Source organism: Phoenix dactylifera, chromosome 4, assembly GCF_051530095.1.
Source record: "Phoenix dactylifera cultivar Ajwa chromosome 4, Ajwa_hap1_PhDact_Kaust_v1.1, whole genome shotgun sequence".
NCBI lineage: Eukaryota > Viridiplantae > Streptophyta > Magnoliopsida > Arecales > Arecaceae > Phoenix > Phoenix dactylifera.
Genome location: NC_143193.1, coordinates 7406140 through 7478228, shown reverse-complemented (window position 1 = coordinate 7478228; position 72089 = coordinate 7406140). Strand labels below are relative to the sequence as shown.

The 72089-nt window shown below is 39.2% G+C and overlaps 2 protein-coding genes across 2 annotated transcripts in view; one reads left to right on the top strand and one right to left on the bottom strand.

Annotated features, from left to right (window-relative positions):
- Nucleotides 1–27849: 27849 nt before the first annotated feature.
- Nucleotides 27850–46405, bottom strand: LOC103695698 (uncharacterized). The gene is made up of 5 exons (XM_008777090.6): nt 45745–46405; nt 45337–45439; nt 44442–45220; nt 28355–28459; nt 27850–28246 (listed from the first exon to the last, which is right to left on the bottom strand). Exons 1-5 carry the CDS (start codon nt 46354–46356, stop codon nt 28172–28174), a joined length of 1674 nt encoding a protein of 557 aa, XP_008775312.4. The 5' UTR covers nt 46357–46405; the 3' UTR covers nt 27850–28171.
- Nucleotides 46406–58382: 11977 nt separating this feature from the next.
- The window catches only part of LOC103695699 (receptor protein kinase WSS1), a 14459-nt gene continuing 752 nt past the window's right edge, over nt 58383–72089 (top strand). Inside the window, exon 1 of the mRNA XM_008777091.6 lies at nt 58383–60828. Coding sequence (XP_008775313.5) covers nt 58551–60828 — 2278 coding nt within the window. The 5' untranslated portion in view covers nt 58383–58550. The remainder of the gene's footprint in view (nt 60829–72089) is intronic.

Here is a 72089-nt window from a genome sequence, read left to right as displayed (position 1 = left end):
AAATACTTTCTAAACTCTTCTTTGTTGATTATATTGTTTTATTTGCTCATCTAGGAGTTTAAATCTTCTTCCTTTATTTGTTAAACTACTTCTAAAGGTTGGTTGGTTAGCCCACAAAACCAACGGAATAGGTTGATTGGTGAACCCGAAAAACCAATTGTAAAGGCTCGTTGGTGAGCCCGAAAAACCAACATAGGTTCGTTGGTGAGCCCGTAAAACCAACATAGGTTTTTGGTGAACCCGGAAAACCAAAGTGTAAAGATTTTTGGATTGTGAGCCCGGAAAACAATCCAACTGTAATCCGCAGAATTATAGTGAATTCCCAAGGGGTCGCTTGGAGAGTGGACGTAGGTGCTAAGGAGAGCACCGAACCACTATACTTCTTGTTGTTTGTATTGTGATTTGTTTAAGTTTACTAACTCATCATTTAACACAAGTAAGATAGTTAAAAATAAAAGAAACCAATTCAGCCCCCCCCCTCTTGGCTTGTCACCTTGGGCAACAAGTGGTATCAGAGCAAGGTGCTCCAATAGTACTCATTGATCTCACAATCAAGAGTTAAAGATCATGACAACCTAAGTGGGATGTTCTATGAGTGAGGGACAATCCACAAATAGACCACCTCTATTTAATGGCACAAACTACACATATTGGAAAGCTAGGATGAGGATATTCATTCAAGCTTCAGATTATGAATTATGGTACATCATTACTAGAGGACCTCACACACCCACACTTAATATAGAGGGCACTATCATACCCAAACCAGAAATGGATTGGAATGAAAGTGATAGAAGATTGGCACAGTTAAATGCTAAAGCTATAAATGTACTTTATTGCTCATTAGATGTAAGTGAATTTAATAGAATATCTACTTGCATCTCTGCTAAAGAAATTTGGGACAAACTTGAGGTCACTCATGAAGGGACCAATCAAGTTAAGGAGTCAAAGATAAACATATTAGTACACAAGTATGAATTGTTTAAAATGAAATCTACTGAGTCCATAACTGATATGTTTACTCGTTTTACTGACATTATAAATGGGCTTAAGAGTTTAGGAAAGTCTTACACTAACTCTGAATTGGTGCAAAAAATTCTCAGGTCTCTACCAAGAATTTGGGAGGCCAAGGTAACCGCAATTCAAGAAGCTAAGGACCTCAACACACTGCAATTAGAGGAGCTTCTAGGATCACTCATGACCCATGAGTTGACAATGAGGCAAAATTCGGAAGATGAGGTTAAGAGAAGAAAGCCCATTGCCCTAAAGACTACCACCCCTAAACAACAAACTGAATCGGAAGATTCAGATGATGATGATGATGAATTTGATGAAGAAGGGATGGCTATGCTTGGAAGAAAATTCAGAAAATTTATGAGAGGTAAGAATAGATTTTATAGAAAGAAACCCTTCCTCAAAGGTAGCTCAAGCAAAGAAAAGGGTAAGGACAAAGAAAAGAAAAAAGAAACTCCTATTTGCTATGAGTGTAACAAACCCGGGCATTATAAGATAGATTGCCCAGATTTGAAATGGATGGCAAGAAAACTGAAAAAGAAGAATTTCATGGCTGAATGGAGTGAAAGTGAGGAGTCAAGTTCGGAAGAGGAAGATCATCAAGAGACGGCCCAAATGTGTCATATGGCCAATGACGATGAGGTAGATTCTGAACTTGACTGTGATTTTACTGTTGATGAATTGCATGATACATTCTTAGAACTCATGGAAGAACATAAGAAACTAATCAATAAAAATAAAATTCTAAAAGAAGAAAATCAATCTCTTATCCAAGATAAGTTAAAACTATCTCATAACTATGAAACATTAAGTAGGAAACTTACAAATGAAACCAAGAATCTAATTGCTGAAAACATCAAGTTAAAAGAAGATGCTGAAAAATATAAATCCTTGGTAGATAAATTTACACTTAGCTCTACCAAATTAAATATGATTCTTGATAGTCAAAAAGCTGTATATGATAAGGCTGGATTAGGATATAAAACAAATAGAAAACAAAAATTCTTAAAGAACATTTTTGTAAAAGCTAAAAGTGAAAATATTACTTGTCATTGCTGCAATAAATTAGGACATAGAGCATATGAATGTAACTATAGAAAGTCCAGTCAAAACAAATTAAGTAATAATCAAAAGATTAAATTCAAGAAAGTTTGGGTTCCAAAAGGAACATCAAGTACTAACCCTAAAGGACCCAACATAGTTTGGGTACCTAAAGCTCTTTCTTGATCTTGATTGCAGGGGTGTCTTACAGCTGATAAAGTGGAAAAACGATGGTATCTAGATAGCGGCTGTTCAAGACACATGACCGGTGACGTAGATCAATTTGTCACCTTGGAATCAAAGAAGGGTGGAGTAGTAACCTATGGAGACAATGGTAAAGGGCATATCATTGGAAAGGGTAAAATTTTCATTACTCCATCTATTTTTATAGAAAATGTCTTATTAGTTAAGAGATTGAAACATAATCTGCTTAGCATAAGTCAATTTTGTGATAAAGGGTTTAAAGTCACATTTGAAGCATCTGTATGCATAATCACAAATCCTAAAGATAATAGCATTGTACTTGTAGGACAAAGGCAAAGAAATATTTACTTGGTAGATCTTCATGATTTAGGCAAGAAAAATGGATTATGCTTAATTACTAATGAAGAAAAGAAAAATGAAACAAGTTGGCTTTGGCATCGTAGACTAGGACATGCTAGTATGGAATTAATCTCAAAACTAGTCAAGAAGGAATTAATAAAGGATGTGCCAAAATTGATTTTTGAAAAGGACAAAATCTGTGGACCATGTTCATTGGGAAAACAAACTAAATCATCTTTCAAATCAAAGAATATAGTATCAGCAACTAGGCCTTTTGAACTCATACACATGGATTTATTTGGACCCACTAGAACTGCGAGTCTAGGAGGGAAAAAGTATGGACTAGTTATTGTTGATGATTTTTCAAGATATACATGGGTTTCATTTTTGGCACATAAGAATGAAGCATTTTCAGAATTCTTGAAACTATATAATAATATCATAAATGAAAAGAAACTCACCTTAGTAGCAATTCGAAGTGATCATGGTACTGAATTTGAAAATTAACACTTTGAAGAATTTTGTACTAAAAATGGTATTTCACATCAATTTTTAGCACCTAGAACGCCTCAACAAAATGAGGTTGTTGAAAGGAAAAATAGGACATTGGCAGAAATGGCACGCACGATGTTGTGTGAGTCAAATCTTCCAAAGTACTTTTGGGCTGAAGCTATAAGCACTGCTTGCCATATTCTAAATCGAGTTTTAATACGACCAATAACCAAGAAAACTCCTTATGAACTTTGGAAGAATAAGAAACCAACTGCTAAATATCTTAAAGTATTTGGATGTAGAAGTTTCATCTTAAACAATGGCAAGGAGGATCTAAGTAAATTTGATGCCAAGTCAGATGAAGGTATCTTCTTAGGATACTCCACATCTAGCAGGGCATACAGAGTATTCAATAAAAGAACTTGTGGAGTGATTGATTGTAACCCTATTTGATTTTGATGAGCTCAAAGCATTTGAGTATATCTTATGTTTATTAATGAATTCAATCTAGTGTTTCAGTGAAAATCTTGTAAATTTATGGTTAAGAGTCTCTAGATTTGGTTCAAGACAATTTGGATAAGTTAAGAAGTCTATATGAACCAAAGTCTGAGACTCGAGTCGACTCCGGGATATTACGAGTCGACTTCAAGCGTATCAGAAGCATTGGCACAGGCTCGAGTTGACTCCGGAACATTACGAGTCGACTCCGACTAAGAACAGACAGACAAACAGAAAGACCCAACTCAGAACCTGTCAGCGAGTCGACTCCTGAAGTGCGCGAGTCGACTCGGATGCTAGCCGAGTCGACTCCAGGGTAGTATGAGTCGACTCCAGGGAGTTACAGACAAAAAGTCAGAGAGCAGTTTTCGGACCCTGAGAGCCGAGTCGACTCCTGAGGAACGCGAGTCGACTCCGATGGTTGGCAGGTCGACTCCAAAGAAAGTGAGAGTCGACTCTCAGTGTAATACAAGGCAAAAGTCAGAGAGCAACTTTCGGACACTGAGGACCGAGTCGACTCCCGCAAAGGCCGAGTCGACTCCGAGACAGCGCGACCTCAAAAAGACAGAAGACAGTATTTGTGTCTCTGAGACGCGAGTCGACTCCAAGAAAGTTCGAGTCGACTCCAAGGCAGCGCTACTCCAAAAAGACAGAGAATTGTTTTCCGGATACTGAGAGCCGAGTCGACTCCGGAACAGTTCGAGTCGACTCCAAGACTGGATGAGCCAAAAGACAGAAGATCGGGAGTTCGGGCTCTGAGCGCCGAGTCGACTCGAGTGGGCCAAGTTGAAAAATAGCTCCATGAATTCCATGGGATGAGCCGACTCCAAGAATACCAAGTCAGCTCCAGTTTTTGGCGAGTCGACTCCGGGTTAAGTCGAGTCGACTCCCAGTCGAGGAGGTCACTTTAATTCAAATTCGGAACAGTTGCCGAGCCGACTCCAGAAAAGCATGAGTCGACTCCTGTTACAGCCGAGTCGACTCCAGATCGCGCGAGTCGACTCCGACCCCAACGGACACATTGTCAGGATGTGCAGAGTGTGCAGAACGAGCAGAAAAATGTGTCTAACGGCTAGTTTCCGTGGGGGATGGCTTAAATAGCCACAGAGGACTGTAGCAAGGCAGAGAAGTACCATTCCACTCAAAGAAATCAAGCATCCTTTCTCTGCAAACTGATTTCAATAGAAAAGAAGGAAGAGGGCCATTAACTCCATTCAACCGACTCTTCCCAACATTAAAAGAAGTCTCCTCCTGCCTTCAAGTCTTCCAGATTTTCAAGAGGAGACCCAAAGTTCAAGAAGCCCTTCTCTTCTCCAACTCAAACGTGTTTGAGGGCTCTTAACTTTACTCTTATTAATATCGCTGTATATCTATTTTTTAGAAGCTCTGTTTTTCTATTTGTCTTTGTTCTTTCCATCTTGTCCTTACTTGATTCAATCAGGGGATTGAATCAAGGGTATATAGGTTTGTTGGTGAGCCTAGGTTGAAACCAACGGTGTAAGGGTTCGATTGTGATCCCGGGAAAACAATCGGGATGGTTCTAGTCGGTGAGCCTGGAAAAACCGACCGAGTTCGTTGTGACCTCGTAAAACAATAAGTTTGGTTGTGAGCTTGGAAAACAACCGGCTGTAATCCGAGGGGTTATAGTGAATTCCCAAGTGAGACTTGGAGAGTGGACGTAGGAGCAAGGGTTAGCTCCGAACCACTATAAAAACATTGTGTTTGTGATTGCTTGTGTCTCTCTCTCTTACTCTCATTTCACTCACAGCACATAGCAACTAATTAATCATCTTGCAACAGTATTAATTAGTCATCCACAAACGTTTTAATTGCAAAATTATTTTAAAACCCAATTCACCCCCCCCCCCCTCTTGGGTTGTCTATCTGGGCAACAAGTGGTATCAGAGCCTAAACTCTTCTACCCTAAGAGTAAAAGATCAAAATGACAACCCCAATTGGATCTTCCCACATTGAGGGTCAGTCCACCCAAAGACCCCCATTCTTTAATGGATCCGACTACTCATATTGGAAGGCTAGGATGAGAATATTTATCCAAGCCCAAGACTATGAGATGTGGACCATTATATTAAATGGACCATACATCCCATCCATCTATGTAGAGGGTGTCACTGTACCCAAACTTGAAAAGGATTGGGATGACTATGACATGAGAAAGGCACAACTCAATGCCAAAGCAATGAATGTGCTTTACTGTGTATTAGATAGGAATGAATTCAATAGGGTCTCTACTTGCAATTCTGCAAAAGAGATTTGGGATAGACTTGAAGTGACCCATGAGGGCACGAATCAAGTCAAAGAATCCAAAATAAATATATTGGTTCATAAGTATGAACTATTTAAGATGGATTCTAATGAAACAATCACTTGCATGTTCACTAGATTTACTGACATTGTCAATGGCCTAAAAAGCCTTGGCAAAAACTATACTAACAGTGATCTTGTCAGGAAGATTCTTCGCTGTCTACCAAGGTCATGGGAAGCCAAAGTGACGGCAATCCAAGAAGCCAAGGACTTGAACAAGCTACCACTTGAGGAGCTTCTTGGATCCCTAATGACGCACGAGCTAACAATGAAGCAACACAGCGAAGAAGAGTCCTCCCATAAGAAAAAGGTAATAGCTCTCAAATCTACATCATCTAACAAAGACTTGTCTTGCAGTAGCAGCAGTGAAGAAGAAGATCATGAGGGAGATGATGATGAGGCTCTTCTCGTGCGTAAGTTCAGAAGATTCATCAACCGGAAGAAATCCTCACATCAAAGGAGAGGCCCCTCAAATTCCTATCACAAGGATAAAGGTAAGGAAAGGAAAAATGAGGGGATCAGTTGTTATGAGTGCAAGAAGCCGGGGCACTTCAGAGCTGAGTGTCCCTTGCTGAAAAAGGGGAGCAAGTACAAGAAGAAGAAAGTCCTCGTCTCCACCCTATCGGACTCCAACACTTCATCATCATCATCGGATGAAGAACAAGAAGAAAAGGCCAATCTGTGTTTTATGGCCAATGACAATGAGGTAACATCCGCACCACATTTAGATTTTACTTTCGATGAATTATATGATGCTTTCAATGAATTAATGGATGAATACAAAACAATAAACGTTAAAAACAAAGAACTAAAAGTAACTAACCAAACTCATCTCCGTAAGTATGATTCATTAGTTAAGGATAAAGATGTTCTTATCAAAGAAAATGCAGAACTTAAAACAAGCAACCAAATCTTGATACAAAAGAATAATACCTTAACTAAAGAAAATGAAAGGCTGAACAAAGAAACATTAGAACCCAAAAACAATAAACATATAAATGAGAGTCTCACAAAAGAACTAAATGATCTAAAAACAGAAAAACAAAAATTGACACTAGAACTTGAAAAATACAAGCCCATTGTAGAAAAATTTACATATAGCTCAGAAAAATTAGAGATGATACTTAATAGTCAACGAGCTGTATTCAATAGAGCGGGTTTAGGGTATAAACCTAAAAATAAGCAAAAACTCCTTAGTAACTTCTTTGTTAAAGCATGGGAAAGTAAAACTAAGAAAATAACCTATTTTTGTTGTGGAACTTTAGGACATAAAGCAAATGTATGTGATTATAGAAAAGGAAAAACTAAAAGAAAAATTAAAAGAATTTGGGTTCCAAAAGGAACCAACACTACTAACCATGAAGGACCCAAGAAAACTTGGGTACCTAAAACTATATGATTTGCTTGTGTAGGAGTGTCTTGCAGCCAAAGTCGACAAAAATTGTTGGTACTTGGACAGTGGCTGCTCAAGACACATGACGGGTGACAAGGATCAATTCTTCACCCTTGAAGCTAAGAAGGGAGGTGCTGTGACTTTTAGAGACAATAACCAAGGTCACATCATTGGTATAGGTAAAGTACAAATTACCCCTTCAACTTTTATTGATAATGTTCGATATGTTGATGGTCTTAAGCATAATCTACTAAGCATTAGTCAATTGTGTGATAGAGGTTATGATGTTATGTTTAAACCATCACTATGCATCATAACAAACCCAAATGACAATAGTTTAGTTTTTAAAGGAATAAGACGTGGAAATGTGTATGTTGTAGACCTTGAGGATCTTGCCAAACATAACCCATGTTTAGTTGTTAATGAAACTAAGAAAAATGATGCTAGTTGGTTATGGCACCGTAAGTTAGGTCATGCAAGCATGGACACCATATCAAAACTAGTTAAAAGAGATTTCGTGATAGGTTTGCCAAAACTAAAGTTTGAAAAGAATAAAATATGTGAAGCATGTCAATTTAGCAAACAATCAAGGAACTCCTTTAAATCTATAAATTGTGTCTCTACCTCTAGACCTCTAGAACTACTACACATGGACCTATTTGGACCAACTAGAACCACAAGTCTAGGTGGAAATAAATATGGTCTAGTTATCGTAGATGATTATTCTAGATACACTTGGGTCATGTTCTTAGGTCATAAGGATCAAGCATTTTCAATTTTCAAAAAATTTCATAAAGAAGTAACAAATGCTAGAGACACTTCAGTCATAGCTATTAAAAGTGACCATGGAACCGAATTTGAAAATCATTTATTTGATGAGTTTTGTAGTAAAAAGGGAATAACTCATAATTTTTCTGCACCTAGGACACCACAACAAAATGGAGTTATGGAAAGAAAAAATAGAACTCTAGAGGAAATGACTAGAACCATGTTATGTGAAAGTAATCTCCCTAAGTACTTTTGGGAAGAAGCCATAAATACCTCATGTCATATATTAAATAGAGTTTTATTAAGACCCATTATAAAGAAAACACCTTATGAACTTTGGAAAAACAGAAAACCAAAAGTGAACTATTTTCATATCTTTGGATGTAGGTGTTTTGTTCATAATAATGGAAAAGATAATCTAGAAAAATTTGACTCTAAATCGGATGAGGGTATATTCTTGGGGTACTCTACAACTAGTAAAGCCTATAGAGTCTTTAATAAAAGAACCCTAGTTATAGAAGAATCCATACATGTCGTTTTTGATGATTCTAGTGATATCTCTTCTAGTAAGAGAGTTAATCTTGATGATGATGCTGAAATTCTTGAAGAAAAGATAGATGAGATGACATTACAAGATGATAATCAAAAATTAATTGGAAATGCATCATCAAGCCAAGAGGCTATTATGGATCATGGGCTGACTAAGGCTTGGAGGTTTGCTCACGGGCATCCTAAGGAATTAATTCTAGATGATCCATCTCAACCTGTTAGGACTAGAGCATCTCTTAGAAACTTAAACAATCATCTAGCTTTCGTTTCACATTTTGAGCCCAAACACATAGAAGAAGCTGAAAAAGATGTAAATTGGATAAATGCAATGCAAGAAGAATTAAACCAATTTACTAGAAACAAGGTATGGAATCTAGTTGAAAGACCTCCTGAATATTCAATCATAGGTACCAAATGGATATATAAAAACAAACTTGATGAAAATAGAATTGTAATAAGGAATAAGGCTAGACTAGTAGCAAAGGGGTATAATCAAGAAGAAGGTATAGATTTTGATGAAACCTTTGCTCCTGTAGCTAGACTCGAGGTAATTAGATTATTATTAGCATTTGCATGTTCTAAGGATTTCAAGTTATTTCAAATGGATGTAAAAAGTGCATTTCTAAATGGGTATATTAATGAGGAGGTGTATGTAGAACAACCTCCTGATTTTGAGAATCATCAATACCCTAATCACGTGTATAAACTTAACAAAGCACTTTATGGTTTGAAACAAGCACCTAGAGCATGGTATGAGAGGCTTAGCAAATTCCTATTAGAACATGAGTTTTCTAGGAGAAATGTAGATATAACATTGTTTCTAAAGAAGAAAAACAAAGATATGTTGTTAGTGCAGATTTATGTTGATGATATTATTTTCGGTGCTACTAACAATCGCCTCTGCGAAGAATTTGCTGACTGATGCAGAGTGAATTTGAGATGAGCATGATGGGAGAGCTGAACTATTTCCTCGGGCTTCAAATCAAACAATCTGAAGAAGGCATCTTCATCAATCAAGCCAAATACATCAAGGAGATGCTTAAGAAGTTTGATATGGAGGGAAACAAGTCAATCAGCACCCCCATGAGCTCATCATGCAAATTAGACCAAGATGAATCAGGTAAATCTGTAGATCAGAAGTTATATAGAGGTATGATAGGATCTTTATTGTATCTTACTGCAAGTAGACCTGATATCATGTTTAGTGTTTGCATGTGTGCTAGATATCAGTCTAATCCTAAGGAATCTCATCTAATTGCAGTCAAGAGAATCTTTAAATACCTAATAGGAACAAAGAATATAGGGTTATGGTATTCTAAAGATTCTAGTCTGAACTTAATAGGATACACAGATTCAGACTTTGCTGGTTGTAAACTTGATAAAAAAGCACCAGCGGGTCATGTCAACTCTTAGGAGAAAATTTAGTCTCTTGGTTTAGCAAGAAACAAAACTCGGTTGTATTATCTACTGCTGAAGCTGAATATGTTGCAGTCGGGAGTTGTTGTGCTCAAATCATGTGGATTAAACAACAACTTGAAGATTATGGCATTAAACAAGATAAAATTTCCATTAATTGTGATAATACAAGTGCCATTAATCTAACTAAAAATCCAATTCAGCATTCAAGAACTAAACATATTGAGATAATACATCACTTCATAAGAGATCATGTACTGAATGGTGATGTGACACTTCAATTTGTTTGCACTGATGATCAATTAGCTGATATTTTTACGAAACCCTTAAGTGAAGAGAGATTTAGTGTGCTTAGGAGGAGATTAGGAGTGATTGATCCATCCTAGTGGTGTTCTCCTCTAGTTCATTGATTTTGATGTTTAGATTGTGTTAAAAATAGAGTTTCTCAACTATGATCATCAAATTAGATCATAACTTAGTGAGTGTCTCTGGTTTAGTACGAAAATAGCATGATTTTTAGGTGCGTGCCAGAGTTCGAGTCGACTCGAGTAAGTTTCAGAGTCGGCTCATAAGGAGAAGTCGACTCGCACACAGACGGGAGTCGACTCGAGGAAGATGAAGCATAAGGGGAGTCGACTCGCACATTGACGGGAGTCGACTCAAGGCCAATGGAAGCATAACGGGAGTCGACTCGCGCATATTTTGGAGTCGACTCGAGGTCGGGATCCGGGTTTTTAACCCTAATCCAAGCGTTTAATCAACACTTCTATTCACCGCCGCCACTGTTCAAAAACCCTAGAGCCGTCTCCTAGATCGTCTCCGACCATCCTTAGGACTTTTTCCGTCGACCTTCCTCCGTCCATTAGCGTTTTACCCCATTCTAGGTCGACCATGCCTCGTAAAGCCGTTGTCCCAAGCCGGAAGAGGCCCCAACCCGCGACCGGCACCGAGCGACGGTCCAAGGCTCGGAACGATCCCGTGAGGCCACAACCTCCGGCTCGCTCCCCGCCGAGGCCCGCTCCCTCGAGGCCGTGCGCCGGGAAGGCGGTCTCCACCGGGAGATACGTCGATTTTGACTATCTCTCCCGGGAGGGCTTTACCATAGGAGAGAGATTGCGGGCCCAGGGTTTAGAGTATTTTTGTTCCTTAGATCTCCCCACATACCCTGGCCTAGTTAGAGAGTTTTATGGTACTGTCCATAGGGGCAATGGGGGAATAGAGGGAACTGTAGCCGGTGTCCCATTGTTTATTTCCGAGGATTTCATAGCCCAAATCCTCCACCTTCCACAAGTAGGGGTAGCTCCCACACACCCCGAGGATAGGACTGAGGCCCTTACGGCCATTCTAGGATATCCACCCCAGTCCCCCTTAGATGAGGTCTCCGCTAGCTCACTTTCTGTTGAGATGCGGCTCCTCCTTAGCATCATCTCTAGGACCCTCTTTCCGAAGACTGGCCGCTTCGATTTTGTTTCTGAGAGGGACCTAGCCCTTATGTTCTACATCCTCCAGGACACCCCAATCAACTTCCCGAAACTCATTTATAGATATCTATGTGAGCCACTAGATAGACCTAGGCTCACCCTCCCCTATGGCATGCTATACACACTTATCTTTAGGGAGGCCGAGATTCCTATTCCTGAGGGGGAACCCTCTCGCGCATTGCGATGGACAGATCGCATGCGTCCGGGAACCCTACACAGGATGGGGTTTCGTAAGGTAGAGGAAACCTGGGTTAGGAAATCATCTACCTCCACACATACTTCCAGACACTCCCCCAGTCCTGACCCTGATTCAGACATTCCCACCTTTCCCTCTACCTCAGCACCATCCACCTCTGCCGGACCCTCCACTGCTCCACCTACTCAGCCATTAGAGGTCCGAATATCACCTGAGCAGCTCCGGGAGTTGCGACAGGAGATCGTCAGGGATCTTCGGGACGACCTACTGAGGGAGCTCCGAGGTCCAGCCAGTGCCCCATCTTCTGCATTAGTTTCCTCATTCTCAGCCGTGACCGAGATGACGGCTCATGTGAGGGAGGAGATCTTCAATGTCAGAAGCCTGGTACAAGCCCAATTCTCAAACATGAGCGATATCACAAGCAACACACGAAAGTTGCGAGATAGCATCCGACAGGATATGGGCACCACTAGTCAGGGGGCCGAGCGCTTGGCGAATGTGCTCATCGCCAAGCTGGACACACTCCAGGAGACAGTGACTGAGCTCTCTACGACACACAGCAGGGCCACCTCGGCCATTATCAGACAGTTAGAGCACGTCACCAATGCGGTCACCCTACTCATGGAACAACAGTCCAGACTGTCCAAGGGAACCGCATCCTCCTCGAGGAAGCCCTAGTTTATTTTGTTTATCTTGACATGTATTTACTGCTTTACTTATTGTATTCACAAATGTACTTACATATACATCAATACAATGAGTAGACAGCTTTTCTTCAATATTGTGCACATTGATCTCTACTTGCTTGTGTGTTCTGCTTGGCTCCTTTTTGATATGATGACAAAAAGGGGAAGAAATATTTAATAGATATGGAAAAGGAATCAAAATGAAAATCAAAAAAACTCTTAAAACAAATTGACAGATTTTTCCTCTAAAAACCAAAAATTTCAATTCAAAAGTTTCAATGCACTAAAAGAAAATTCAGAGAATCAAAACAAAGTTGAATGCATATGTTGAGGGGGAGAATCTAAATTTTTAAGAAAGCAAAATCATTAAATATATATAAGCCAAACAATTGATTGCATGATATGAAGGCTTATATAATTCCAAATGAAAGGGGGAGCTTTAACTTTAAAATTTACTGTTTCACACCTTTCAGTTTTGGATAAATCAAATAACTAGACACTTGAATTCATTTTGAAATTTTACTGTAAATTTCCTTTTTGGTTGAGCAATTCACTTTACATATACTCAATGTTTTATCATCATCAAAAAGGGGGAGATTGTGGAGTGATTGATTGTAACCCTATTTGATTTTGATGAGCTCAAAGCATTTGAGTATATCTTATGTTTACTAATGAATTCAATCTAGTGTTTCAGTGAAAATCTTGTAAATTTATGGTTAAGAGTCTCTAGATTTGGTTCAAGACAATTTGGATAAGTTAAGAAGTCTATATGAACCAAAGTCTGAGACTCGAGTCGACTCCGGGATATTACGAGTCGACTCCAAGCGTATCAGAAGCATTGGCACAGGCTCGAGTCGACTCCGGAACATTACGAGTCGACTCCGACTAAGAACAGACAGACAAACAGAAAGACCCAACTCAGAACCTGTCAGCGAGTCGACTCCTGAAGTGCGCGAGTCGACTCGGATGCTAGCCGAGTCGACTCCAGGGTAGTATGAGTCGACTCCAGGGAGTTACAGACAAAAAGTCAGAGAGCAGTTTTCGGACCCTGAGAGCCGAGTCAACTCCTGAGGAACGCGAGTCGACTCCGATGGTTGGCAGGTCGACTCCAAAGAAAGTGAGAGTCGACTCTCAGTGTAATACAAGGCAAAAGTCAGAGAGCAACTTTCGGACACTGAGGACCGAGTCGACTCCCGCAAAGGCCGAGTCGACTCCGAGACAGCGCGACCTCAAAAAGACAGAAGACAGTATTTGTGTCTCTGAGACGCGAGTCGACTCCAAGAAAGTTCGAGTCGACTCCAAGGCAGCGCTACTCCAAAAAGACAGAGAATTGTTTTCCGGATACTGAGAGCCGAGTCGACTCCGGAACAGTTCGAGTCGACTCCAAGACTGGACGAGCCAAAAGACAGAAGATCGGGAGTTCGGGCTCTGAGCGCCGAGTCGACTCCCAGGACTGTCGAGTCGACTCGAGTGGGCCAAGTTGAAAAATAGCTCCATGAATTCCATGGGATGAGCCGACTCCAAGAATGCCAAGTCAGCTCCAGTTTTTGGCGAGTCGACTCCGGGTTAAGTCGAGTCGACTCCCAGTCGAGGAGGTCACTTTAATTCAAATTCGGAACAGTTGCCGAGCCGACTACAGAAAAGCATGAGTCGACTCCTGTTACAGCCGAGTCGACTCCGACCCCAACGGACACATTGTCAGGATGTGCAGAGTGTGCAGAACGGGCAGAAAAATGTGTCTAACGGCTAGTTTCCGTGGGGGATGGCTTAAATAGCCACAGAGGACTGTAGCAAGGCAGAGAAGTACCATTCCACTCAAAGAAATCAAGCATCCTTTCTCTGCAAACTGATTTCAACAGAAAAGAAGGAAGAGGGCCATTAACTCCATTCAACCGACTCTTCCCAGCATTAAAAGAAGTCTCCTCCTGCCTTCAAGTCTTCCAGATTTTCAAGAGGAGACCCAAAGTTCAAGAAGCCCTTCTCTTCTCCAACTCAAACGTGTTTGAGGGCTCTTAACTTTACTCTTATTAATATCGCTGTATATCTATTTTTTAGAAGCTCTGTTTTTCTATTTGTCTTTGTTCTTTCCATCTTGTCCTTACTTGATTCAATCAGGGGATTGAATCAAGGGTATATAGGTTTGTTGGTGAGCCTAGGTTGAAACCAACGGTGTAAGGGTTCGATTGTGATTCCGGAAAAACAATCGGGGTGGTTCTAGTCGGTGAGCCTGGGAAAACCGACCGAGTTCGTTGTGACCTCGTAAAACAACAAGTTTGGTTGTGAGCTTGGAAAACAACCGGCTGTAATCCGAGGGGTTATAGTGAATTCCCAAGTGAGACTTGGGGAGTGGACGTAGGAGCAAGGGTTAGCTCCGAACCACTATAAAAATATTGTGTTTGTGATTCCTTGTGTCTCTCTCTCTTACTCTCATTTCACTCACAGCACATAGCAACTAATTAATCATCTTGCAACAGTATTAATTAGTCATCCACAAACGTTTTAATTGCAAAATTATTTTAAAACCCAATTCATCCCCCCCCCCCTCTTGGGTTGTCTATCTGGGCAACAGAACTCTAGTAGTGGAAGAGTCAGTCAATATTATATTTGATGAGTCTGATAGTGAGTCTGCTAGGAAAGAAAATATTGTTGATGATGATACAGGAATTATCGACTTTGAAAAGTTGAATATTGATGACGTGCCAATTCAAGATAAGGGAGATGATTGCGTGCCACCACAATCCCAAAGCTTGCCAAAGGAATGGAGGTATGCATATGGACACCCTAAAGACTTAATCATTGGTGATCCATCTCAAGGGGTAAGAACTCGATCATCTCTTAGAAACTTAAATGATTATCTTGCTTTTATTTCACAATTAGAACCTAAAACTTATGAAGAAGCTGAAAAAGATACTAATTGGATAAATGTCATGCAAGATGAATTAAATCAATTCAAAAGAAGTAATGTATGGACATTAACTGAAAGACCAAAGCATAACTCAGTAATTGGAACAAAATGGATATTTAGAAATAAATTAGATGAAAATGGGTTAGTTATAAGAAATAAGGCTAGACTTGTAGCTAAGGAATACAATCAAGAAGAAGGAATAGATTTTGATTAAACATTTGCTCCTGTAGTAAGATTAGAGGCTATTAGATTACTTCTAGCATTTGCATGTTTCATGGATTTCAAATTGTATCAAATGGATGTAAAAAGTGCATTCTTAAATGGTTTAATAGAGGAGGAAGTATATGTAGAGCAACCTCCTGGTTTTGAGAATCATGAATTGTCAAATCATGTGTTTAGACTACATAAGGCATTATATGGATTAAAGCAAGCACCTAGGACTTGGTATGATCGATTAAGCAAATTTCTGCTTAATAATGACTTTAGTAGAGGAAATGTAGATAAAACACTATTTCTCAAAAGAAAGGACAAAAGTCTATTAGTGGTACAAATATGTGTAGATGACATAATCTTTGGTGCCACAAATGATACTCTTTGCAAAGAATTTGCTGATTTAATGCATGGAGAATTCGAAATGAGTTTGATGGGAGAACTAAGTTTCTTTCTAGGATTACAAATCAAACAAACTAAAGAAGGAATCTTCATTCATCAAACTAAGTATACAAAGGAAATACTAAAGAAGTTTGGGAATGAAAATCATAAGGGAGTAGGCACTCCAATGAATCCTACTAGTAAGCTAGACAAAGATGAAAAAGGGAAGAGTATTGATATTAAGCTTTATAGAGGACTAATTGGATCCTTGCTCTACCTTACAGCTAGTAGACCAGACATCGTATTTAGTGTAGGAATATGTGCTAGATACCAATCAGATCCTAAGGAATCACATCTAAGTGCTGTTAAAAGAATCCTTAGATATTTAAGAGGAACTACAAATATTGGATTATGGTACTCTAGAGACTCTTGTCTAGATTTGCTTGCATACTCAGATGCTGATTTTGCTGGATGCAAATTAGATAGGAAGAGCACAAGTGGCACATGTCAATTCTTAGGAAACAACTTAGTATCATGGTTTAGCAAAAAGCAGAATTCAGTGGCACTGTCAACAGCTGAAGCTGAATATATAGCTGCTGGTAGTTGTTGTGCTCAAGTACTATGGCTTAAGCAACAACTAGAGGACTATAGAGTTAAGCTAGATAATATTCCTATTAAGTGTGATAATACTAGTGCCATCAATCTTACTAAAAATCCGGTTCAACATTCTAAAGCCAAACACATAGGAATACGATATCATTTTATTAGGGATCATGTGCAAAATGGAAACATATGTATTGAGCATATATGCACTGAAAAACAATTAGCCGACATTTTTACAAAACTATTGAGTGAAGATAGATTCTGCACGCTAAGGAGGGAATTAGGCATATGTGATCCTTTTTATTGAAGAAATATAAAAGAGAGCAAGTAGTCTCATGATATATTCCTCCAATTTCTAAAAATTCATGAAACATGAGTCAAACTTGTCATCTATAGATTGCTTACTCATGTATCATTGTCCCAGAAAGAATTTATAAGGATTGGAAGAAAGAAAAATTTTTAGAAGCAAAAAGAAAGAGAAAAGAAAAATTCTGCATTTGGGTCGACCCAACCCATAATAGGGTCGACCCAACATTGAGTTGACCCAACGTCGGGACCCCACTGTTAAAAGGGGGACCCGAGAGCTCTATTAGGGCACTGTTTGCCCTTGTCCTCTTCTGAATACTCTATTCTCCACTCTCCAAACTCCTCCAAACATCTCCAAACAGTAGATTACCTTAAGATCTTGGAGAAATGGGACCCAAAAGAGCCGTAGCCAAGAGATCCGGAAGAGTCTCACGGATCCAACGTGAGGAAAGGCAACCTACGGAGCCTTCTACAGTGTCTCCACAACGTGAGGCACGTGCAGAGCCACCTCCTCCTCCTTCCCCCTCAGTAATACTTGCAAGATTTGCGGGGAGACCAGTTACAACGGGGAGAAGGATCCACTCCGAGTTCTTTGATCAAGAAGGGTTTCGTTTGAGGGAATGGATCCAAAGGCAAGGTTGGGAGTATCTTTGCTCCCTAGATGTGATGATCTACCCCGAATTAGTTCGGGAGTTCTATGCCTTCCTCAAAACTGGAATGGGAGGGCTTATTTCGGAAGTTCGAGGAGTTAGGGTTCGAGTTTCTGAGGAGAGTTTGAGTGAGCTACTTCATCTTCCATGTGATGGAGCCACTCCGGAAAAGCCAGAAAACAAGATGAGAGCCCTGCAGTTGATAATGGAAAATGAAGACTTCGACTTTTCGGAGAAGGTAATAGCAAGCTCTCTATCTGCTGAAATGAGATTACTGCTCAGTATTATAAATAGAATTTTATTTCCGAAGAGCGGGAGATTCGATCTCATCACTGAGCGAGATCTTGTAGTGATGGAGCACATTATTCAGGGTATTCCCCTGAATCTCCCGGCCATGATACTAAGGCAGATGAGGAAGGTGATCTGCAACTCCAGAGTATCCCTACCTTATGGTATGATACTCACTTTGATTTTTCGACAGCACGGCATATCTGTCGAGGGGGAGGTATCCAGGTATCTGCTTCATACTGATACATACACTGCACGGACACTTATACGTATGGGCTATGAGAAAGTGAATGGGCAGTGGGTTCATACTGGAGCAGGGATTCAGGGTGAGGGACCAGAGGGTGATGCACTAGATATTGGAGACCATATCCCTGAGGATGAGGAGCATATGGATCATCCTACTGCACCTTCGGAGGCTGGACCATCGTCATCTGTTCCTCCGAGAGACACAGATGAGTTCTGGAGTAGGATGACTGAGCTTGTGTCAGCTCAGGCGAGGACTATCATAGACGGGCTGACGAGCAGATTAGACAGTATGTCAGCTCAGGCGAGGACTATTACTGATGGGCTGACGAGCCGATTGGACATCATGTCTGCTGAGATCAGTGATCTGAGGCAGCAAATAGGAGCACTCCGGAGAGAGAGAGAGAGACCCATGGACCATCTGTGCCACAGGCTGCTGAGTCAGAGATTTCGGCACAGAGTCATCCAGCTCGTCGTGCTCCACGCCAGACACAGTCTCACCAGGCTCGACCTCCCCTCGCCACGTACACTAGGAGGATGATGACTAGATCCCAGCCATTAGATACTCTCTAGGCTGATATTAGCATTTCTGTTTAGAGCCTAGGCTAGATATCTAGTTCTCATATGTATTTTGTGTTTATCATGTATCTTTAAACTTGGACTGAGGAACATTGTATTTGCTTTTGTTTTTGACATGAATGTACTAAAATGTTCCTATTTTGATCAATGAAGTTTGAATGTTTGTTATTTATTGTGTCTTTTCCCATGCACCTATTTGATGATAACAAAAAGGGGGAGAAGTAAAAAAAGAGTAATAGGGGGAGAAGTAAAGATAGAGCAATAAGAGGAGAAGTAAAGAAAGAAAGAGAAATAACTTGTAAAACAAATTAAAAATCATATACATCCAAGGGGGAGCAATTTGTAACAATGAAAATGATCAAATCAAATATTTCTATCAAATTTCAGAATTTGGCACATAGAATTTCAGAATTTGGCACGCACCTTTCACACCTCGATACATAATCTGAAACTCATGTTTTATCTCAAATTTTTGGAGTTTCATATTTAAAAAATTAAAAATGAAAGGGGGAGCAATTCAAAAAGTCAAATTGGCAACATTTGAATGATATAGGGGGAGACTTCACTCTTATATTTTGAAAAGCTGAATTTCAGCAAGTTAAGCCCTTTTAAAACTAATTTTAAGATAAGTATCAATAGGCTCATACTCTTTATTTTGTAATCATCAAAAAGGGAGAGATTGAGGATGATAGTGTTATTTTGATGATTAACAAGCAATTATCTAGAGTATGTTATAAGTTAAATCGATACTTCATTTATAAGTCTATTACTCTCAGTATATTTGTATAAATTGATATAGATACATTTCATTGTTTATATGAATGAATCTAACCTTGAGATGCAGCAAAGTGTAGATTGAGTCGACCCAAAGGATGATTGGGTCGATCCCGGCACATCAAGAAAGCATTTGGCACACTTCTGCAAAAATGGCACAGATGAACAGTGAGTTGGGTCGACCCAAGGAAAGCATGAGTCGACCCAAACATCAAGATCCTCAAACAACTCAGAAAATGGTTCTCTGGATTTACTGAGAGGGTCGACCCAAGATAAAGTTGAGTCGACCCAAGCTTGAGTCGACCCAAACCCTGAGTGGGTCGACCCAAAGGCAAGACAGAACAAAAGACAGAAAAGGTTCTCTGGAAACCCTGTTAGGGTCGACCCAAGAAGAAGTTGAGTCGACCCAACTGAACCTTGAGTCGACCCAAAGAAAGGTTGGGTCGACCCAAGTGAAGGAAGGCTGAATTGCAAGTTTCTGTGTTTCTGAGAGGATCGACCCAAGGAATGTTTGAGTTGACCCAAGTGAAAGTTGGGTCGACCCAAGGACAGGTTGAGCCGATCCAAACACGGGCAGAAGCATAATGGCTAGTTCTGCAGATGTACTTTTTGTCCTTCCAACAGTGAGTAACGGCTAGTTTTTGAATTCTAACCATTGGGGCTTGTCCGATGGATGTAGGAAACTATTTAAAGTGGCACTATTCATCAGATAGAACATCCTTTCGAAAGAATATCAAAGAGTACACAAGAAAGAGAAAGTGCCCTAATCTTCTTCATCCAAGTGCTTCATTCAAGAATCAAAGGAAAGTGGTTGAGCAGATTCAAAGAGTCATCAAGAGCTCCATCCACCCTTAAAGAGAGAAGCATCCTTGACAAAGAAGAGAGAAGTCACATCAAGCGATAAATACTTTCTAAACTCTTCTTTGTTGATTATATTGTTTCATTTGCTCATCTAGGAGTTTAAATCTTCTTCCTTTATTTGTTAAACTAATTCTAAAGGTTGGTTGGTTAGCCCGCAAAACCAACGGAATAGGTTGATTGGTGAACCCGGAAAACCAATTGTAAAGGTTCGTTGGTGAGCCCGAAAAACCAACATAGGTTCGTTGGTGAGCCCGTAAAACCAACATAGGTTTTTGGTGAACCCGGAAAACCAAAGTGTAAAGGTTTTTGGATTGTGAGCCCAGAAAACAATCCAACTGTAATCCGCGGGATTATAGTGAATTTTCAAGGGGTCGCTTGGGGAGTGGACGTAGGTGCTAAGGAGAGCACCGAACCACTATACTTATTGTTGTTTGTATTGTGATTTGTTTAAGTTTACTAACTCATCATTTAACACAAGTAAGATAGTTAAAAGTAAAAGAAACCAATTCACCCCCCCCCCCCCCCCCCTCTCTTGCTTGTCACCTTGGGCAACAGTAGCTATATGTAAAAATCTAAGAGGTTCTCCATCATTGCTCTAGGGAGCTATAAGACACTTGCAATGTAGCAAGTGGGTGCTTTCCACTACATGATTGCACTCCTGATGGTGGGATCGAGCAAGTGATCCAACCTGAGATCCTTGATATGTTGTCTTCATGCTTCTGCAAGATATGATCATCCAAATTTATTAATATTTTTTTGAGCCATATTACGATTGATATTCGTATTGAAGACACGTATTAATTATATATCATTTAGTTAAACGATGCAAGATCATACTATAATTAGTATGTAATTTAGATGATTGTATCCAAACATTATAAAATTATGTATATGAGATGTGAAACCTATATGCGAGACTTTCCACATGGATCGTTGGATTAGAAATTGAAATAAAGATATTTGAACCAATGAGCACCTCTTCATAAGTGACTATTGATATAGAGACATGATGGTGAAGGGATAGACCTCTTAATAGGACATGAGGGTGAAAGGATATACTTCTTCATGAGTGACTATTAATAGGCTATAGATACACAAAATTAGATCACGAGTTACTCACTTCTTTCTATCACCACAACCAGTATTCATACTACTAGTCTCTTCTCTTCTTCCCCTTTACTTATTTTCAAGAAAGTTTGTATTTCCAATCATCTTGTGTGATCACCAATCTAACGACAATCACATAAAGGTTTATTCTCCATCTCCAAGTTATCAACAGGTATCAGAGTGCCAGGGCTATTTCCTTGTTATGTATCTATCCTTAAATTCCTACATTCGTGGTTATATTGTTGTGTATACTTGATCTTTTTTTTTTGCCTAGTAGGAGCTAGTGGTAGCGCCTAGGCACCCACTTCATGCTTGATAACAGATCAAAACCCCTTCCACCCTCCACTAGGACCCTCAGATATATGATCATCAACGGGTCTAGTAGGTCACTGGCACTTCGCAAATGTGTCAACTGCACCATAGGGACTTGTGGTGGGGTACTGGTAGCTAGTGGGAGGCACCACGAGCAGCCAAAGGCTAGTAATGGGTGCTTCCCTTGTAGAAATCCAGCGAGAATGGGCTGCATTGAACTTAGTTAGCTGAGATCTCACCTTAGAGAGTGCAGATATGGAGATAGAGGAGCTCGAGGATGATGGATGGGTCTTTATCGTTGATGGAGAAGGAGGGGAGCAGTGCTTATGCTCGCCAGGCCGTGCATCTCCCTCTTCCTCCTCCTGTTCTTCTTCATTCGCCAGATGGAGGATGCATTGGAGGAATTGGTGGTGGCAAGGACCGCCATCACAGAAGCGACGAAAGCCACCATCCCACCACCACCTTTCTTTCTCTTGTGAATCAGGGTATCAGGTCCCTCAAGAGAACACAAGCCAAAGGAGGAAAAGGGGGTGCATGCATGGGAACATGCAACCCCTACCACCTTTTTCCCAATTTTAATCCTTTTTCCTTTTATTGATAATAAAAAACAAAAAATATAGAAATTAGAATAAATATTTTAAAAAATTATGATTTTTGATTCTGTGTTCTCCTAAATTCTGTCCTATTTTCTGCGGGTTCCATGCAAATGAACCTGGTTGGAGTGCTGCATATGAATTTTTTTTTTATTTATATGGCATACTTAATTGTGCATATTAATTCTAAATATAAAAAATGGATTAATGTAGCATGATAATACTAAGAATAACTATATGCATGTCTGATTATTATAAAGTCTAATTTTCATGAGATGGATGGAGCATGAAACAAATTCATATTTGATTGTAAATGTTCATGGAATATGGTTGGCAATCATGATTAAAATAATTCATACATGTTTGATTGGCTAATTTGTTGTATACTTCAATAAAAATTTTGATTTGAGTAGGAATTCTTGGATTGGTAAGACTCAAGGAAATACATACCCAAAACTTAATTTTTGCACAAATAACAAGATTTAGGATAATTAAACATTTGCGACATAGAAGATGATTAGCAGCATAGCAAATTTTTGATTCTATGCTTTGTACTAGATTATTATCTTTTTAATTTTGTTCTATAGCAAAAAGTGTTCGTTATGTCGGGCTAGCATTAATCCTGCATTTTTTATGCCTCTATATAGTTATCTTTGTCCATGGTTACTAAAACTATTCTAACTAAGCTGAACGAGAGTGAAAAACTGAACAGCAAAATTTGACATATGGGTACTAATTGCTCGGTAGTACAGTAGAGCACAATACTTGTAGAGTGCCATTCCAATCCATTTTGAATTCCTTTTTTACTTTCAAAATTTGAGCTAAAGTCAGCAGATGGTTTTCCAACTTTATTTCAAAATTCAAAAATAATTTTCCAGCTAATTTGGCACGGTTCAACATGCCTTGCTGAACGGTGATAATTTTGATATATGATAACAAAAAGTTTAACAATTTCTTAAAGAGCAAGAGGTTCTACAGATTATCAACCACACCATGGGTGAACCTGAGCATAGGACTATTGCTAAATATAAAAGAGATCTTGAAACTTACCAAAATTGGAAAATAAAAATAGTACAACTCGCATCATTTTGCTGAGCAATGTGCAAGAAAATCTCATGTGTGAGTTTGAGGAATACCTGCTACTCACGGGATATGGATTGCCTTGAAGGATATAAGGAAGGGATTCTTGAGTATTTTTGCTAAGTTAGGTCGAAACATTCAGCTGTTGATGAACAAACTTTGCTAGAACATTGATCGGGATGGGATGGCCAGGCCTCGGTTTCCAAGATTAAAGTATTTCCTATGTTGAGCCCACTCAGGTTAGAACTTTTTTTTTTTTTCCTCTCTTTCACCTACTGGCCGGCCGGTTTTAAGCAACCTCTTTATTTTCCACTGAGATCCTTGGTCTCCAAGTGGGCTCTCTTGGCCACCCACGACATTGGCTTTTTAGAGAGCTGAAGGTGGCTGGTCACACTGTAATTGATGAGCAATAAGTTCAAGCTGCGATGCAGTCCTTCTTAATAGCTAGAAGCATATGAAAGTTAAAATAGTGCACAATAAAAATATCAAAACATTTGATGACACTGTGTGCCATTTAGAGCTAGAGGATGAGAGCAGCTAGGTCCTCTCGTAGAGCTTATGTTGTGGAGTCCAGCTCGTCCAAGGCTCTAGGCTTTAAGCACAAGGGGGCTAAGAGACCTCCCAAAAAAACATAGAGGGACTAGATAGGCGCTTAAGAAGGCCAAAACCACTCAACACAAAAGGGTGAAGTGCAATGGTAAAGGGGAGAAGATCAAGATAAGCTGCTACCATTGCGGTAAGCTGGGTCACTTCGCTTGTTAATGTATTGAGAGGAAGAAGGTATTACCGTACTCCATTTTAGCTCATATGTGGATGGTAGATTTAGGAGCAACAGACCATATAGCTCGAGACCGAGGAGTATCACTAGGTTAGATCTGGGACAAGATGGATATGCATGAGAACAATACCAAAGTGGAAGTGATGGACATTGGCACCTGCAAACTGAACTTGCATGGTGGTTGCACCTTGTTCCTTCATGAAGTCTAGTATATGCTTGATGTCCTGCGTAACTTGGTCCCTGTGCCTGTCCTTTTAGGCCTCAGCATCAATTTCCATGACGATAGGGTTGATTTGTATTTGATAACTAACTTCTATGGTTCTGGTTCTTTAACCGATGGCTTTGTGGTCTTGCACATTGATTCTGATTCATTTGGTTATTGTTTTTCTTTAATTACATCTTCTTGCAATTTGAATGTTGGTATAAATGTTTGGCAATGCTAAACTAAGCCATGTTGGGTAAGATAAAATGAGCAGATTAGCTAAAGAAGGCCTATAGGGCCCACTTGCTAAAGTTGATCTATCCACTTGTATATATTGCATAGCAAGGAAAAAAAACTACGACACCATTTGACAGAGGAACCAAGGCTAATACTCTATTGCAATTGATCCATCTGATATATATAGCTTGATGAATGTTAGAACGAGACGTGAAGCTTCATATTTCCATCACATTCATAGATGACTACATGCGCCATGATCATGTTTGTCTGGTCTCCCATAAGTTAGAAGCATTGGACTGCATTATATGATACATGAGTTTGATTGAGCTTCAGTTAAACTAAGGAATTAAAGTATTAAGAGCAGACCGAAAGCACAAGTATCTATCTGAGCATTTTTAGAAGCTCGATGATGAAAAAGGCATAGCTAGATAGCTGACTATTTCTAATAGTCTGCAGCAAAATGATATTGCAGAAAGAAGAAATAAAACTCTATCGAACATGGTTAGGTCAATGATGGCGTAAGCTAACATTCTCGTATCTCATTGAAGCTATGTACTTAACCATGTGCCCACCAAGTCAACCACTTCTGCCCCGAGTTATGAACAAGATCGAATTTTCCAGAACTGAAGTAGATGTTCGGGGCCACCTCCTTTGCCCAGACGAGCAGGACTTCCCTTCCTCATCTCAAAAAAAAAACAAAGGCTCCACCCTGTATTGTTTCTTTTTTTAATTATTTATTTTTGATAGAGTAATGCCATGAACTTACATTTTTTATTCACATCAAAAATTTCTCCACGGGGCAAGGGAGGATCGCTTAACTTGCAGGAAGTAGTTGGATATATCTCCAGTCCTTACAAACTTTTCGTGTGAGAGAAGCTTATGGCTGAGTTCCACCCAAGCTGAGAGAACTTGAGCAACCAGGGCATGTTGCTAGTCCAAGTCTCGACAGCCCATAAGTTCAATGCATATGGCCCATTTGCGACCCTACTTGCTACTTACCATTTGAAAGTCATGGTTCGTTCCCTATAAACCTTAACAATGCATATTTTAATTTAATTTATTAGCAATCTATATATTTGCATTGTGAGATCCGTGCGGGCATGTGTTTAGTCCCACATCGGTTATTCGCTGGATAGATTTTGGGTGAGGTCCTAAATTGCTACAAATAATATCAAAGCGGACTCAGTCCATAACCTATGTGGACAAGGAGATACTGCAGCATGAATCCATTGGGACTGAACCACAGACTGATCGTAGTGCTTGTGATTAGATTTGAATGGAGTTCAACCCTTAGCCTGATGAGAACGCTGGGAATTAAACAGAGTGAGTCTCATATCTGTTATTTGCTGGGTAGATCTTTGATACTTATGTAGGGGCATTCTTTATAGCAATTTTTTGTGCAAAGTGATGCCATGCAAATGCAATGTAGATCATGTTCAAATTTATAGCATCGTATAAGAGGAAACCCCAAAAGCCCATTCCACTCTCCCCACTCATATGTTTAACAAATACGCTTATGTAAAGTTCTGCTTCACATGGAGAGAGCCAAGAAAAATGCACCTCCAAAAAGTTGAAAAACAGCCATCAAGTTAAATAAATAATTATTATTTTAAATCAAATAGAAGATCACATTCATCCATACTTTCTCTCACACGCATTACGTATACCGAACACTAAAATATCATAAATACAGAACAAATGGGCTAGAAAACAATACTTGGAAGAAGCCATAAAGTTATGGTATCAAATAGCATGCTAACGTTCCACTACATCTTTCATAAAATTTCAACTTTAAGGATGATGCGAAATGCCAATCAATTTTCTTAACTGCATCATTCCAATTAAATGCATGTTATCGTATAGATACATAACATTGCATATTGGTGAACTATAAACTCCTCAATTGCCAAATTTTCATTATTTGTGGTCCAGAATGATCACCAAACTTAATATGGACCACTTTGGTCACTACAGATATTCAGAAGGAAGATCAAACTCGATGTGGACCATCTTGACCACTATAAGTATCCAGAAAGATCACAAGACTCGATACGGATCACTTTGAATACTATAGATAAAGCTGGATACGATCAAGAAGCGAGATCCATTATATTGGAAAACTAAATCATGCACCAACTTCAAGAGGACATAATTTAACTATTTTTTTATAAAATTGGGTAACCTTTCAAAATCTACGATTTAGTGCCAACCCCCAAAGAGTTAGAATAGACCAAAATTTTACTATTTGGATCTTCCAAGAGATTAATCAAATCAAAAGTTTTCTTTTTGAGAAAGACTCTGATCGAGTATATCTCCCATTCTGTGAAAAATTAGGCAGAAAATAGAAAACAAAGTTGATGAAAAGATATAGGATTTTAGTTTTTTCTAATTATTTTTACTAATCATATTTGTTGTTGGAAACTAACCTTATTCTAACTACAAGATAAATTTGGCTGGATTTATACTAAGAGAGGACCTCGCGCTACTATTTGTAAGAATTCGTGTGGGTGTGTTTAGTCCAATATCGATTATTCGCTGTGTAAATCTTGAGTACTCATATAGGATCAAAAAACCCAAATAATATCTTCCGATAGCCTTTTTAGGTGAGATTTTGGATTGTTACAAATGGTACCGGAGCAAACTCAGTCCATAGCCTATGTGGACTAGAAAACACTGCAACATGAGCTAATGGAGACTGACTACGAGCCGATCGTATTGCTTTGATTAGATTTGAATAAATTTGAACCCTTAATTTGACGAGGATGTTTGGGCTTGAACGAAAAAGTATGTGAGGACCCGTTGGGTAAGAATCTGAGTTGTTACAAATGATATCATAATGAACCTAGCTCATTACCTATGTGGACTAAGAAACACTACAGCACAGATTCATAGGGCTGACTATAGGCCAATCGTAGCGTTTATGATTAGATTTGAATGGATTTAAACTTTTAGCTTGACGAGGATATTAAGACTTAAAACAGAAGAAAGTATGTGAGGATCCGTATGGACATGTATTTAATTCTATAACAATTATTTGCTATCAAAAAGTCTAAATAATACTTTCTAGCTAGCTATTTTGGATGAGGCCTAAATTATTAGGTTATTATAAATAAGAGCTATGTACGTAGATCATCAATAAAAAAAAGACAAAAACCCTAATTTATAATTTTTTTTAATGAGATTTGAGTTGAGTGAGTTGAAAAAACTGTGTTGGAGTAGATAGATATTCCAAGTAACATGGAGAAACCGTAAAATTGAATGTACAACATAGATACCCTACAACAAATTGAAGATAACATGTATCACACTAAATTCCATTGCAGAGTCAATATTTTGAAAACTCAGAAAACATATAAAATATGTGCATGAAGAAAGACACCTCTCAAGCAAACATCAAGCTAAATTTGGAGCTCTTTTGCTTCTCTAAAAGAATGAAATGGACATAGGAAGGAATATAGGAAAAGGAGTAGTGCTTTTTTCCTTTTCTATGCGATCAAGACGGAAGTCCCATTTTATGGTAGCTGATCTCAATGCTGGTACAGTTTTGTAACTCTGGTTTTGCATCGAGTTTTCCATGGCAATACACACAAAGGTATCCTTCAGAGTCATTGCAGAAACTTAGAGAAGGAAAACACGGCATAAAGATAACATTTTCCCCTGTTACCTACTATTGCTGCTGTCACATAATGGAGTGATCCTTTCTTCAACACATTCTGTAAAAGTCGCCCCTGGCCCCTGTAAGCAATTTCAGAAAAATCAATTTGATATAATTCATACCGCATGCCTTTATAAGGGGGAAACAATTTCATTAATATTATTCATTTCAAAGCACAGAGAAATTACAGGGATTTTGCAGTGTATGTTGAGGTCATTAAACATTTTTCTGCGATGGTTATTTGCTACTTCCTCTGCTCTGAAGGCTCTTTGGCAAGCTCCTTTTAGCAGGTCCTGGTACAAGCATAAAGCCATGGTTGTTCAAAAGATAGACAATTGATGAAGATATGATTTTGGTCAAGCGAAAATAATAAAGCAGTCTTGATAACTGAAAATACAAGCCCAGAAAGTAAAACACATGCATATCATCTGTATCCTATTGAAGATGAATGGTCGCAAGAGCAAAAATTGATCATTTTATAGCATCCTATCAGGGTGTGTCATATTGTATCTTCGGGTCAGAACGTACTGGTAATGGAGAAATGGGATAACAAAGCCGTCAGGTGAACTAAAAGTACAGATAATACAAGGAAATTGAGTGACTGCAGCTTATGACATGATTGTGGCCAAGAAAAAAGTAGAGGAAATGAGTCATACCCGTGGAACGTTCAAATATGTCCATCAGCTAATAATATACCATCAAGAAATATATTCAACCATCAGTTCCTATTGTCAATGTTGTGCACATTTTTTTACTTTAACAGTTAACAAACTAAACATTGCAACAAATATGAGGTATAACAAGAAAACAAGAAAGATAAAATAGAAAAAGGTAGCCGAATTTCTGGAAAATGAGAGATCGCAACAAATTGAAAATTTTAGTATGGGAGCTCTAAAGCATCTGAACTTAGCTCTATTCATCAATCATGTGAACTAGCTTATTCACCAGCAAGTTGGCTTCCTAACGTGATGATTCCAAGTGCTTCTCATTTCTGACCATCTCTAAGCATTCTTTAACTAAACTGCAAAGCTCCAAGGATTACATTCTAGTGCCATTTAGCATCAAATAAAGGTTCAATCACCTCCAGCATTCAGCTTTAACCCATTTATATTTAGAACCTAAACTAAAACACAACCAAAATCTCAGGCCCATCTGAAATATGAACCCCTTCAAAAAAGGAATTTGTAAGAACTAAGAATTGCATCAAACAAAACCTGGATTGTTCAGTTGGCTAGTACATAGGTTTTTACAGGAGTCTATCAAATGTCTGCCAGTCTATAGATAGAACTCAGTTCATTTTGGCAGTAGTTAATTCTGCAGCTAGTGCTCCTAAGCCAACTTTTCCTAGCTAATTAACCCAACCTGATACCAAGCTATTTCCACTAGTCCTGCATACTCAGACATGCTCCACCATCTTTTCACCTTTCGTTTATTATTCAACCCTTCATCCTTCTCACCTTCCACTTCCCAGCCAGCACTTAAACCAGCTGCTCGAGGATGAGGAGACTCTAGGATTGCTTCTTGAAGAAAAATCAACCACTGGAAGTCTAAAGAATGGAGGGCATGCCAACGTTAAGCAATTAAATACAGAAGCTTTCCTCCTATCATCTATTTTCATTTCCAAAAATGTTAGTTACTTTATTTTCCATCATACAACCATGCTTCAGCATTATTCCCACCATAACTTTAATATCTTTTAGAAGCTAATCAGGAAGAACAGAGACCTCATTCTTTCCAAGATCCCTTTCCTCCCCTGCTTAACACCTTTACCTGCAGATGCTTAGCATGATAACATTGATCCAAGAGATAAAAATGACAGATCATCAAGCAAGTATACGCACCTCCAACAACAACAACCAACATTATGATTCTATATATACCAGAAATCTGTAGTCGTAATCTACACTTGGGTCAGAATTGTTATTTATCTTATCTGCATAGACTTCTGCAAACAACTAAAACAAACACAGATATATGTATTCATTATGAACCATTTACAAGGAGAATCACAGAAGTTCACCACATATACCATTTGTTTATCATTTATGTGGAGAATCACATAGCGTTAACCAAACATATTACTTGTTCTATGGTATTAGAGCAGCTTTCCATTGCCAAAGATTTAACAAAATTTTTCTTCTTTGCTCTCCTATTTACTAACTCCAATATCTTATGCACTATTGGAATCCAATTTATTGAATCATGGCATCAACATCTTTTTCATCTTTTTTTTTTTTTGCTGAAAAAAAGGGGAAGGGAGGAGGAAGGAACAAGCCCACACCTGCGTAGCAGCCCCTACTGGACCCCCACCCCACCAGGAGAATGTTTGATACGGGCAGAAATAACCATGTGTTGGACACCCCGGCCGGTTTTACTCATACCCTCCCCACCCGTAGGCTCGGCTCGGTTACCCCTCTGGCTCCAGCACGAACCCTCCGTGTGAGTACGTCACACCCGGCACCACCGAGACTACCAGCAGACCAATAAGCCCTCCCAGTCCACGTGTCCGAGCAGGGAGCATCCGGTCTCTACAATTTAATCGACGCCCGCACATTTCGAACTCAAAACCACAGGGGTGGAAGTAAAGCCATGGTACCATTGAGCTACTACCTCAGTGGCAGCATCTTTTTCATCTTTTTCATCTTTGCCTATTACAAACCTAAGCAGGTTTCATATATCCAATGTTATGGTTCTTTACTCCTTTTTTAACATCAATATCTTACACACTAGCATTTCTTCTTCAATCAGCATCCAACTTATTGAATCATGGCATATACTTCTTTTTTATCTTTGCCTATCACAAACCTAAACAGCTTTGCATATGTCAAATTGAATGGTCCAAGAAGAAATCAAATCATAAAGTCTACTCACTTGTACTGATGTAATTGGCTATGTTGATGGCTTAATTCAACTTTCAAGAATCCTAGATCAAAATAAAAAGAACTTAAGCAAGACTTACAAAATCTCCTTGGATATCTAATGCATTACATGGAGGAAAAATGATCATTTTGTAAAATCATGCAATAATGTTGCTTTTATTGATGTGTCAGTAGCAAGTTCTAGGTCTATCCACATCAGAAGAAGTTTAGGAAATATTGCATGAACTATTTCTTCGATGATCTCCAGCTAGAAAATTGCATCTTTATAATGAGCTTTATATCATTGAAAAAGGCTCTAAAACCATTGCAGAAATATCACAAACATCGCTGATTCACCAGCTGTCATTGGTCAAAATTTTCTGACTCAGACTTAGTTTTCTTTCCCCTTTTTAATAGTAATCTAGCTTAGTTTTCTTTCCTCTTTTTGAGACTAGATTACTATCGACCATGAATGAAATAAACACTCATCTGAAGTGCTCATTTTCACTGAGCTTAATGATAGATTGCTGAGTCATGATGGATGGTTGCACGGTCTAGCACTGACTCTAGCAATTACTACCTTAGGGATGCTTTGGCTATCCTACCTCTTACAAGACTTGCAAATTGATGTGCAACAACTGTTGCTGGTATTGTTATGACATTAGTGCCACCTGCATGGTTGGGAATGCATTATTTCATGCATTTACAAAATACATAGAGGTGGATTATCATTTTGTAAGTGAATTTGTTGCTGTTAAAGCTATCATTGCACTTTGCCCCTTAGAATTTATCAGCTGGAATCATCACTAGAGCATCTCACTGCCCGTATTTTCACAAATTTCGTCCCTCAACCACCCATATATTTGAGGGGAGTGATAAGACTAGTGACAAATTATCAAGCAAGGAATAAGCATCGAAAGCAACAAGTCAGCGACAACCAATTCTATTGTTCTGTCTCCACCAGAAGTCTTAGTTCCAACTTACTCCTATCTACTGTTGTAACTTCTTATCTAATATGGCATTCTGACAAACTTAAAAAACTCAAACATATATTCATTAGAAGCTGATTTATGCAGAGAACAACAGAATTATACCCACAGGTACTCCTTTCTTTTAAGAAGACACTGCATTTATCATGATACCCACTCTTGTTTTGTTCTTCTGTCTTGTGAGAGTAACCGTCTCACATACAATTTGGGAGGGGCCAGCCCTGTTCTTCGAAAGGAATGCGCACTCTAATCCCTCCAAGGCGCATCAGCAGCAGTGAACCCAAGCATCTCAATTAATGAGGCCATGAACAGCATGGTTGGCAATGACAGGTTTGGTGCATATGATGAGCGCATATCAATACCAACTTTAAGTCTTCGTCAATCAATGATCCAAAAACTGGGTCCAACCATTTGCCATGACAGTGAAACATCCGTATTACATGATGGAAACTTCTTCTACTCAAACTTCATTGGCATTGATGATTAAAATGGCTTTCTCTATCATCATAATCTTTAAGAACCATTTCCAAGAGCTTGGACTTCAACTCTGCTGATATAATAATTAGGTTCATAATTTCTTCGTGGAAGAAATATTAAAATTAGTGGAACGTCTCACAGGCATCTGACTTATGACATTGTATCTCTATCACCATTTTTTGGATGGAAACTATTACGAGGAAAATTTACTGATTTTATCATTAAGGAAATCTCAAACTTAGAATAAAAAAAGGGCTAACAGAGCAAGAGCTTTCTACTTGTAACTCCAGAGCAATTCTAGAGAAAGAAACAATGAGAGAAAGGAGAAGAGAAGAAGAGCTGCGATGTAATCTTTCCAGACTATGTCAAGCCCTTATTCTTTGTTTATGTGGTCTATCTCCTACTATTCTGAGGATCCTCTTCCTTCACTTGGCAAAAGACTTCAGTGTTTAACCTTAGCAAATCATGTTCAAACAAATCCAATTACACTTTAATTTTTCAGGAGGCTTGCACTTCCAAACTACATGATTCTAAAGAAAGTAAATGAAATTCAAACCATGTGAACTCAAACCAAAAGTCTTGGGCCAGCAAGCAAGGATCAGAATGAACCACTCCTGAGACTAATCATGGAAGAATCTTAAACACGTTTTCCAGGAAGATGGCTATCTAATCTATGTAAAAAAAAAAAAAAAAAATCCAGTTTACATAAATATTACTATAGATGATGAGAAAGAGTCAAGATACTTCAGTGTGGGGACACAGACCACCATTTCCAGCATGTTTATAGGCGTCGCCGGCATGCATAGCACTTTGGCCCTAGTGTTATTTTCTTATGTGTTTTCGTTTATTTATTATGTATTTTCGTCCTTATGTTAGTTGCTGGCTTGTTATGACTGTGTTTAGCTGTTGTAGTGAACCATGATGTTTGTTGGATCATGGGTAGTTACATGATCACTTGTGGGATCATGGGTAGTTGCATAGGGGACTATATATGGAACCCCATGTCTATTGTTTAGTCAGAGTATTTTTGGAATGAAAACATTGTCTTGGCATCTGGTGGATTCTAGATCTTCTCTCCCCTCCCCTTTCTATTCATATCTTCTTCCCTAAATCTCCTATCCCGCACCAGTTTGGTATCAGAGCCCCGGTTTTGCCACTGTTGCCAAAACCTTTTCCTTTCTGGGCTGCAGTGGGACAGACTACAAAAAAAAAAAACTCAAAACCCTTCTGCTGTTTCCTTTTGTTCCCGAAAACTCCCACAGAAGCTCCACCCTAGTGTATGGCGGAGCAGCGTCGGATTCCAAGATTCAGGTGGGCGCACAAGATCTACGCTGTACCCCGAACGCCACGGACACCGAAGCATGTTGAAGGGCCACATGCAGTTCGCGTTGCCAAAAAGGGAAGGAGCATCGCCTCCCTTCTTCGTCCCTGTTCCCCTTCCTCTCGATCAATTCTCACCAGAACCAACAAGGGGAAGCTGCTTCTCCTCTGATCTCATCAACCAGTCAAGAGCTCGTGACCGGCTGCCTTCCACCACCGCAGGCCACCGGATCCACTCTGCAGCAGTAGCCACAGAGTTCGGAACCACCTCCCGAAACCGTCGGGAGGTTGAGGAAGCACCGGTTAACAGGTAAGTCCCTCACCCGTCACCAGTTCATTAGCCCGGATCTGCCCCCCCCAAAAAAAAAGAGTTGCACATGAGTTGCACGTGCCCCAACCCACATGAGGCACACGTGCTCCATCGCACGTCAGTCGCACAAGCTAGTCAAAAAAAAAAGAATACCTCTTCTTCTTCACGACCGGCCGCCCGCAAAGCCGCCGCCGGCAGGTCGCTGCGCCTCCTTTCACTGCCGCCGCTCCGCCTCTCCTCGTTGCCGCCAAGCCGCCCTCGTCTGCCATCGCCGCTCTCCTCTGTGACCGCACACGCCACTGCCTCGGTCACGCCGCCACCTCCTTCATCTTCTCCGCTGCCTCCACCCTCCACCAACCCTCGAGTTCACCCTGTCTCTTCTCCCTCCCAGCTCACCGAGACCACTCTCCCTTCTATATCTCATCCCTCAAACCCTAATCCCCTTTCTTTTTCTCCCTCCCATCTCACTGAGACCCCTCTTCCTCCGTGCCGCCACCTCCGACTTCCGACGCCGCCTCCGCCCACGCTGTCTCGCAGCTTCCATCACTTCCCAACTCTCAGATCTCTCCCTCAGATCTCTCTTTCCCCCCTGCGTCTCCCTCAGACGAGTGCCCTTTTTTCCGTTGGCAAGAAGGAACCCGAAGCCAGTCCAGAAGCTTCGGGTCCCTTCTATTTGTTCCATCTCAGTTGAGCGGGCTGAATCCAACTTCCCTCTTCCAGCTTTGGCCTATTGTCAGGTGGGCCCAATCAACTTTTTGGCCTGCTGTCTCGCGGGCCCGTCCTTCGGGCCTCCACACTTCGATCCAGCACCTGCAACATATTGGACTTCCACAAAAAAAAAATCAGGAGTTCAGCCGTCTTCCAGCAGCATCCTCCACAAATTGTTGGATTCCGGTTCTGCGTCCTGCACTCTGACATCCAAACTCTTCCACTGACTCAGATCTGTAAGAAAAGGTCGTATCTTTCCTTTAAATAATTTTTCAGCCTTTTCCTATAAACTAGTTTATCTTTAGATTGTTATTGCTTTTACTTCATGTTGTCGATTTGAGATAGGACCTAATTTTATAAGAGTCTGTGCCCCTTGAAAACACGTAATGAGCCTTGCAAGTTATTTTTTTCAAATCCTCAAAAGGCAACTCAGAAATTTTACTTAAATCTGGTGAAGCCCTAATCAATTTGAAGGACCCCACTTTCATTAGATTAACCTGCAAAGATTTTGCATGACCTAGGCCAAGGTTAGCAGTATCTAAGGTCCTGATATTTAGTTATCACCTGTGCTAATTCGAAAGTAACCGAGACTCTATCAGAAGTCTTTTATTCAAGATTGTTGATTTTAATCTGAATGTTATTTTTATATCTAGGATTTTCGTATTCTAGAGCATGACAACTCGCAGCAGTACATCCTACTCACATGAGATATCTACCAACCCAAACCAACAGGTGTTAAATGCCATTGCAGCATTAGAAACCATATTAGGGGCAAGGATTACTGACCTTGAAACTAGGCTAAACACCCGCTTGACTTTGACTGAAAATTCAATCACCAACCTCCAAGTTACTCACAACGATGGAGAGTCTGAACTTGGTGAGTTTGAACCGCCCCGCCCCCGAGGCCTTGGGCAACAATACCAGAGGGACTATCTAAGAGGGCGTGAAACACCGAATGAGCATGTAATGCGCAGTATTAAGATCGATGCATCAAGTTATGATGGTCGTCTCGACCCAAAAGTCTTCATTGACTGGCTCGCTAATATGGACCATTACTTTGAATAGTATAACCTATCTGAAGATCGTAGAGTTCGTTTTGCAAAAATGAAGCTCACTGGTCCCGCAAAGTTGCATTGGAATACAATAGAAAATATGCTCGCTAGAGCTAGACAACCCCCTATAGTACAATGGGATGAAATGAAGGAGAAGTTAAAAGAAAAATATCTCCCTACATTCTATAAGAGTTGCCTATTAGATCAGTGGCAACAACTAACTCAAGGAAATAAACCTGTGTCTGAGTACATCGCTCGCTTTGATGAGTTCTTCATGCGATGCGATGCACGCGAGAGTGTGGAGTTGACCCTTTTTAGGTTTAGGTCCGGATTGCGAGATGACCTACAAAAAGAGCTTATTCTACGCGAGGTCAATTCTTTAGAACATGCCTATCAACTCGTCCAAGACATCAAGCGTTACAATAATAAACCAACCTTCAGGCGTTTTGATTTAAAGGAGTCCAACCACAAGTTCACCTATGGAAGTCAACCTAACACTTGGGGTAAGCCCAATATTAGAATCAAGCGATAGAGTCCCAGAAAATTAATGATCAAAAAAATAAAGAAATTTTAAGTAAGCCCCCCAAAGTTTCTCGAGATCAGTGTTACAGATGTTTTGGTTTTCGGCATAGAGCTAGTCAATGTCCTACTAAGAAAACACTGGTCATTGAAGAAGAATGAAATGATGAAGAAGATGAGATGGTCTATGAGCCTGAGGTAGACCCTGAAGATTCAAATGAAGGTGAGGAGCCCGGCTTACTTGAGGGTTCTACTCCTTTAGGTGTAGTTAGGTGCGTCCTTACACAACCTAAGTAAGAAGATGATGACTGGAGACGCCGATCCATATTTCACACCTATATCAAATGTGGCGAACATAGCTGTAAAGTTATCATCGACAGTGGGAGTAGCGTCAGTGTTGTATCCACAAAAACCGTCGAGAAGCTATAGTTAAAGACATTGCCTCATCCAAATCCTTATAATGTGTCTTGGGTGGACAAAACCGCTATACCAGTCACTGAGCGTTGCTTAGTCCAAATCAACTTTTCTGAATATAATGATAAGGTCTGGTATGATGTTATTCCCATGGATGTTGGGTACATCATCCTTGGTAGACTGTGGCATTATGATTTGGACGTGACCATTTATGGCAAATCCAATTCCTGTTCTTTTATTTACCAAGGAAAGAAAATTCGTCTGAATCCTTTGCCTCCTAGGCCCTCTATTGCTGGAAAGAAGGATGTGAAAGTTGAAAAGCGCCTTCAAATTATTAGTCCTAAGGAGTTTGAGAAAGCAGCAACCCAAGAATCTATAGTTATTATGTTAGTTTCCAAAGAAATTGCTCCAGATTTCCAAGATTTTCCGAAGGAAGTTCATCGTGTTCTGGAAGAATTTAAGGATATCTTTTCTGAGGACCTTCCTGATAAGCTCCCTCCTATGTGTGACATTCAGCACGCCATAGACTTGGTCCCAGGGGCGACTCTCCCAAACTTGCCTCATTATAGACTCAATCTGATTGAACACGCTGAATTGAAACGGCAAGTTGATGAACTACTCCAAAAAGGGTTCATCCGAGAGAGTCTTAGCCCGTGTGCGGTGCCTGCACTTCTAACACCCAAAAAAATACGGCACTTGGAGAATGTGTGTGGATAGCAGGGCAATTAATAAGATAACAATTAAGTATCGATTTCCAATACCACGATTAGATGACATGCTTGACATGATGGCAGGTGTCACTATCTTCTCCAAAATTGACCTTAAGAGTGGTTACCACCAAATCCATATCCGCCCTGGAGATGAATGGAAAACAGCTTTCAAAACCAAGGATGGATTATACAAGTGGCTAGTCATGCCCTTTGGGTTGACAAATGCACCTAGCACATTTATGTGAATTATGACCCAAGTGCTAAGAACTTTCATGGAAAAATTCTCTGTAGTTTATTTTGACGATATCTTAATTTATAGCAAAAACAAGGAAGCACCAACGTTTGGTCTGCAATTCACTAAGGAAAGAAAGCCTATATGCGAACCTTAAGAAGTGTTCATTTATGACTAATTGTGTAATCTTCTTAGGGTTTGTTGTGTCTTCTGAGGATGTTTCAACAGACCCACAAAAGTCCAAGCTATTCTTGAATGGCCCGAACCCACTACGTTATTTGAGGTGCGAAGCTTCCACGGCTTAGCCACCTTTTATAGGAGGTTCATCAAGAATTTTAGTACGATCACTGCACCGATTATGGATTGTATCCGAAAAGGTGAATTTCATTGGACCGCTGCAACCTCAAAGGCATTCCAAGAGATCAAGACTAGAATGACAAAAACCCCGGTCATGTGCCTCCCAAATTTTACTAAAGTTTTTGAAAGTCTCTTGTGATGCATCTAGCATAGGTATAGGTGGAGTCTTAAGCTAAGAAAAACATCCTATCGCTTACTTCAGTGAGAAGCTGAATGATGCCAAACGAAAATATTCCACCTATGACAAAGAATTTTACGCAGTTGTGCAAGCGCTGCGTCACTGGCGTCACTATTTGTTACCTCAAGAGTTCGTATTATATTCCGATCATGAAGCTTTGAGGTACTTGAATTCTCAGAAATGATTGAGTTCACGACACGAAAAGTAGGCTGAATTTCTTCAAGAATACACTTTCATGTTATGTCATAAAGCAGGAATTGACAACAAGGCAGCTGATGCCTTAAGCCGATGTGTAGCATTACTTTTTTTAGTAAGCATAAAGGTTACTGGATTTGATCGTATGAATGATGATTATGCAACTTGTTCGAACTTTGCTGAGATCTATGCTAGCGTGTTAGAAGGTCACACCAGGGACAATAGTGACTACCTTGTGGTTGATGCTTTCCTGTTCCGAGGAAACAAACTGTGTATTCCTCAAACATCCCTTAGAGACTTTCTTGTTTGGAAACTCCATGCAGGAGGAATAGCTGGCCATTTTGGTAGAAATAAGACCATTGATATGGTCGAACAAAGATTTTATTGGCCTAGTTTAAAACGGGATGTTGCGAAAATTATTAGTCAGTGTCGTACTTGTCACTTATCCAAACAACGCAAACAAAACACTGGCTTATATACCCCCCTTCCTGTCCTAGATCGTCCTTGGCAGGATATTAGTATGGATTTCGTGCTAGGATTGCCAAAAACTAGAAGTAAGCATGATTCCATTCTCGTGGTAGTGGATCGGTTCTCTAAGATGGCATATTTTCTGCCCACTTCCAAGACTTCTAACGCCTCCAAAGTTGCGAGGATAATCTTTAACGAGGTCGTTAGGCTCCACGGGCTTCCAAAATCGATAGTGACTGATAGAGATGCCAAATTTGTCAGTTATTTTTGGAAGATCCTCTGGAATTTTATGGACACGAAACTTAAATATTCCACAGCATATCACCCTCAGACAGATGGTCAACCGTAGCCTAGGAAACCTTCTAAGATGTTTAGCAGGTGACCACCCGGATAATTGGGATCTTCACATATCCACAGCTGAATTCGCCTACAATAGCTCTGTGAACAGGACCTCTGGCTTGAGTCCTTTCGAAATTGTTTTAGACTATGTTCCGCGAAAACCTGTTGATCTTATCCCAGTAGCACCTAACAACAGAATCTCTGAGACCGTTGAGTCCTTCGCGCAACACATGCAAAACTTACATAAAGAGATTAATAAGAAAATTAAAATCAATAATGCGAGATATAAAATGGTCGTTGACTTGCGTCGACGTTATCAAGAATTTCAAGTGGGTGATGATGTAATGATCAGAATCAGACCTGAACGATTTCCACCAGGAGCCGTTAGAAAATTGCACGCCCGAAGTATGGGTCCATACAAAATTCTGAAACAGGTTGAATCTAATGCATATGTGGTGGATATTCCAAGTGATTTTGGGATTAATCCAGTTTTTAATGTAGAAGACTTAGTTGCCTACAGAGGTCCGACAACTATTCCTAAAGACCCATTCAATGAGCCTGACACTGACCTTACATCCAATTTTGAAAACATATCTCCTGCTCCTGCTCCTGCCTTGCCTCCTGTACCTTTTTCTCTGCATATCACTGACACAGTGGAACAGATTTTGGACGATCAGATTGTTAGTACGCAAAGCGGTGGTTATCAGCGATATCTTGTCAAATGTCATGGTCGACCTCCATCAGATGATACCTGGATTACCAAAGATGAGCTTCAACAACTTGCTTCAGACCTGTTGGAGCATTACCAGAGTTCCGTTTCGCCAGAGGCGAACTCTTCTCAGCTAAAGGAAGTTGGTGGGGACACAGACCACCATTTCCAGCATGTTTATAGGCGTCGCCGGCGTGCATAGCACTTTGGCCCTAGTGTTATTTTCTTATGTGTTTTTGTTTATTTATTATGTATTTTCATCCTTATGTTAGTTGCTGGCTTGTTATGACTGTGTTTAGCTATTGTAGTGAACCATGATGTTTGTTGGATCATGGGTAGTTGCATAATCACTTGTGGGATCATGGATAGTTGCATAGGGGGCTATATATGGAACCCCATGTCTATTGTTTAGTCAGACTATTTTTGGAATGAAAACATTGTCTTGGCATCTGGTGGATTCCAGATCTTCTCTCCCCTCCCCTTTCTATTCATATCTTCTTCCCTAAATGAACCGCCCCGCCCCCGAGGCCTTGGGCAACACTACCAGAGGGACTATCTAAGAGCGCGTGAAACACCGGATAAGCATGTAATGTGCAGTATTAAGATCGATGCACCAAGTTATGATGGTCATCTCAACCCAAAAGTCTTCATTGACTGGTTGCTGATATGAACCATTACTTTGAATGGTAAAAGTCTTTAGCTATACCATTTCTTAGCTCTCATGCTATTGTATCACCTTCTGTGGAAAGAGAAAATCTACACGTGTTCAGCTCAAAAACAGTTGAGGATCGCAAGTGTTTGGATGGCTGAATGCCAAAAATATAGCCTTAATTACCCTATCGCTTATGACAGGAGCCCATAAAACATTGTCTTGGCATCTGGTGGATTACAGATCTTCTCTCCCCTCCCCTTTCTATTCATATCTTTTTTCCTAAATCTCCTGTCCCGCACCAGTTCAGTTGGTGGGGACACAGACCACCATTTCCAGCATATTTATAGGCGTTGCCGGCGTGCATAGCATTTTGGCCCTAGTGTTATTTTCTTATGTATTTTCATTTATTTATTATGTATTTTCGTTCTTATGTTAGTTGCTGACTTGTTATGACTGCGTTTAGCTGTTGTAGTGAACCATGATGTTTGTTGGATCATGGGTAGTTACATGTGTTGGAAATTGTGTCCCAAAGCCAATTTTTTAATTGTAAGAAATTGGTGTATGTATATGTTTTATTAAAATGAATAAAAATTTATTCTGGCATTTTTCTATTCATCACAAGTGTTACATCTTCAAATTGAACTCCTGTGTATTGTGATGAAATCCTTAGGACTAATTTAGTGGATAAAGGAGGTTTTATCATTTAGTCCTTAAACCAGTTCGCGACCAAATGATAAACTGTCAATTGGACGATAGCTATGTCAAGTATAGGTCGTTATGTGCCATTTAGTTTGTTGTCCTCTTAAACCAAGGAGTGTAGAGACACTGTATGGCATACAGGTGAGATGTGGAAGTACATCGTCACTGAACAGTGACTCATCTGCGTAGCACTCCACTGTCGAGAGTTAGCTAGCAAAGCGTATGGGCATAAATATCCCTTAGACCTGAGACTGTCACGGTGACTTGCAAGCAGCTCACTGTACTTAGGCACTGGACGACCTGAATTTCTAATTCAGGAATCAGAAGGATGCTGGGTGCAATCAAGTACTCGCGAAGTCTGTGTATGAGTCAAGATGGGATTGACCGCTCCAGATTATAGGAGTTGATGTCTCGCTATATTTCAATTCAGCAAAACCTTGGCCAGGGTAAACCAAGTGATACATCACTTGATTTGATTATTTGAAATACACTATGGATGACCGGACCCAGAGTTCGACAGTCCACTCTGAGGTCATCTTGAGCATCGAAGGTCATAGGAATGAATTATGCAATAACCATACATCTAGGTTCTTGAATGTTGCTTTGCATATCCGACCTATCCGGACGTCGGGTATCATTGCTAGATGATTACCTCGATTAGTGCATGGAGTAGTCCATGTACTACCTGCTTAGTGTTCGAATCTATCGGAGTCACGCACATTAGTCAAGCTAAGTAGGAAGATCTTTACCCAATTTAATTAAGAATTAAATTGTGGGTCATTTGGAATTTGGTTCTGTCTATGTTCAGCTAGCACTTAACATGAGGTACATGCTAAATTTTATGGATGAACAACTAATTAAGTCTGTATTCAGGGTCAATCAAGTTTCATTTAATGTAATTGAACTTGATCAGGACTCAATTATTGAGATTGGGTTTGATTGGGTCTCAATTAGAGTAATTGGGCTCGATCATGATTTAATTGGGATTTAATTTCGTATTTGTTTTGATCTAAGTCGGACTTAAATCGAGCCGAGACTGGACCCAATTGAACCTCCCATGAGTCGGACTCATGTGGAATTTTTTTTGGTCAAAAATCATTCAATTGGGCCATCAATTTGGTTTAGAACCAAGTAGGCTAACCCAATTGATTGAACTACTGACCCAATCCCAATTTAAATAACCCATGGACCTGTGGACCCTTAAGCTCCCATGGACCCTTAAGCATCCCCTATGAGCCGCAATGGATAAAAGCTATGGACCCTTAAGAAGTGTCCTATGAGCCGCGATGAGAGAAAGCCTGGGAGAAAACAGAGGACTTTCTGCTGATGCTTCAAAGCCACGCCATGTCTCCATCCGGACTCCATTTGGATTGCCGTTTGGACTAGAATGTCCGGTTTTGAACCGGCTACATTCCAGTTTAATTTGATTTTTGAAATACGGCAGTTATCGGCATTAATCGCTGTTTTTTCCCCATGGTTGTTTTTGAAACAAACGTTATGAAATTCATTCATATTAGATAACGAATGAATACAATAACGCTCGGCCATTTATGCCTCTTAACTCCTCTCAGCATTGGCCTATTTGTAGGCCACCGTTTCCTCAAAGATGAAGAGAGAATTTTTTTCTTGGGAAGAAAACGTCAGACAGAGAGAGGTAGTCTTGATTCAGTGAAGAAGAAGAAGAGAGAGGAAGAAGTTCTCTCTCTGGTGGTACAGAGTCCAGCTCAGATCCGGCGTTCTCTCCTGCCTTCCCTCTTCCTCTGTGATCGGGATCAAACTCAGGCGTCACTGCTCTCGGGCGTGCCGTGAAGAAACGGGAGAGAAGAAAACAGTGATTTGCTGTTAGGGAAAAGGAAAAGAAAGAGAAGAAAAGAAAAAGGGAATTTCTTTTCTTCTAGGGCCCCTTTTGCAAAAGGTGTTTTGCACGAATATCAAAGTCATCCTACCTTCCTACGAAGCTCGACGTGCGTGTGAAGTAGAGGGCCTGCAGATCCAGGCCTCGCAGATCCGACATATCTCATCCAACTTCCGCTGCTGGATCGAGGTATGTTTTACATATTAGTATGTTTCATATTTATAATTGTTATAAATAAAAATTTTAAAACTAATTTTTCATGCGTGGCGTCCAATTTTATAATTGTTATAATTCTCCCTTCAACATGATCACTTGTGGGATCATGGACAGTTGCATAGGGGGCTATATATGGAAAAATGTCTATTGTTTAGTCAGAGTATTTTTGGAATGAAAACATTATCTTGGCATCTGGTGGATTCCAGATCTTCTCTCCCCTCCCCTTTCTATTCATATCTTCTTCCCTAAATCTCCTGTCCTGCACCATTCAGTCTACATGTATGAGATAACAAACAAAAAACAAACTTCAAACTACTTTTCAAGCCACCTTCAAACAACCAGCTCAACTATTCAAGAAGACTTCAGATAGTAGATTCTCCATGCAGATGCTAGTTGTAGTCTTTAACACCAACAAGGAATATCCAATTAGTCTAGACTCAGTCATCAAAACTTATTTACACAATTTGTTTTTCTAAAAGCCTCAATATTCCCCCAACCAATAGCTCTTTCAATTTTTCCCTGATGTTATAATTATCCAAAGAATATTTGCTTAAGAATAATCCAAAAATGAACATCATTGAGATATGAAATTGTCAGGTGTACCCTCTCAAATGGAAACCTTAAGAATTACCAACATTCTTATTTTTACCAGTAGAATACTATCTATCCCAATCCTGGTCATGAACAACAAAATCAATTCTTAAGGTATCTTCCAGCTCTTATTTTGTTGTATGCTGAGAGTATACTGATTACATCCAAAGTTTAAAGATCATTAACTGATGATCTTCTTAAGCAAATTATAATTATAACAATTCTCCTTGCATAAAGTATGGAGAATTTAAAGCAATTACAAATGCAACGAGTATCAGTTTAAGGTTTTATCCTCCTAATGACTGAAAAGACAGCTATAGGTAGAAAGTTTCACACTCAAACAGAAGAACAGAAATATGTTAATTTCAGAACAAAGGAAAACAAGATACAGGAAACATATGCGTTTGTGCGCAAGATGTGTCATTACCTGATTGAGTTGAAGAATTGTGGAGCTTCCCCCACCAACCGTTGGTACAGCATATATATCCACCAGATTTCTGAGATTTGCCAGCTCCTTTATTAGTCCTACTATGATTTCATCTGCCTCGTCCATCTGCTTCCTGGAGAACTCATATGCCCTATCTGCTTCGACACGAAAAGTGGCACATTCCAAACACATGCAGATACCTTTGCATCTTCTCCCATATCTCTTTAAAATCCCTCTTTTTGGAGCAAGGGCATGCCTTGCCACAGAATGGACGACCTCGAGCTGAGATTCTCTTTGAAGAGGCTTCTGATCCATATTCAACACAGGCAGCATCTTTCTGCAGTCCACATCAACTTTTGCTGGCAGGTATGGAAGGGCTTGCACATTACCAGTCAACTCATCAACTGATAGATCTTCATGAATGATGGGAGAAGACAGATATGACTTATGTAACATCTCTGATTCAAGAATAGGATCGGCAAAATATGTTTCTGACTTAACCTCATCAACCTGCATTGCTCTTCCATTGCATGAATCTGGCAGTGGTGATACCATTCTTGTTGTATCATAAACATCATCTCCAGTAGGTTTCAAGGAAGGACTTTTACTGACTGGATTTTCCACAAAATTCCAAGTGTCGCTCGATTTTTCAGTCAAGGAACCCTCAGAGCTTCCCAACTGAATCTGTTGTTTGGACAAAGTATCCACATGTAGTGGTTTTGGCTCTTCTTCCACTACTTTTTCCGCAGCATTCTGGCAAGGAAGGATTTTTAAACCACCTGCATATATCAAAGTGTTTGAGAAAAGTCAATTATCCAAGGCATACACGAAGATGAAAAGAAATAACAGAACTCTATACAAAAAAGAAAACAAACCAACACAAAAAGTTAATTACTTGAATTCTCTTTCTCTAGATCCATAAGAAATGGCAGCAATCTTCTGTAGCTAAAAGAACTTGGATTCCTAAACAGCTTCGAACGTGAGCAAGGAGCAAGTCCCTGAAATAGATTAACGCGTTACTTCTATAAGTAGCACAAATATTACATAACAGGTCAGGACAAGGAAAAGAAGCAATTTTGCTCCAATTACCAGAGACGGCGAGTAAGGAAACTTTATGGAAACAAACCCGCTCCCCCCCAACCTCGTCCTAGTCCCCAGTTTTGAAAGATTAGAGAATAAAATGACGATAACCATGAAACTATAACCCTAATTTAGCACTAGAAGCTTAATTGCATGAAACCCAAAGCAATCAAACAAGCTACAAGGAAAGAATCCTGGCCCCAGAGATCAAATTGACACTTACTTCTCTCCTCTTTGGAGGGTTACCCGAATCCAACTTCACATCGGCCCTTTGATCGTTGGAAGAAATCCCAATTGATCGATCTCCAGAACCTATATCTGACCCCAAGTTATCGGTCTGTTGATCGTTGGGAGAAACCTCCGTTTCTCGTTCTCCAGGAGCCGTATCAACCCCCAAGGAGATGATTCCATCAGGTGGTGTACTCTGGACTAAATTATCATCAGGCCCACCGGATCCCGTCGAGGTCTCGTCAGCTTCTCCATTCCTCTCATCTTCAGTCACCGCCTTCTCCGACCGGTCAATCCCATCCTTCCGATCGTCGTCAGGCTTGTTGCTGGCCATCGAATCAGGGGGGGTCTCGATGGGGATGGAGGCCGGGGAGAAGACCCTTCTGGTCCGGAGATCCTTGACGGAGGCGAGAAGGACGTCGTCGGGGGCGGCAGCGGAGGCGGGGAGGGGGAACGGTGGCCGGGGGATGGAGGCAAGGAGATGGCGGCGGCGACTGGGATCGGGGCGGGCGCGGCCGGAAAGTGTGTGGTGGAGGAAGCTCTCGAATCGGCTTCGGTTGGAGATGCCTCTCATGGCGGATGAGGGTTGCGCTCGCCTCCCCGGCATGGTTTCACCTTGGGATGGGGTGAGAGAGAGAGAGAGAGAGAGAGAGAGAGAGAGAGTATGAGGGTATATGTTTTATATATATATATATATATATATATGGGGAGGTGGCGGGAAGAGGAGATGGAGGGAAAGCGATTGGGGATTTTTGGCGGTAAACGCTTTTGGAGGGGAAGAGGGCGTACCTGTCTGTGTTGAGGCGCAGATTAGACCATGCCCAACGGGGCAAGCTGGGTACCTTTTTCTGGGCCTGAAAGTTTTTGGACCGGTCATGTATGTCACTGAAGAATGGCCTGGCCCAACCTGATTTGCCCAATAATGTAAAATATTTTACAGTGCATAATGTGTCATTAAGTTGATGCTTAGCTAAGTTATCCTTCAGATTTAATTAAATTGGGTAGGCCATAGAAGAGCATAAATTTTGTACTGTTTGGATGCCTGCACAAGTTGTGGAATGAATATTTCGAGTGTGATTGGTGATCCGAAGATATTATAATGTTAGGAATGTTGCAATTCATAATAATAGAGCAAAAAAAAGGAAACAAAGAGGAAGAAGGAGAGAAACTAGGAATTTCTTTTATTCTTTTTTTTTCCCTCAAAGTTGGGTGGTGTTAGAACCCTGGATAGCCAATTCCATTACAAATAAAAAAGGGCATATGGTAATAGAAAATTACAATCTAACTATCTTGGGGTTAAACCCAAAAATAAAAGATGGAGACCATCCGTCATCGCTAAAACTCCCTCTCAGGTTATTGTGTCAATATTGCAGATGCATAACTTGCTCCTTGTATAATCTACACTTCTTATATATATCAAACATATCACTTTTGAGAGAATATTTTCTCTCACATAATGGCAATCCATTTTAATATGTTTGGTTTGCTCATGAAATACTAAGTTGTTAGAGATATGATAGCTGCTTGATTATCATAATACATGGATATAGGATATGGAACAATAATGCCAATCTTCTGTGATAAATTTTCAACAATACAACAACTAAAAAGCTTCGGGCAACAATAGATCGTTTCTTGCTTTAATTTGTAGGTGAACAAATTTCCTCCAAGGAGCATAAAATACATTGTTGTGGATTTTCTATCACTTCGTGATCCAGCTTCAGGCGGCATCAGAATAAAGAGGTGAACAAGAATTCATAGGGCAAGACCGTGCTAAGGGGCAAAGAAGTCAGGAGAATAGTGCTCAACCGAGCATTTATTATCTTCCGACCTCTCTATGACTAATCCTATGTGAAGGTCTCTAAAGAACAAGAATCTCTCCAAAGAGCTCCAATTGTCTTGGTCTCTTTAGGGGACGTATTAGCTCGAGAAAATACAAGCCAAGCAAGTTTTGAGAAATAGAGAAAAGAAAATTGGAGAGATATATCTATACGATCTGGGCCTTTGCACAACTTCTTGAAGTAATATGTAAATGTAAGAAAGAGGCCCTCCAAGCGAGCGTGTCACAAACTAAAGGGAGTAACCTTGGGGACATCGGTCAAAGGTAGTCATCTCTGATAAATAAATGTAAAGTTAGAGCTGGATCTTATAAGAAGAGTTAAAGCTATATGCTAATTGTTGGCAAGGGTTGTGGCCAACCTAAGATATGCCTTCACAATCTTGATCGATTGAGTGCACAGGAAATAATTGCATACCTGAACCTAGAAAAAGACAACGTATTCTTAATGAGAAATTTGCACATCACATTGGCAAAAGATTTGCACACAAGTATTACAACTAGCTTTCTCAACTGGAGTATTGGCATTAAATACTTCACTTATGGGTCTAAGATTGAGAAGAATCTCTAGATCTAGCAAACTAGGGATGGTCATCTGAGGTTTTAGATGAAGAGCATTGGTTGAAGTCGACCAGAAATATATGGCAGGATGAATCAAAGATTAGTTAACTATGGAAGGAAACTTGAAAAAGGCCAAGATGTCTGAGATACTATTGTTTTTCGAAATACACGACTTTTGTCAGGAAACACAATTGAACTAATGGTTCCAGATGTCACATTGGGCTGGCCAAGGATGGTGATTGTTGGGGTTCTTCTAGATAGACATTTTAACACTTGGCCTCTCATAGAGAAAAGTCTTCTTAGGGTAATGAGGAAAAATAGAAGAAAGAGGTTTTGGTACACTGGACTTGAAAATAGGACCAAACATATAGAGACTAGAGAAATCTCAAATCAATATCTAAGGATCCACAAATCATAAAATCTCAAAATACTCAAGCAATGCTTGTCTTTGACGAACAGCTTGGCAAAGATAGAGGAGACTTCAGAGGATGGAAACTATTGAGGACAAAGAAGATAGGAGATGCTTTATAGCATTTTATAAAGACCTTTATGCCATACTATTGTAATATGGAAGGATTCTAATGAATTGCAATATCTTAGAAAATTACCCAAACAAGGGAATGAGTTGCCTCTTGAAGACATGTGGTCAATTATTGGGAAAAGAGAAAACATATCGATTGGTGTCATAAATAGAAGTAGAAAAACCTACAGAAAGTGTGAGAATCCCAAAAGATAAATTTATTTGAAATACCTATTGACACCAACATTTCACACAAATACAGACGTGATGTTACATCTCATCATCCTTCTGATCGACTGCTGATAGGATATGGAGGACATTATTTATACTACATCCTAACTAATATGGCATCCAAGGAATAAACATGTTCTCAGCCATGTAGTAGTACTAAGGCAAAGAAATGATGAAGGGATGTCAAACTAAGTGCCTAGAATTGACAAAGAGATGATAGCTTAGAATTCTGACATACTCAAATTCCATTGGAGGAACAGACAAATAAGAAAGGTTCAATAGAAGAGCTACATAACACCTCATAGGCCAAATAAAAAAGGTGTCGACCAGGATAGGCCAAATAGCTAACGAAGACAAACCAAGTGAAAATTAATTGTATCAAGCATGAGATTAATCTGATACGGTGGCCCATAAGGATTACCCCCATTGGCCTAGCAGAGATATTGTGATATGGTATGGGGTATAACAGTTATCAAAACATGGATAGTTGAGAATTGTAGGCTCCAACCGCTAAACCATCAGAGAAGTGTAGACTGAGCAGTTATCAACACTAGGAGTAGATTGTTTACCTATTATTTTGTTTATCTTATCTTTATCTTGCATTTTCCTTTATTTATCTTACTTTATTCTAGTTATCTTTAGCTCATAGTTGTTAGCGTAGATTTGTAGCCCCCTAGCTACTATCTACTTCTTCCTCCTCCGAGTAAGCAATGTCTCAGTTGTGAAAGTTTTTGAAGCTCAAGGCATCAGGACCCATACTATCAATCTTTTTTATCCTCTTTTTGATTTTTCACAATAGTGGAACATCTGTGCACTTGCATAATCCAGCAAGGGATGCATATATCCTTTTGCTTAGCGAAAATTCTAGTACCAATAGAGAGACAAAAAGGTTTTTTAATAAAAATTACATATCACTTACAAAAAATAGAATGGAGTACCGTTACTTCCAACTCATCGATTTCTATAGTTACCAAGTTGTGTTTTACGAACTAAAGCTTCATCTATATTGAACCCACATAGTTATAATTATAAATCAAAGCAATGATACCAACTTCTTCAAAGGAGAAAAGCAGCTCAAGTACCATCTCGGTGCTAGAAGATGAAGAAGATAAAATGTAATACAAGTATATAATGGAGAGGCTCTCAAAACTCATATGAATTCTACCATTGAAGGGGAGAGAGAAAAAAGAATTGTTGCTTAAGACTCACGGTAGAGAGCCTTTGGCGACTAAAAAGAAGCTAATTCATTTCATTATGTGGCTTCATTATATACAAGTTCATGATCCTAAGAGATAATAAAACTAACTTTCAAAGTCATCCCATGTTTTTTAGGTTGATTATGTGTAGACCTAACAACCAATTAATAGACATAAATAACAACTAGCCATGACTTCAAAAATTAAATTCAAAATGGGAAATACACAATGGGCATTGTGATTGCTTAAGGTTTTCATTCCCCTTGCACGATTTTTCTAGGTCCTCATTCAGGATTATCTAGTAATTACAGTCCCAATCATAACCGTCTTTGCTATTTTTTAGTTTAAGATCCTAAGAGAATTGCAATGAAATTCAAAATTCGCACCTCCAAATGAAGATGGTTTTATATACATTGAGCACTTTAAAGGGAAGTCTCCTTAATTACTAGACAGTAGACACTATCAAATGTAGGTCAGAAATGCATTACCCTATGACAATATGACCTCGGTCTCCCTTAAATCAAACTTAGTAACCAAATTAAGATCTCTTTAAAGGAAAGGAATGGGTCAAATATCACCAAGTTAGATGAAGATGCCATGGATGTGTCAAAAATTATACTAGAACAAGATTGATGGCCAAATCCATGCTCTATTGTCACAAGACTTGAAGATAGCCACCAAACCTCTGTCTGAAATTTGAAGGAGGTATATGAGTTTCCATTTAACTCACAAATCTCTAGTGACCATAAACTTTGTAAAATTAGAAATAGTAGATCGAATCAAGAAGGTAGAAGCAGTCCTATGCATATTAATTCAAAGATAGATGCATTCGAGTTGGAACAAATTAACCCCTTTTTTTTCCTACATTAAGTTATCTTTTCATTGCATCTTAAATTACCTTAATTGGAGCTTCATTGAGAAAGTTATGGCTATTTATTGAATACTTGTCATACTGATGCATTGCTGACAAAGTTCAAAATAATTATAAAAATAGGATTCCATGTTCTATTAACTTAAGAAATTTTTTTCTAATATTCTTAGGTAGTTTTTCTTTTTTCCCTTCTTAAAATAATTGACAGAGTTCTTGTTGATTTCCTTAAATCAAGATTTCATTTTGAAGTCTTGCTTCATAAGTTAGTCGAGTTTGAGTCAAATTCTAAGACATAATTTTCGTTTAGCGTGCAAGCCTTAGAACCTATAAATACACCCACTTATACTCAAAATTCATGTCAATAAAATCTTGTTTCTCGAGTATAGGTTAACTCATGGTATATCTTAGGTCTCATTGCATGGTGGATTCACAAGCTCCGATGGATTCCAAAGCAACCTAGGATCAGCAATTGACAATAGTGAGTTGGTGGATCCAAATAGTTGCAGTCTTCTACAAAGGAGTCTTGGTACATTCCAGGCTACCACGAGGGCCTTCTGCAGCAAGTGACTTGTTCACGGCCCAAGCCCCCTATCTAGCCGTTTGAGCCTGAAACCTTTTAGGTGGGCTCGGACGAAAGGTTTTACGCCCGACACGGTAGGATTAAAGCCGGCCCAAGCCCAGCTCAGCCCCATTTTTTTATTTTTCTTTTTTTGTTTATGATTGATATATTTGTAGTGTGAATTAACAATTGTCATTGATACATAAACTTAATAGAGTAATAGATGTATTATAGGTTGTTAGGAATAATTAATTATCCACGTTTAGTATTTTTAGTATTTTTAATATTGAAAAATAAATGGTCATGGAGTGCAAGACCCAAATAGAAAGCCTGAAGCCCGAGTAAGATCTAGGCTCGATATGAAAGGTAAGTCCGAAGATGGGGCCATAAATTGTTGGCTTGTGGGCAAAGCTCAGCCTAGCACGGTCCATGAACAAGTCTAATAGCAAGATAAGCTGCTAGCTATCTTAGTTAGCTTTTAATTCTTCTTAGTTATCTTTTTATAGAGATTAAAATTTTATGTACTTTCATCACTTCCAATTTCTCTTTAATTACTTCTGGCATAATTTAATTTCTTCTTAGAGTAGTTTGAATCCAATGTGCCGCTCTGAAACTCATATTAGGCCTCCCAGCCGGCTTCATTATCCTTCAATTAATTGGCTTTGAAAACCCTCTCCACCTTCTCAAACACCATCATACACGTACACACACGCATGCAAACATCGCCAATTACATTCTTACAAAAATGGCTATAGATGACTTGGGGCAAGCTTCGGCTTGTTTAGCTTGGATTGTTTGACAACTGGACAGATCATTTTATAAGTGACTGTCCAAACCATGAATAGCTGTCGATTTGGATGCTTGCAAGCTTTCCACTTAGCTTTTTTGTATGAGGAAGAGAAGTGAGTCTTCTTGGATCCCAATTGTCTATAAAGATTAATTAAACCTCGAAAACATTATAGAGTACCTGCTACCCTCGCCCAAGAGCAATGTTAACCGAGACAAAAAAGTCTTCGGTCGTTTTCAAGGAAAAGTATCTACGTCTTGTGCATGTGAGCAAGTGGGATCAGCCACAGCCGACCAGCTTTTTTAAAAACCCCTGTAAACTGTAGACGTCGAAGAGGCATGCATTTTTTGCTTGCATTCTTAACCACTACTTGTAATTGTCTGCAAATGGATGACTGAGAATTATTTTAAGGTATGAAAGCCCCATGAGAGAAACATTGCGAAAGCTCGTGGTTTGACCAAAGATTGTCGAATCGATATCGAATGCCATACCGGTCGGCACCCAGTCCAGTTTGGTACCGATTTGAACCGAATGGAACCGTCTGGTTTTGTCCGATTCTGTCTAGTACCAGCCAGTTCCGTTCAGTTCCAGCCGGCGTTACTGTAGTTTCGGCCCCTACGAACCGTTTTCCATAAGCAAACCGATCCGGTTAAAGACCGGGTCGGCTCGGTTTGGCCCGAACCGAGCGATACGGCCCGGTTCGGCAATTCTTGATTACGTCTAACTTGAATTAGGGTTTAAAAATAAGGATTAATAAACATTAAGCATTGGTTAATTAACAGACTTGGATGAACTAATGCAGGTTTTTGGGCTGTTTACTTAAACTAATGCTGCTATTTTTCCTTCTAAGTTCTAATTGGTGAGCTCCTAAGTTGGTAATCTTGGATTAAGGAGGAACACCTGGGCAAGTGAATCAGGTTCTGGAACCCGCGATAAGCCCGACCACATTAATCTGAAAAGCAGGTTGGTGGGTTTAGTCACATTGGATGGAGTTCATTGAGATGATTATGATCCAGCTAGATTTAAAATATAATTATGGGTGGATTTGCATTAGGAGCCCTACAATAGAAATTCAGATTAGTTATGCACTTGAATAAGTTGAAATTATGTTGATATTTTTTGGTGTAACATAATGCAGGTCATATAATGGCCCAACTTTGACAAACTATATATGGGTTCAATCATTGGGTTTAGGTTGATAGAGCCTGAGCGCCCATGACAAGGATAGAGAGGAATATTATGACAACAGCTTGAGCAATGAAAGGAAAAGTTGCCCTTCACATGGTTCTTTTTCATGGAAGGCAACGGTGCTGGTCTTTCTTTCATGCGTCTTGGAAACACGGCTTCATTAATGCAAGGGGGAAGACCTAGGTCAGCCTTAGTAATGAAAAGCATGAGGCACCAACTCCCATGTGATGAGAGAGACGGGAGAAGTTGGGACATTAAACATTGGTCAAAAATTTTGGTAGCTCTTGGCTAGTGAACATGAAACTAAATGCCCGATGAACAAATACATCTATAGGTGAATAAAGGTGGCAATCAGATCAGATCTGATCGGATTGAATCGGATATGAGTTGGATCCGATATAAAATAGATCAAAAATTTGTCAATCTGAATCTGATTTATTTATTAAATTAGCCAAGAATTTAAATCCAAACTTGACTATTTTATTAAACAACTAACTTAATACAACCTACAGCCAGTTGAATTAAGTTAAATAAGTTAAATGATTAAGCATTGCCACTTAGTTGCTCTGAGCTTTCATCCATGGATATTGATAGTTGGTTATAAATACTATCATCTCTCATTGCATGAACAACTCCATATATATCTTTCTTTTCTTTTATTTTTTTCTTAAAAAATTATTTTTATTTTAATAAAAATATAAATGTTTGGGAGAGTTGACGAATACCCTAACTAAAATGGATAGATTATCTTAAACAAAAGATCACATCTTCACTTATTTGATCATACACTACCAGAAAACGTGCGTACAGTGACGGAAAATTCGTGACGGACCGTTATCAGTCACTATTTGTGACGGATTAGTGACCGACAGAAATTTGGTCACCGTGGTGTTAACTTAGCGACTGATTAATGACAGACCGGTCACAGAATGCGCGGGTAGGATGGGCGCCAGAACTTAGTGACCATCATCGTGACGGGGTATCTGTCAGCAATATGATAACCAAAATTGCAAATGTAGTGACAAAATGTAGTGACGGGATTAATGACAAATGTAGTGACAAAATGTGTGACCATGTCTGTGACGACTAAATCTGTCACTAAAGGTTGTGACAGATTAGTGACCAAACTTGTGACTGCATTCTGTGACAAAATCAGTGACCAAGTTACCTTCGTCACTAACTCCGCAACTAGATAGTAACGGAAAATACATAATTTCTTAAATATTTAATTCTTGAATTTGTAACGGCTTAGTGACGGCGGTTCTGTCACAGAGGTTAGTGACGGGAATCGCCGCCGTCACTGAGAATTTAGTGACGCGTGTTTTTGTAACCAAGTCAGTGACGGGAGCTCCGGTCACAAATTCCATATTAGTAACCGGAAACACGGTATAGTGACGGAAATCTCCGTCACTATACGCGTGTTTTCTGGTAGTGATAATCAGTCATGTTTTTCTGGCATACATTGCATATGCCTAGCATATTCAAAAATAACATACATGAGCAAAAATGTTATAGTTATTCAAAAATATCACTTAAAAAAATCATCCAGGTGTGCCGTCATATTATTTCTTACATTGAGTTTGTATTATATATGAAATATGCCACATAATGATGCTCAAAGTGGCATGTGAAAGGTAGATGAGTTATTTATTTATTTAGTAGTTTTGGTTTTGGGATATTTTTTGTGAATGAAATTACTGCATAACGGGAGCATGGGACACTGCCCACTCGTCATCAATTCCCCATGCCCACTTGGCATCATTGTATGGGTACGACGCATGAACAGGTGAACAGTGTAATCCCCGGTGAATAAGTCGAATCAAGAAATTTCATGCTAATGCTACATTGTCAGCACGCACAAAGTGTGAGGCAATCCAAGGCATTCTTTGCACTTAATGAACTAAGAAAATAAATAGATAAATAACACAATCCAGAACCTCATTACAAAAAAAAAATTATTTTTTTTATTTTTATATTATATAAGTATCTAAAATCTTTTCGATGAATAGCCGATTTGAGATTAAATACGTATTTGCACAGATCCTCACATACTACACCGTCTAAATCCTCACATCTTGCTAGGCTAAAAGTCCAAATCTAATGAATTCTAAATCACAAACACTATGATTGATTTGTGGTCAGCCTCAATGAACTCATGCCGCAGTATCCTCTAATTCACTTAGGCTGAACTGAATTCATTCTGATGCCATTTGTCACAAATTGGGACTTCAACCAAACAAACTAGTTGGAAGGCATTTTTTGATTTTTTAATTTTGTATAAGTTTTCAAGATCAGTATGGCCAATAACCAATGTTGAACTAAACACATACTTATACGAAACCTCATAATAAATAAAACATAAAAAAATAAAATTTAATTATATATATATATATATATATATATATATATATATATATATATATATATATATATATATATATATATATATATATATATATATATATATATATATATATATATATATATATATATATAAAACTCCTGTTTTTGTTTATGTTAACCTTTCTGTTTTCTTTTGATTTAAGGTTGTGGATCACTTTCTATTAATATAAAACAAGGACACTACTAATCTCTTCCTTTTGGTTACCACAACCTCCTATTTATGTCTAGGAATGTAGTTTGCACAAAGTGGTGATATGATTTAAAATTTACAAGTTGACAACGTACATCAACTTCTGATCTAGAACAAGCTGGAACCACTTTATATCCAATATAGATTCACAATTGGATCCCTAATGCTCGTTGGATCCTACAACAGCATTAGTGCATTGACTTCATTAGAATGGTTGGAAGTGAAGTCACACTTGACGGCGGGGAAGTATCATGAGTATGTGAAGTAATGCAAAGCCAAAGAAGACTCTAGCCGTTGAGTTGAAGAACAGAAGTTGGAGAAGAAAAAGAAGGTCTACTAGTTTTTTTTAAGGTAACATTCTACTAAGATACAAGATCTCATTTTGATTGCCGGTTAATAGGTTAGTGTTTTAACAGTGGGTCAAATTTTTTCTAAAATTATAGATAAAAGAGAAATAGAGGAAATCTGAAAAAATATAATGATAATTTAGTTATTCTTTACAATTTACATTGTAGAATGACAAATTTCATATCACCGCAATTAAAGTTATCCCATATTCTTAATTTATGAATTTATGTTTAGAAACGTGAAAATCATACCGTTCAAAGCTAACATATAGTGAAGGTTAATTATGAATTGCATTGATGATCTAATGCATTTTAAAATATCTAAATATTTAGTGACAAGTAATAACTAATAATATAATAAATATAGTAATAACTAATAATATAACAAAAATAAATAATAAAAATCATGATATCCGAAGAATAAAGAGCGAAAAAAACCAATACAAAGAAGCTGAAACATACTACAAGAAAAATTAATTTAAGAAAAAATGTCGTTAATGTGGCCTTAGAAAGAACCTTCATAGCCACCAACTATAGATAAGACATACTTCTTCTTTTGAATCAAGAAATTTTTGTGAATCAAGAAATCTCAATTTGAATCAAAAATTTAAAATATAAATTCATGAAAAATAACTCAAAATTTAGTATATAAAAAGGACTCAAAATTAATATTAAACAAAGAATATTTGCTTAAATAATTTTGTAATAGATGATCTAATGATACCACTAGTGACAATGATAGATTTATATCTTCTATTGCATTTCATAGTCACCATTATGTTAAAAACACAAAAGCTAAACACCATCAAAGGCTGCAAGATGTCTTCATTAAAGACATAAAATAACTATGGAAATTAATATTTTGCACGTTTCGCTTGAAAGTACTAATTACAGCTTTGTTATTTATACTTTTATTTTGTTTACATATCAAATAGTGCAACAATTAAACCATCTAGCTGTCACTTACCGTGGCCTATAAGTGACTTTCTTTTTTAGGGGATTGCATCCAAAATAATTATAGATTAAGTATAATATCTTTTATTCATCTTTTATGGTTTAACGGTACAAATGAAACATATTAATTATAATTGTTGGTAATATGAATCTAATTTTAAAGTGTTAGTAGATTTTCTCATGAACATTTTACAAATATTTTAGCATGTAATTATTTTAACATTAACCATATTGTAATATATATATATATTAAGGACTCTTTGGATTATCTACGTATTTTTGAGGTCTAAGTCATTTAATGACTCAGTATATATTTCTCCCATAGATCTTTTAGTCATATATTGCTAACAAAAATGCATAGTTTTCACCATTATTTGTTCATACATGTATAGAGAGTCTGAAAAAAAAATTCAGGGTTTCCTTTTCAATATTTTAAGCATAAGACCTATCATCAATATATTAAGAGAACTTAATGCTCAATCTTCTCTTTAATTGTTGTTTAAGGTTTAGTCCTTATAAAGTTAATATTTTATATCTAATCCCAACATACAATTAAGCTTCCATTTTGCGTACAAGTTAGGTATGTTTTGGTACAGAGTTATCCTCATTATCTGCAAACTCAGTACCTACCAACCTTTAAAATAGAATCGTGGATTAGCATTAAATATCCATCAAAATCAAGGATTAAAATTGCACAAAAATGATGATCAATCCAGAGGCTAGACTTTAATAATTAATACTTATATTAAATTTAATATCATGCACATTTTAGCTTGGAAATACTAATTATAGCTATTTTTAGCTTTGTTTACTTATTAGTGAGTGTAATAATGAAACACTCTACTAGCTATCCATCTTCTTCGTAAAATGGATAATGACCTTCTTTTTATGTATTGTTTTCTATAGGTACTTAAGAAAAGCGACAACCAAAACAGCAAGTAACATAAATTATGGGATGTACGTACCTAACCGAAATTCCAAGAATAGGCAAAGCCTTCCAGGCGCGGCTCGGCCAGCGCAAACCTTGGGGCCGAAGCGCTCATCTCTGCGCTTGTCTCGCCGCCTTTTCCCTCTTTTTCTACGCCAACCCTCTCAAGGGCTCACCATTTCCTCCTCCACTCTCTTTCTCCCTTTCTCTCTCTCACTCACAAACCACAATGAAGAAGAAAAAATGCTCTTCTCCTCTTCTTCTCCTCCCTCTCCTCCTCCTTTTCTTCTTCTCCCTCTTCCCTTCTCCCACTCTCTCCGCCGCCTCCGACGGAGACCGCGTGGCCATGGTCGACATTGCCGAGAAGCTCACCAACCTCCCCTCTTCCTGGACGACCGACTCAGATCCCTGCCAGTGGGCGGGGGTCAACTGCAGATCTGGCCGTATCGCCACCATCAACCTTGCTCTGAAGGGCGTCGCCGGCACTCTCTCCAGCTCCATCTCCAAGCTTTCCTCCCTCACCAACCTCCAGCTCCAGCAGAACCAGATCTCAGGTCCGCTCCCTTCCCTCGCCAAACTCTCTGAGCTCGAAATTATCACCCTCGACGGCAATGCCTTCTCCTCCATCCCTAATGACTTCTTCAGTGGACTCTCCGCTCTTCAATCAGTTTCTTTAGACGATAACCCGCTCGCACCGTGGGTTATTCCGGCAGATCTAGCCGACTCTATCAACCTTGTGAGGTTCTCCGCTTCTAATACCAGTATTAATGGCGAGATCCCGGAGTTCTTTGGTACGCTTGGGAGTTTGCAAAGCTTGAGGATTTCTTACAACAATATGACCGGCGGACTACCGGATTTGTTTCGTGGATCCAGCATTCAAAATCTTTGGCTCAACAATCAGCAGTCTCCTACGAAGTTTTCCGGGTCGATTGATGTGATAGGGTCGATGACCCAACTTTCTTTGGTTTGGCTGCAATCTAACAGCTTCACTGGACCTATCCCAGATCTTTCCAAGCTCAGCTCATTGGCCTCTTTCAATGTCCGTGACAATTCCCTGACTGGACTCGTGCCGCCATCCCTCACCTCCTGCCCAACCCTCAAGAATGTTTCATTGTCGAATAATCAGTTGCAGGGCCCGTACCCGAAGTTTGCTGCTCGAGTGGATGCCGACATTGACAAGGGCAACAATTTCTGTAACTCGGCCCCCGGGTCTTGTAATGCGAAGGTGACAATGCTGCTTGCGGTCGCTGAAGGTTTTGAGTACCCATTGAATCTTGCGAACTCCTGGATGGGGAATGACCCCTGTGGTGGTAATTGGTTTGGTGTGAACTGTGATAACCAAAACAACATCATAGTCCTTAATTTTGCAAACCAGCATTTTGAAGGCATCATCTCTCCTGACATTGCTAATTTCACCTCACTGACAAAGCTGATCCTGAGCAACAACAATCTCAGTGGCCCGATCCCGGATAGTTTGAAGGGGCTGCCTAATTTGCAGCTTCTTGATGTTACCAATAACAACCTTTCAGGAATTGTACCAGATTTCCCAAATCATGTTACACTGAAGCTAAAAGGCAACCATTTGCTTGGGAGTAGTTCAGGTTCTGGAGGAGGTTCCTCCTCTTCTTCTTCTCCTTCAGATGGGCCATCTGAGTCTCCATCTGCTGGAGACCAGCCTACAGGGTCAAAGTCGTCGGGAGCTCTGATTGCAGGAATACTTGTAGCTGTTCTGATTCTTATTGCTTGTTTCCTGGCTTTCTTTTATTCTCTTTACAGAAAAAAGCATGCCCAGAGATTTGGCCGGGTTCCTACAGGAAGCCCTCCAAATGAGCCAGAGTCGATTAAGACAGGAGTCATGGGCACAGAAATGGGTGTACTTAACAACCAAAGCGGCACCGGGAGTGCTAATACCTATATGGTTGATCCTCAAGGCATGCACATGTCAATCCGATCACTCCGCAGGGCCACAAATAATTTTAATGAAGAAAACATTTTGGGCAGGGGTGGATTTGGAGTGGTCTACAAAGGGGAGCTTAATGGCACCTTGATTGCCGTGAAGAGGAGTCGGGTTGATTTGACAGGTACGAAAGGGAATGATGAGTTCAAAGCAGAGATAGATGTTCTTAGTAAGGTCAGGCACCGGCACTTGGTTGCTCTTTTAGGATATTATGATGATGGCAATGAGAGGCTTTTGGTCTATGAGTACATGCCAGGAGGAACACTGGAGCAGCACCTGTTTGACTATAATAAAATCAGGTGTTCTCCTCTTACTTGGAAGCAGAGGCTCACAATAGCTCTGGACATGGCTAGAGGAGTAGAATACCTACATAGCTTGGCCCAGGAGAGTTTCATTCACAGGGATCTAAAGCCTTCAAACATACTCTTAGATAATGATATGAGGGCTAAGGTTTCAGATTTTGGATTGGTCAAGCATTGTATAGACAAGCAAAAGTCTATGATGACACGATTGGCAGGAACCTTTGGATATCTTGCGCCTGAGTATGCTAGTAAGTGCTTTTAGTCTTTGCTTCCTGAGTCAAAAAGTTGCTGTTTTTTCTTCGTGCTGTTTATATTGGGTTTGATTTCATCGAGAAAGAAAAAAAACCCTGCTGGTTTACTGTCCTTTATTGTTTCCTGTAGATTGAATTTAATATTTATACATATAAAAGTAGCTTTATGAATGATACATACATGAATAGTGCATAGATAATTTCATAGATATGCAGATATTATTTTGTACACTATATATGAGCTTACATTTGTACATATGTATTTCTAAACATTAGACAACACAAATGAAAGGTCATCATAGACATGCATGATATTTTTTTTTTGGTGAAAGAGTTGCATGTTATTTGAAATGCTATATTATCACATACTGAGTTTGAATTTGCAACAATTTGTTATTAGATGGCAAGATCTACATTAGAACTTAGGCAATAAATTTCAACATTTTTGGTTGTCAAGAGTGTTTGAGCACATAGGATGAGCATAATAGATGTGAGAATGCTAAGGTGGATCCATGGAAAAATTACACTTTAGCATGAGGTGCTAACTTCTTAAATGAAGCATATGATATGCATGAATTAAGGACAAAGTGGTGGGCAGAAATATGATGGTTTAGGTACAAGCAACAATGACCAAGGAGGCTTTAACTATTGGAGAACTTCATATTTGTATTGAATGTACAAGAAGGCTATGCTATGATCTAAAAAGGGAACGATCGAGAGTTACGAGAAGGGGGTTATAAATGGAGGGATTCATAAACCTGACCTTTATAGTAAGAATATGAGGTAATGATTCTGGTAAAGACATTGTCTTCCTATCTATTTGCATGAGGTACTCCTTTGTTATATTCAAGTTCCTCATTAACCATATCGCATCTGTTGGGTGTTAGATAAAGAGTGTATTTGATGGGTGAATCAATAAAACCTGTGTGAATCTAATGTGACAACATACATACAGGTGCAATTCTGAAGTCCACAAGATAATCATGAATTTTTCTTAAAGGAATTAAGAAAAGGCAGAGTTACATGTAAACCATTGACAACAAAGAAACTTAAAAATTTCTTAACACAAACACGGAATTGATGATACATACACATATGTTAGAGCAGACTATGTTTTGCCCAAAAGTGGCGACGAGAACAGATAAAACTTAACTAAGATGAAAATAGCATGAGTAATTCAAACCAGATTAGGTTTGTATGAAAGACAATGAGAATGAATATAGATGGAAGGCTGCATGTAAATTAACTGTGCATTTTGTGTAAAAAATAGAGTTTGAGAAATCAAAATTGAGAAGGTCAAAACATGCTACCATTCAATTCGAGTAGTTCATTATATGCCTTTCTTCAGATATTCTTGTTCTTTTCTCATTGCTGTTTTGACTGTATCATGGGAAGTAATCTGGTTGGCAATGGGTAAGATAGCTGAGTGATTGGATTGAGCATGAACAAGTGCTAAAAGCTGTGGAAGAATAGGTTGCAAGTTTCATTCTTTTTGTTTCCATCATAGGAAAAATATTTCTTTCCTTTTGCAATGTAAATTTTCAAAGCTAGTTCCCTTGGCATCAAAAGAGACATAATATTGAAGCAAATCTCCTTCTTTGGGAATTCTTCTTCTCTTTCTTAATCCTTATTTAGAGTTTTGTCCGTAAGACCAAATTATTCTCCGGACTGCCAGCAGTTGATGGTTTAACCTAGAGGTGGGAATGGAACATTGTGCTTCAATCCTTCATTATATGACCAAAAAAATGGTTAGCAGGCCATTGGTAATTAAAATTAAAAGGGTCATGAGTAAATCAATTTAATTTGGTCAATCCACAAACCTATCAGTTCAGATTTTTTCTTTTCAAGCTATTCATGCTATATATTGTCCAGGATAATCCGATATCCACTTTGCACAGCCGAGTCTTCAACTATGCTCTGATACACTAATAAGCATGTAAATAATTCATAATATCTGCCAAATTAATTCCGATGTAGAGATAAAATTTAAATTACTTACAAGTTACAAAATCCATGTAAATGACATAAATGACCTCAGAACCGTTCTATGGTCACTCTGTGGACTCAGTAAACTCTAGTGCTCTCAAATAATTAGGATTTGAAAAAGGAACCTCTAAAAAAATTTCTCCTTTAACCTCCTTCAGACCATAACTAGTGAGGCTTTCTTCTCTCCTCCTTGTCTAATCTGTCCTTTTATCTAATGGTAATATTAGCATTGCTTTGTATGCATCATTTTCAAGATTAATCTCCTTTATACCATCTGAAACTCTTTTAGAGACTCGTTAGCTTCATAAATTGCAGCAAACACTGAATGCTGAATCACATTCAACAACTTATTTCTGCTGAAAATGCTTTGGATCTGAGGGTCTTATCTGAGTTCCTTTCCCTTCATATACATTTTTCCAAATCTACTTGTAGGTTTCCTCATAAGTTTCACTGACTAGTTAATTTTGATGATTTAAATTCTGAGTTTGTATTTTTATTCTTCATAATGTCATGTCTTACCTTTTAACTAAAAATTTAAAATCTTTTGGAGTTTTGTTGGTGTTCTTTTTCGTTGGGAGGAAGGATGCGGGCATCTTTGGCCTAGTCATGTGGTTGCGTGAGCGTGCCACGGGTGTCTAAAATTGAAAAAAAAATAAGGATGGAAACATAGGTCCCAAGGCCTTAAGCTTCAAAGACTTTCACTATCGAGGCACTGCCTTCATGGAGGCGGAGGAGGAGGTAGCCCGGGGCTACAAATCTCGGCTAACAACTACGAGCTAAGGGTAAACTAAGGTAATGCAAGGTATATAAAGCAAGGTATAAAGGTAAATGCAAAGATAAGTAAAGATATAAGATAGATGTTTGATTGGCCAAAGAGCCCTTTCTAGAAGAACTCGATCCAACTTTTTTGGGTTGGCCAATGGATTGTGAATGTTAGAAGTTTTGGATAACCAATGTTGAAGATTATCGACTTGACCTGCCAAGGGGTAGGCCGAAGGTTGAAGAATGCTGATGCCTGAGCCATTAATGGGAAGCTTACATTGAGAGAGGCATGCAAGAAAACACAAAATCAAAAGGCCATGCTAGTTATTACTTTTGGCTTTTATAGTTCCATTAGTTACATAAGCTTGAATACAAGGCTGAATGAACTAATACTCTCAAGGTGCTCACTTCACTCCTAACCTAAGCTAGTAGATCTTTCGCCGTTGTCTCATCAAAGCTTCAGGATGATCCAGTTTTCTCCTCACTGCACATTGTCATCAATTGCAATGGAGGTAGATTGAGTGTTGCGAGCTCAGGGCTTAAGTGTGGACCTAGTTGATAGAAGCGGAAATGGGAGAGGGTCCACCTAAACCAGCCTAAAAGAGGTGAGGACATGGGATTAGCCGAAGGCCAGTTGAAAAGATGTTGAATTGCTGATTTGAAGATCCTGAACCAAACAGCAACTCTTAAGTGACGGGATTCCAATTTGACAATAGCACACATTTGTGATGATACCTTAATTATGATGATACTCCAATTTGGCAAATTGGTCAGAAGTTAGTAAATCAAAACAAATAGGTTGCTCCGGCCAATGCTCAATCCTACTCGTCATAATAAGTTAAAGGAGGTCGGGAGGAGGCACGAGCAATCAGGAGAAGAAAGAAAGTTGACTGCTAAGGAGAAAGGTGCAGAGCCTATTTCTAGAAAAAAGGTGTGCCTTATCAGAAGATAAATATAAATTCCTATTAATGCGGAAGATAATGCCGGATCCCCATGAATACGGAAGATCCTTTGAATAATATGAGGGCTGTTCCAGTATGCCGGAGTATTCTGCAAAGAAAAACATGTTGCCAAAGCAGAAAATTTAGTGGAATTGGAAAAGACGTGAGCAGATCATCGAAAGCAAAAGTAATGCTTTGGTAAAAGGGCAATAAGAATCGATCAGCGAATTTAGATTATGACTACGGATTTCTTCTCAACAAGTACAGAGGAGTGATGACAGACATCTTGTTGGCCTTGTGATCATCGGCTGATGAGATGTGGAGGCATTGTTTACATCCCATCTCGATAAATTTAACTGGAGGCTGTGAGTAAGCACCATGTGGATAGGGTTAGATGATGTAAAGATAGATAAAAATCATGTGACCTTTTGCTGGGTTGGATAAGATCCGGCCATGAAAGATTTTACCTATTGTGGTATAGACCGAAGAGGTAGAATTTGGCCATGATGTTGATAAGCAGGCTAATAAACTAATCACAATACAAGGTGTTTGAAGTTGGATAATTGGCAAGAGTAGGTCAAGGTGATTGAATTGGTCTCCAAGATATTTCCAAAATATAGAAAACTGTATTGTAGATTGATGTAAAGAAAGATGACCAATGTAAAATGTCTAAATAGGCCAAAGCTGAAAAGATATGATTATTGGCTTGACAATTGGTACTAGATTTGCTCAATGGATGGGCCGGGCTGGGCTTAGGCCAAGCTCAGTCCAAGATACCATGTCATTTAGTCGGGATCGGATTCAGCCTGGCTCTGCCTTCGGGCCTGCTTTTCAGACCTGAGCCCGCTATTATCTGGCTTGGGCTTTCGGGCCGGGTTCTTGGCCTACCTACTGCTGCTGTTTTTTTTTTGTTGGGATCATGGGGTTGGAGGAGGAGGAGAGGGGAGGGGGTCGACAGAGGGGAGGGGGTTGGCAGAGGATGGGAACTCGGGGTTAGAGGAGGGGTTCAACAGGGGATTGCGATGCGAGGGGTCAGAGAGGAAGGGGACATGTGGTGGGATTGGGGGGAGGAGGAGGGGGAGGGGAGGGGTTCGGCGGAGGATGGGGGCTCGAGGTCAGAGGAGGAGGGCTTTAGCAGGCAATTGGGTATCGAGGGGTTGAAGGGGGAGGGGAGATGTGGTGGGATTGGGGGAGGAGGAGGAAGAGGAGAGGGAGCTGGGAGGAGGAGGGGAGGGGGTCGGTGGGGGATGGGAACACGAAGTTGGAGGAGGAGAGGTTCGACGAGGGATCGGGACGGGAGTGGTCAAAGGGGGGAGGGGGGCTATGGTGGGATCGGGGGAGGAGGAAGGGGAGAGGGAGGTGGGGGGAGGAGTGGCGGGGGTCGGCGGGGGAGTAGGGTCGGAGGGGGGAGGGGGGCCATGGTGGGACCGGGGGGAGGAGGAAGAGAAGAGGGAAGTTGGGGGAGGCGGGAAGGAAGCAGAGAGGGGAGTAGGGGAAGAGGAGAGGGAGATGCGAGGAGAGGAGGGGGTCATGGGTGAGGAGGGAGGATTGGAGAGGAGGCAAAGGGCAAAAAGGTAATTTCATATTATATTTTATATTATCTAATATATTTTTGATATTATATTATAATATATAATATTATATTATATAAAATTAGGCTTGGGTCAGGCTCGGTCTAGGTCAATGTAAGCTCGAGCTTGGTTCGTTTAACAAGCAGGCTCAAATTTTAGGCCTGATTCGGCCCTTCGGGCTTAAAAGTCAAGTGTAGACTTGTTCCAAATGGTCCGAGCATGGCCTGCCAGGCAGGCCGTTTGGGATTTGAGCAGCTTTAGTTGTTACAGAGCAACTGTGACAATGGACGTGCATAGTGGAAGAAAACTGGCGTCAATTATCAGAATTTTCAAAAGTAGAGGCTAGATATGGTGGCAACCATCAAAATGGGTAGTTATTACTTGTTAGTATAAATAACTGAAAATTGTACTTTGTAAGGGCCCTTTGATAATCTAAATCAATGCATTTTATCTCATTTTAGTTTTTAATGTACTAGTAGTTTCTACCCGAAGAGTAACTGTAACCTAGAATCTATACTACTGTAGTCTAGTGCTACACTCTTATCTCTATTCAAATCCATCTCCTTCGAACGATGGTGTGATGGTAGCAAAAGTTGGTAAAGGCATTTGGACCTATGTTATTCTCTATTCTTTCTTCAATCACCATCTTCTTGGCAGATCAGATGCCAGTGGTATGCCTGTGCATACATCATATCTTTGCCACTTGACTTCTGCCAACAAGGTCTCTGGCACGCCCGTTCTCTTAGGTGATGCAAGAGCGACTACGACAAATAAGTCTGTAGCTCTTTGTTTAGACCCATAGCCCCAGCTGCCTCCTCTGAGAAGGCGGTGCCTCAGTATGAAAGTCGTTGAAGCTCAAGGTTATAGGACCTATTGTCTGATTTCAGACACTGTTAGCCAACCCATGGAATCCTAAGACTCAGTCAGAGACTTACACCTTCTTCTCATCTCGTTCTAATGGAAAAGAAAGCAAGCAGTGATGCATAGGGTTTAATTGCCTGATAATTAGAACAATTTTGTACATTATACAATACTTCTCATCTAATCATTTGATATTTTTTAGTTTTTATAATTTTGTTAAATATGTTCGTAAGCCATTTTCATCCAATATCTTCCGCAATTATCAAAACCTCAATAGGTATTTCATATGGCTTTGATTCCTTACCATTTTGGATTTTTTTTCCAAAGCCATCTGTACTATGCTTTTATGAGTTGCACAAATATAATCTTAACTTCACTTTGATTGGACTTTTCTAGTAAGGATTTCTTTAGTAGAATCCTCCATTCAATTGCTATATCCAAAACCAAACACCCATGCATTCTCGCATATTCTATATTGTTCTTTTCTACATGCCCATTTAGATCACAACCTATAATCATCATTTCTCTTTTAGGAATACTTTGCATTTATCTATCCATTTCTTCCCAAATTTTATTCATAATCCTCTTTTCTAAACCTACTTGTGGTGCATAAGCATTAATGACATTAAAAGTTTTGCATTTAAAACAAATTTGATAGTTATTGATCTATTACTTATCCTATTTATGCATACAATTTTTTTGTCATTTGTTTATCCACTACTATTCCTACTTTATTTTTGTTATTATCTCTACCTACATATAATAGTTTATACCCATTCCTGATATCCTTAGATTTACTACATCTACATTTATTTTCTTGTAACCAAGCAATATTGATGCTTTCTACGTGTCATCATATCCACCAATTCTCTTCTTTTTCTATTTTAAGTTCCCAAATTTTGAGTAGTAAATCTAATTTTCTTCTTTGTATAGTTACGTCTTTTGCATGATGTAATTTCTCATATTTTTACCACTCTGCTTGTTCCAAAATTTTGAGTAGTAAATCTAATTTTCTTTGTATAGTTACGTCCTTTGCATGATGTAATTTCTCATCTTTTTACCACTCTATTTGGGGGGCCACTATAGTAGGTTACTATTAAAAGACACCCTAATCCTGATTAACAAATATAGGTATTATTAAGTGGATCCGGTATTAATAAGCCTTAATTAATTAGACCATGATGAGCTTGATCCAAATTTAGTCTTTTTTCATAAAGAAACAAATATTGACATTTTATTCCTGGCCCCTTTTTGATGTCCACTTTGATAGTATGATTCAAAAGCCATTATGGAGTTATTGAATTCAATGATGTTCAGTTTGGAACTTCCACACCTCTGTGCGTTTACACTCGAGGTTTGATTTATCGTATTATGTAAAACTTGATTGGACCTTTTGGAGGGCTCATGTTTGTTAATTTGGATATTGATTAGAAATTATGTGCTACAACAATCAATTTTTTTTTGTGGAACTTGTTAGTGTCTTGTCCAACTTCTACCTTTTTATTACCCTGTTCAATGATTACCTTATTTATGGTGTTAGTGTTCCTCTAGTGATTGATCGTTTAGCCATTAGAATCTAGAGTACCATGTTTCACTTTGAAATTTTGCTACTTCTCTACTTGGTGGTGAGCAAGGTTGGAGGAATCGATATCGGGCACTATACCGGTTCTCTGACGGGACGACTCGGTATGGGCCATGCCGGGCCTGTACAGAGAAAGATCGTGCAGAAAGGAAAAGAGAAAGAGAGAGCGAGCGGGGGAAGAAGGGCCGGAGGAGGGTGGCAGACATCGGCAGAGTGCTGGTTAAGTGCCGGCGAAGGCTGGCCTCGGCCGCCGGCCTCCGCCAGCCTCTGCCGGCACTCCGCCACCCTCCCTCGGCACTCCGCCGCCCTCCCCCGCTAGATCTCTCTTTCCTTCTTTGGTTTCGGCAACGGGTTTGTTTTCATTGCCAGAACCGTACTGGTGAGACACTGGTATGGCTCGGGATGGCTGGAACTGTTCTGTTCAGGATGGTTGTGCCGACTCTAAGTGGGTTACATTTAGAGGTATGGGTTTGTTATGCAAAGAGAAATATAGATAACGAATTTGAGATGGTGAGTGTGCAGAATCAATAGGAGAGGTTTAGATTCAGTAGCTGAGATACATGAAGACTTCAACATGGGTGGTACAGTTTTTACAATGAAATGCTGTGATGCTGTTTTGGTAGATGGTGGTACATTCATGGTGGATACAAGGGTTTACAAGTAGGATAGCAACCCAACCTGAATCTCATGGTCTATTGCAAAATCCAACCCTTTTCGGGATTGTTTTGGAAGCAGATTCTAACATTTTTAACTTGATGAGACTATAATTGAAGTTTGATAGCAATTGTTGCCTCTTTGATTAGAGACTAAAGTGCATCCAATCTTGAGCTGTGGGATTTAATCATTTTATATGGATATTTTGGTGATTCTCTGTCTTCATATCACCTTCCCATCATTTTTTCCCCTTTGTTTTGACTTCAGGTGGATCTCTTAAACAGTGGGTTTGACTGTCTGTGTGTTTTGGAATATACCGATTTCCAACTAGCATTAAGAAAGAGGGAAGGGGCAGGGGGTGGAGATTTGGGAACTAAACTTGGTACACAGTTGGCTATCATATTGTTGCTTCAGTTTTCACTCATCTTCAATCTGCAGAGATTAAAAGAATAAGATTAGCCTTCACATCCTCTTACATGCTATAAACTTATAGCCTCGCTGCCCCAAGATTTCAAAAAGAACATTTGACGTTGACACATGCAATGCTGCAAAGCACTTAATTTGTCATAGGGCTGTGCGTGTTGGTATAATTTTATCTTTTGCTTCATCATCAAGTTTAAAGTTCTAAGAACATGTTCGAATGATATTCTTGATTTTGTTTCAACAGTCATGCAATCACATAAATTCAAACCACTAATGACATGTTTTAACAATTTCATTATATCTCCAATCCAGTAAACTGCTTGATGTTCATAGACTACATTTTATTGGATGAGGGTTCTTGTTAGTGTACACATACTAGACTTGAGCTACTGCCCCACTTAAAAAAATTAAAGATATTCATCATAACATGGCCCGTCAAAAATGAGTTGCAGTTCTTTTTTTCTATGTACCTTGTCCAAAAGGTGGCTTATATTTGGTATAACTAAGTCTGTAACCATGACTCGGTTATTTATCTTCCCGACTAGGAAATTGCCTGGCATAATTTTATTGAAAAGTTTTGACATGGTTGGAATGCTTTGTGGTCTAAGAACGCAGGATGACATATGTTACAGTAAATTTAAAAGTACACTACCTCTCGTAACGTTTTTTTAAAAATTTTTCTTCTTGGTCCTCATGGGTGGTACGTTGAATTTGATGATATGGTTATTCATGAAATTGCGCTTATTTTAGGTCACCAAATTCTTCCTCAGTTTGTTATATTTTTCCTGCAAATATTTGTCTTGTAAAAATTCCCAAAATTTTATTCCTTAGGTTCAGTTGTAACATGGAATGATCTCCCAAGGCAACGGTAATTGAATGCTATAAAGGACATTTTGATAAATGTTAGCATCATTGGAAAATTATTAACAAAATGTTGTCCTCAACCTAAAGGAACATAGTCATCATAACTGTGTCAAAGGCTTTTGAATTTTCTTGCTGTTACTTGCAAAACAATTAATATACTAAACAAATTCCTATATATCTTACAGCATTACAATGTGTCCTTTATTTGTTGATTCTAAAAATTTCAAAAGAATGCCTATATGAATTTTTCTTTAATTTTTCTGGACATTGGTGGTTGTGGAAGTATTGGTGTCATTAGCTTTGTATTTTTTTTTTGAAGTATATTATGCAATACTGTAAACTACACAGTTTGAATATATTTTACTAGTACCTGCTTGAAAAGAAAAATATCGAAATGCACCATTGTTAAACCTTACTTCGTCAATACAGCATAAAAACTGTCCAGCAAACCCTGTCTAACAAACCCTTATACCACTTTAATTGGAGCTTTTTAATGTTGTTAAGGTGAAAAGAATCCATGGAGCTTGAATCTCGTGTATATGGTGTTGGTTATCTGGGGGATTGAATGATTAGGAAAAGCTCATAGAATAACTTGCACTCTAGTGTGCGCTGTTGCGCCTTGGATTTCAAAATGGTTTATAGGAAGGTGTCTTCGAGTATTTGAAGGCGTTTTGCCATTTTGGTGTATGCCTAGCAAAAAAGCATTATTCAAGGATCTCAATTTGGACTTGGGATGGGCACAATGTAGGTGAGAAAAGAAGGAAAGAAAAAGAGAATAAGGCGCAGGATAGGTTCCATTCGGCTGACAAAACCTAAATATGAAATCCACCTAGATATTATTTACTAAGCTGATATGTACCTGTATCTAAATAAATTTAGGGATGACCTTGCCCTTACATCAGTAGTTTATGATCTGTTAAAGCTTATCCATATCTTTATACCTTTGCTATGAAGAATCTGATCCTAACTAAGTTTCTTATTTTTCCCTTCATTTATTTACTCTTTATCAAGAATGCAAATTAGAGATTAAACAATAAAAGTTTCTGTTTCTTGTTCCTGCTATAGTAGTTTCCTTTCACGATAGTGTGATCAAATAGGCATATTTGGCGAGATTGTTTAAAAGTGTTCATTGTACCAGAAGCCTGAGTACTGTTTAATTAGTCATGCATATATGGAGCCCGAGACTCATGCCTCTAAATGATAGGTAAGGATGGAATTCAGAACTACTTCCAATTAGCAACTCAATTGCAACTCAATCGCAGGCATAACCGAACAAACACATCTATGTATTATATAATTCAACATGTACACCAGAATTTGATTGAAGTGTTAGTGTGGTTGCTCTGCCTAGCGAGCGAATGCAGTTCTGGGTTCTTTGAATGCAACCATTTTGCTAAACTCATTTGTACTGTAGCATCTTCTGATTGGTATTTATCTATGATCTAATTTTGGTATAGGTAAACTACAAATCTGATTTAAGACACCATTCTATTCTAATAGGTATATTGTGGCTCCATTAGGTGGTTAGGTGATGCTATAACCTATCATTATTCATCTTGATCATTTTGTCCATTTGCTAGTTACTTGCCATAAATAATAAATATCATGATGGTT

Coding starts and splice junctions, on each gene's coding strand:
- LOC103695698 (XM_008777090.6), bottom strand. CDS start 46,356: ATGCCGGGGAGGCGAGCGCAACCCTCATCCGCCATGAGAGGCATCTCC. Junction 28,460..44,441: donor CAATTCTTCAACTCAATCAG/GTAATGACACAT, acceptor TGCTTGTACCAG/GACCTGCTAAAAGGAGCTTG. Junction 28,247..28,354: donor ACATACACTGCAAAATCCCT/GTAATTTCTCTG, acceptor AATTGCTTACAG/GGGCCAGGGGCGACTTTTAC.